Source organism: Phragmites australis, chromosome 22 (assembly GCF_958298935.1).
Source record: "Phragmites australis chromosome 22, lpPhrAust1.1, whole genome shotgun sequence".
Lineage (NCBI taxonomy): Eukaryota > Viridiplantae > Streptophyta > Magnoliopsida > Poales > Poaceae > Phragmites > Phragmites australis.
The window spans coordinates 22164596-22235301 of record NC_084942.1 but is presented as its reverse complement, the minus strand read 5'-3'; the positions used below and the strand labels follow the sequence as shown (position 1 = coordinate 22235301).

General features: G+C 42.6%; 4 protein-coding genes across 10 annotated transcripts; 3 read left to right on the top strand and 1 right to left on the bottom strand.

Moving 5' to 3' along the window:
- The first annotated feature begins 15726 nt into the window (after positions 1–15726).
- Positions 15727–23719, top strand: LOC133904682 (protein NETWORKED 1A-like). 3 transcript variants are annotated; one of them, XM_062346156.1, is made up of 6 exons: positions 15727–15920; positions 17581–17810; positions 18502–18849; positions 18930–20251; positions 20345–22114; positions 22385–23719. In XM_062346156.1, exons 2-6 carry the CDS (start codon positions 17711–17713, stop codon positions 23474–23476), a joined length of 4632 nt encoding a protein of 1543 aa, XP_062202140.1. In that variant the 5' UTR covers positions 15727–15920; positions 17581–17710; the 3' UTR covers positions 23477–23719. The 3 variants fall into 3 exon arrangements, with proteins under 3 accessions (XP_062202140.1, XP_062202142.1, XP_062202141.1); XM_062346158.1 differs by having other exon boundaries at positions 15919–16005; XM_062346157.1 differs by lacking the exon at positions 15727–15920 and adding an exon at positions 16056–16586.
- A 585-nt stretch (positions 23720–24304) lies between these two features.
- LOC133905292 (uncharacterized) lies at positions 24305–29765 on the top strand. The gene is made up of 8 exons (XM_062347052.1): positions 24305–24587; positions 26463–26556; positions 26642–26692; positions 27310–27483; positions 27916–28095; positions 28278–28397; positions 28548–28681; positions 29358–29765. The coding sequence occupies exons 1-8, from the start codon at positions 24430–24432 to the stop codon at positions 29431–29433; spliced, it is 987 nt and encodes a 328-aa protein (XP_062203036.1). The 5' UTR covers positions 24305–24429; the 3' UTR covers positions 29434–29765.
- A 13468-nt stretch (positions 29766–43233) lies between these two features.
- Positions 43234–48890, top strand: LOC133904925 (serine/threonine-protein kinase Nek2). Of its 5 annotated transcripts, none has more exons than XM_062346577.1 (15): positions 43234–43564; positions 44320–44457; positions 44549–44615; positions 44797–44862; positions 44967–45013; positions 45102–45147; positions 45238–45318; positions 45424–45466; positions 45559–45608; positions 45685–45766; positions 45853–45902; positions 46236–46309; positions 46404–46455; positions 46553–47008; positions 47371–48890. In XM_062346577.1, the coding sequence occupies exons 2-15, from the start codon at positions 44372–44374 to the stop codon at positions 47941–47943; spliced, it is 1773 nt and encodes a 590-aa protein (XP_062202561.1). In that variant the 5' UTR covers positions 43234–43564; positions 44320–44371; the 3' UTR covers positions 47944–48890. The 5 variants fall into 5 exon arrangements, with proteins under 5 accessions (XP_062202561.1, XP_062202563.1, XP_062202564.1 ...); XM_062346579.1 differs by having other exon boundaries at positions 44315–44457; XM_062346580.1 differs by having other exon boundaries at positions 43234–43608.
- Positions 48891–49507: 617 nt separating this feature from the next.
- LOC133904964 (protein ROOT HAIR DEFECTIVE 3 homolog 1-like) lies at positions 49508–62882 on the bottom strand. The gene is made up of 23 exons (XM_062346630.1): positions 62568–62882; positions 61335–61401; positions 60871–60973; positions 60090–60160; positions 59892–59955; positions 59724–59789; positions 59564–59611; positions 59415–59477; positions 59280–59336; positions 59008–59166; positions 58538–58606; positions 58368–58459; positions 57861–57939; positions 57438–57603; positions 56943–57067; positions 56582–56844; positions 56406–56502; positions 56153–56311; positions 55960–56064; positions 55734–55828; positions 55557–55653; positions 49826–50184; positions 49508–49753 (listed from the first exon to the last, which is right to left on the bottom strand). Exons 1-22 carry the CDS (start codon positions 62716–62718, stop codon positions 49849–49851), a joined length of 2532 nt encoding a protein of 843 aa, XP_062202614.1. The 5' UTR covers positions 62719–62882; the 3' UTR covers positions 49508–49753; positions 49826–49848.
- Positions 62883–70706: the final 7824 nt, after the last annotated feature.

Genomic DNA, 70706 nt, shown 5'->3' with positions numbered 1-70706 from the left:
ACGCCAAAGTGTGGTATGGTCATACCTTTTGTCGTCAAGAAAACCTTCACCACAGCCTAGGCAAAAGAAGCTAAGAAGTTGTATCCATGCATGGTAGGTAAAGCACTAGGCTAAGGTTTCGTGACACAAAAATAAAGTGTGATAAAAACCAAACACCCTGTAGTTTGTTAGGTCGAACATATCGTTTAAGTCCCTTATAAAGGAGTAAGAAAAAGTTGTTTACCTGTAAGGGCAAAGCTTGAGTTTGAAATGATCTTGGTGCCACTTCACTATACATCTGACAACGTATACAAATTTATATGGTTGATATGAGTAGGTCACTAGTAAAAAAATTCACCCTAACGTCAATACACCATCCAAGCTACATGTAGCTTCACCCTTTTTACCCGTATATATGTACATTATACATGGCCAATGATAATCTGTGTACCTTTTCATGTGCTCATCCGAAAAGAGAACCTTTACAGTACACCATGATACTAGATGGTGGAGAGTATCATTGTTGTGATCTAACCGTTCATTTTAGTAGGTATTATTGTAATTATCTTGATACCCTTAGGGGTAATTACGTAATTGACTGATCGGACTTCGGACCTTCGTCATCCATCATCGACCGATCGACGGAGGGTGGAAACCCTAATAAATGAAATAAACAGAATAAGTGAAAGCTTATCCGAAGAATAAACTAATATTTTGACATTCCCTAATTAAACATATAATTTACAAGTTTATCATGTTTTTTTTTCCAATTCTACCCTTATGATACCCATGATACTCTTTAATGATATCCATGATACTGATGGACGATAGAGTATCATTGGACCAATCTAAACCACCGGATAAAGAAAATGAACGGCATACACTTATTTAGATGTACTATAAAAATCCTCTCCGAAAAAGGTGTTGAATCCGCGAGATACTGAAGGAGATCACAAGAAGATAAAGATGAGCAAGATCACTGGCTGGGGATGGAACGATGATCCATCGCTTTCTGTTGCTCGATATCGCTCGCATGCATCACATGGATGCACTAATTGCGAGCATGCTTGACACTATTGTAAAGTGGCTATACGATCCAAATGTTTATATATTTGTGCCCTGTTGCATGCCTAATTTAGGTTGAACACTCGAACAACTTGACGTAGGTTCTTCGGCACCTTTTATCTCGAAAGAAGGATCTTACATATAGTAGTAACATGCATGTAGGCAAATTGATAAACAGTACAGCAACGATCAGATTAGGTGCATTTCACTTCATATGCCGGATCACGCATGGCTCAAATATGTATCTATACTACACTACTTTTAGTTTTGTTGCCAATGGGTGGAACTAGAACTTGCAAGCCTATATGTTGGCTTCTTTCTACGACGATACATAATATCTAAAAATCCATGGATGTCAAATTTACAGCTGCGAACCTAAGCCACTTTACAATATCTAAAAACCCATGGATGCCGAACTTGACACTATTTTAATTTGAATGTTACTACCTCTATTCTCTTTTAAATACCGTTTTAGCTTTCCACACATTGAACAATGTTGCAATAATTTTTTTCATGCATGACATGTTTATCTCTCTCAATTTCTCCTATATTCAATCAATAACACATAAATCATCAATTCACCACGCTCATTAAATTAAAACTCCACATTTCAATATCTTTTAATATGAATATTTTAGAAAAACACGACTTAAACACCTAAAACAACATCTATTTTAAAAAAAAATCAAATTTCTAAAACGATATCTATTTAAAAACGGATATACTACTACACCAGTGGCCAGCTCATGGTATTCTTGGGACCACTACGACAGATGAAGGCACCAGAGTGAGTGCCAAGCACGAGATTGGCCGGCCGGCGTGGGCGATCGACCAGGATGGCGCCGGAGACCAAAGAGATGACCTGTCGCACAATGAGCTTAGCGTGCTTAATTGACTAGCATGTTAAGATGGGTCCATACATGGATATGAGTGACATGGCTCAACATTTCAGGCCCCATTAAGAAAAAAAATAAAATGTTAGGAATCTTTCTAAATTCTAACCACACGCATTGCAATATCTTCTAAGCCAAATTAAAACCTCCTCATGTGATGAGAGAAACGTACGATTGCATCGCTAGCAACGTTCCAAGGGGAACAGAACAAGATGTATACATATGGCTACAAGTTTCACCAAACCATGTGCTGCATCCAATCACCCAAACATCGGTACTATACATAGCCATAAATTTGTTTGACTCGAATGAACCGACGTTTGGCTCAAGCGATATTTAGTACGAGTAAATTGGTCACTGCGCCGTCTCATAAAATCAACCAATAATTCGGCCCATAGGAGTCAAATGAATCGAACAAAAAATACGGCTTCAATCACGGTCAGCTAGGGTTATTTTCAAGTTAGAGATAGATAGATGATGCATGAAAAGTCACTAGTACGAAAACCCCTTTTACAAGAGAACCTTTACAGTACACCATGATACTAGATGATGGAGAGTATTATTGTTGTGATCCAACCGTCCATTTTAGTAGGTATTATTGTAATTATCTTGATACCCTTAGGGGTAATTACGTCATTGACTGACCGGACTTCGAACTTTCGTCACCCATCATCGACCGACCGACGGAGGGTGGAAACCCTAATAAATGAAATGAACAGAATAAGTGAAAGTTTATCCGAAGAATAAACTAACATTTTGATCTTCCCTAATTAAACATATAATTTACAAGTTTATCATAGTTTTTTTTTCCAATCTTACCCTTATGATACCTATGATACTCTTTAATGATACCCATGATACTGATGGGCGATAGAGTATTATTGGGCCAATCTAAACCACCGGATGAAAAAAATGAACGGTATACACTCATTTAGGTGTACTGTAAAAGTCCTCCTTTTACAATCGGTTCCAAAACCCCATTAAAATCAGTTTTGGAACTGATTTTCCGCAAATGATTTTGATACTCGGGGAGTATAAAAAAACCAATTCTGATACTTGTAACATAATCTGTTCCATCCAATAACCGATACAATAATTCATTATCAGAATCGGTTTGGATCACAAACCGATTCTGTAGATTTACATATAGATTGGTTTAACCTTTAAAATTAATTATGTAGATTTACATACTAGAATTGGTTTAACCTTTAAAACCGATTCTGGTATGTCAAAACCCCAAAATTCAATATTAGAATTTCGGACTAGCATCACCACACATGTATACAAAGCATCATCATATTTCATCACAATGCTCAAGTAATACACCACATTGCATTTTCCATGATCCCTTGCAGCTCGAGTATAATGGTTTCTTTAGTCCTCTGTCAAACCTTGGAACTAATTAATCTCCCTCTCAGTATTGAAGTCCATTTCTGCATCGTGCAACATATGATCCATACAATTGACATACTGGCTGTCATTACCAATATTAGCCGGTATATCATTTGTTCATTGTCCACCAGCATGTCACCTTCTTTCCCTCCTCTGTTTCTGTTTTTAAGAGGCAGTGCATCTGACAGGAATCTTTCCTATACAATCGCCTCTTCACCGTGCATGTTCCAACATGTATAGCCAGGTGTAAAACCCTTCTGAATCAAATGTACATATATTTATTGTATTCATATCCATATTTTCTCATTCTTTGAATCAACGCATAGACAATGCAAATAGTCTATATCCTTTAGCTTCCTATCCATCTTGACGACTCTTATAAAATCAGAGGCGCTGTTGATGTAAGGAGTGTCCCAACGATTCCCGTGGTACATCCATGTTTGCTCCATCTACAATAAATAAATGAAACTTAATGGCTACAAGTAAATGAAGTCAATAATTAATAAATGGAAGCAAATTAATGTCTATAAATAAATTTAATTCATTAATTAATATATGAACTTAACCGATTATCTTTATTATATGCTCTATCATACAAAACTTTAATTACTTCATGTAATAGGAAAAAACTTATGCACAATCTTAATCCACCATGAACAATAATCTCTCTCTCTCTCTCTCTCTCTATATATATATATATATATATATATATATATATATCCATCGTGAAAATCAACCTTAAATTGGAGGTATAGCTACGTAGAAACAATCTCCATCCATCTATCAAGAGATAATCATAATCTACCATGAAAATCAACCCTTAAAAAATTGGAGCTTAACTAGAGCTCTAGCTCTATTCATGAAAGAGTACCATATAAACCCTAACTAACTCACAAATGAAGCTATCAAATGAAAATTTGAATAATTGACTAACCTTGTAACAGCCAAAGAAAGTGGTCGCACTTGATCCTTCACAATTTTGATTGATTCAATTCATCAAAATGTTGAACATGGCACCTGCCACCGAAGAAAATAGAGTTTGGGAAAGTGAAGGGCACGGAAGGAGAAGGATGCTGGGCTGTAATTATAGAGGGTAAGTTATAGAATCTGTTTAAAAAATAAATTGATTCTGATAATGATTATTGGAATTGGTTCAGAGCTAGAACCAATTTTCAAATATATCATAATCGGTTCATTACATGATCCATTAGAATAAGCTCATAGTAGGAACCCATTCTGATATATTTGAAAATCGGTTCTAGCTCTGAACCGATTCCAATAATCATTATCATAGTTGGTTCCTAGCTGGCCACCACTATCAGAATCGGTTCCACTTGGATCTGATTTTTATACCATGCGAGGAGCCGATTCTGATGGGCCGATTCTAAAAGGTGTTTTCGTACTTAGTGCATGATCGATGGATTTGTTGTGATGATCATATATATGCCTAATTTCTTCATCGATCATCCAGTGATCAATTGATCTAGCCATAAGATCTATTCATTACCTTGGTAGCCTCTTTGTTGTGTAGTCTTGGATCTTAAGTAGTCTTGTACATGTAGTTTTCGGCTGATAAACCTACTGCCTTTAGGGAATATTACAAAGTTGTTACCAAAAATATACAGGATTTTACTCAAGTTTCCCATATTTTGATTTGCTTTACATGAGATTGTTCATTGACATTCCTTGCGCTTTGGTCACACTAGAGGTGGCAGATGCCTTTGTCATCGTTGCCACGTGTCGATCGCCGTGACAACCACATCAGCAATAAGTGCATGGGGGGGTGGGGGTGGAGCAAGACATTATGGCCTGAGATGGGTGTGATGAGGTAGTGGAAAAACCATAAAACTTTCATCAGAGGAGTCATGTACTGAGAAAAAAATAATCAAGGAGGCTAATTACAAATTCTTCGCCTGTGATGAGCTTGTGGCTGATGCCGGTCACATTGAGGTGGAAAATGTAGACCTTGCTGCTGTGCTGGCCACTACAATTAGTGGCAGCGCTCCTAGTAGGGACAGTGGTTCTGTGGGTAGCAACGGCGCCTCCGGCTGGCCCTCAACACCTCAGTTGCAGTCGCACCTACTAGACGCATGTCCTTCCCAAATGTCATCGTCGATGGTGGGGTCACCACACTACAAACCCGTCTCGATGTGCCCTGTCACCCTCTCATTCCTCGTAATCTCGCACGACGTTCTTGCTTCCATGGCGCCCCTTACAGAGTTCGAGGTAGTTCCTGGCCCTGACCTCTCCTTTCCCTCTGCCTCGACTCTTGTGAGGGTGCCTGACCGCCCAACATCTCCCATGCCATCCAAGGCCCTTGCCCCTCGATCTGGGTCTATGCTTTGAAGTGAGGCGACAGGGAGATTTGCCTCCGTTGTGGATCCAACTGGGCCAGTGACCTACGTGGGCCGGTTCTTATCCAAGACCTACTCTAGGAGGGGTCATTTGCCTACACAATCGAAGGTTTCCTCGGAGCTAGAACTAGCTACACCAGTGGTGTTCATGTCAAAGTTGATCAAGCCCACGACGACCTTGCTTCCCTTTCCAGGTATTTGGAAGAGGAGAGTCAAAACCTTCCACTGGATTTTGATCTGAAGCGCAGCCGACAGTTGACCAACTGATCACCGGCCTCCTCTTCAGAGCAAGCCTCTTCCCACGTGATACGGGCCTTGGGCTTTGCAGGCGAGCAGGAGCAGATCACCCAAGAAGTGAGAGATCAATACATTCATCTATTCAACAATCCTTTATGCCGCGCTCACCTGGTGGCCTTGGCGGCTTTGTTTGGCTGGAAGGCGCCGGTGGAGGGCCATGCCTCATCGGCAAAACTTGTCTCCCCTATGTTCTAAGGAGAGTTATTCGCTTTGGTCGATCTTCATCCCATCCTAATGGATTCCTCGAACATCCTGGTCTAGAACGTACGGGGGTTGAACATGACCGCACGCCGAAATTCGGTTCGCGAGATGATTAATTTGGCTAGGCCGGATATTTTTTTTTGTCTCCAAGAGATGAAATTGGCTATCATCACTAGGATTGTTTGCTCAAGCAACTTGGATCTGAGCCGCATCGAGTAGGGTCCTGACCTGATTAACCATAGGGGTTAAAGGATTTGTCGGATCCAATTTCGGAAGGGATCTAAGGATCATATGAGCCCCCTGGACATTAGAATATGGAGTGCTAAAAACGTTGTTGCCTAGTTTTGGCTGCGGTCAAGCCGGTTAAGCCTCGTGATGGCTGCCTTGAGGGAGTTCATCCCTCGATCTTGGGACCGGTGCTGGTGGAGGCGTGCCCACCGGAAGCCATCATTGAAGATCAGGAGGCACCGGTCCTCCTACGGTTCATCGATGATCTATGGTATTAGGAGCGTATAGAGCTCCAGCTGCAGATGTCCCCGGTAGTATATCTCCAGCATTACCGGCATTGGTGGCCACTGCCGCTGGATCCTCGAGGATTTTCATGCCGTTATTCACCATGGTGTTTAGATCTACCACCATCAGATCAGCAGGTGAGACCATGTTCCTCCAACCATAAACACGAATCGATCTGTTCGGCTACTCTGGCTGTCGACGGAGCCGTTGTCACCACTCGCGTCGCTGTCGATGTCCATGAACTACAGAACATTAGGCTCCTTGGAATCCTATTCAAGGTGTCTCACCTCACGGTATGCGTCCAATGGGTTGGACTCGAGAATACCGGTGTGGATCAGTTCACCCTGATCGTCCTAGTGGAAAACTATAGTTCCGAACGTGATCTCTGATCCGGCCAGGGGCAATTCGAAAGCGATCGCTAGTGACTCAAAGCGGTCATAGAAGCTGGCGTTGGAGAATCTGGTGTGAATGTGTACTTGAGACATAGTCAATCCTGAAAAGCAGAAGATCCCTACCTGGTGCGCCAACTATCGAGGGTTTTTCCCTGTAATATGTCCATAAGAATAACGAGGTTGTCTTTGTGATTCAGGAATCAAACAGGAGATGAGACACACATGATGTATACAGGTTCAAATCCCCAATTAGAGTAATACTCTATGTCCTGTGTGGTCGACGATATATTTGTATTTACCTGAGTACAAGCAAAGTGTTTATATCTGTTACAAAGAGTAGATGATATCTAAACTAGATTAATGAGGAAGTCGCCGAGTATCTCCTGTACCCTTAGTGCTTGCGTTGAGTTGCAGATGTACTGTCCTTCTCTGGGAAAAAGAGAGTCTCCCCTCGGGGTCTTGGTCCCCCTTATATATAGAAGTCTTGTACCGCCTCCTATCTCATTGTAGTCACGAGAATCCTTCATCTTGTCCACCAAGAAAGATCAGATCTGGGGTACTAGTTATTCTCGAGTTGGGTAACCAATCGAGACCATCCTAGTATGCGTCTACTAGATCTCTGGGAGTATCAGAATTCGGTTCTGTGATATCCAAAGGTGTTGAGCGTGTACACGGCATACCTTATCTCTATATAGTATACTCTTTATGCGTATATACCTCATAGTTAGATATTCGACAATCACACCTCATTTTCTCCTTTCTTTTCAGGATGTGGAGTTCAATCAATTTGTATTTCTTCCTGCTATCGGTACAAGAAGAGGTATTCTTGTGGCTTGGAAAGGAATGGTTTGCTGGGCAATCTCATCTAAGGTGGACATGCATTTTATTAGCGTTCATAGGAGTTTATGGCTCTCCGTGGGACAATGAAAAGCCTTTGTTTCTACAGGAATTAAGAGATGTGCGGGCAACCTGCCGGGGTCGTGGGCTATTGCGGTGACTTCAATTTAATCTATAGTGCCGAGGACAAGAATAATTCCAATCTTGATCGTGCCATGATGGGTCACTTTCACCGTCCACTCGATGATCTTGAGCTCAAGGAACTTGATCTTCTCGGCCGAAGGTACACTTGGTCAAATGAAAGGGAGGTGCCTACCCTTGTGCAACTTGATCAAGTATTCTATACCATTGATTGGGAACTCATCTATCTAGATAGCCTGTTGCAAAGTCTAGCCACGGGTACTTCTGATCACTGCCCTTTAGCTCTTGGACTCAAAGATAATGTCAAGGGGAAGCCCTGTTTTCACTTTGAAAGTTTTAGGACGAAAATGGGTGGCTTTCTTGAGGTTGTGGCTGCATCGTGGCCTGCTCCTGTTATTGCTTTTGGGCCACTGGAATGTTTTTCCATTAAACTTAAGCGTCTCGTCAAGAGCTTGCAATCTTGGACCCGAAAGAAGGTTGGTTATGTTAAGATCAAACTACAACTTGCGAAGGAAGTGCTCCATTGTCTTGAGATTGCGTAGGATTCCTGTGTGCTCTCAGAGGAAGAGGCCTGGTTGAGGTGCAAATTGAAACTGCACTTTCTCGATCTCGTGTCTCTTGAGTGTACTATTGCCCGTTTACGCTCTAGGGTTTCCTGGCTCAAGGAGGGGGGGGGGTGCAGATACTTCCTTCTTCCATCTTCATGCATTGTACAGGAAGCGGAAAAACTTTATACCCAAACTGCATTCTGGAAACTGGATCATCACCTCGCAGGAGGATAAACACCAAGCCGTGTTTGAGTACTATGAGGGATTGCTCGACAAGACTGAAGCTCGAACATCTACTTTGAACCTTGACACCTTCTTTCAGCTGGCCCATGATCTCTCCTCTTTGGATGATCCTTTTACAGAGGAGTAAGTTTGGGCCACTATTCAGGACCTCCGTTTGGATAAAGTGTCAGGGCCCGATGGTTATACAGGTATATTTTATCGTGTTTTCTAGAGTATTATAAAATAAGACCTTATGAGAGCAATCTCTTCCTTGCAGCAGGGGATAATCGCAATTTGGGGCTTCTTAATTATGCATTTATGACTCTAATCCCCAAGAAGACGGATATGATCTTGGTGAAAGACTACAGACCCATCAGCTTAATTCATAGTTTCGCGAAACTTGTTGCTAAGTTGACGGCAAAGCGGCTGCTCCCCCACCTTGCTTCCATTGTGTCGCCTAATCAAAGTGTCTTCGTCCGAGGTTGGTGTATTCAAGACAATTTCTTGCTTGTCCAACAGACGGCTAAATTCTTGCATCAATAGAAGAAGCCTGCAATCATGCTCAAGCTAGACATTTAGAAGGCTTTTGATTCGATCTCTTGGCCTTTCCTTCTGGAAGTTCTCTCACATTTGGGCTTTGGTTGACGATGGTGTAAACTAATTTGTGCACTCATATCCCCTTCTAATACTCAAGTCTTGATGAATGGGGAGCTGGGGAAAGTAATTCACCATTGTAGAGGTCTCCGGCAAGGGGACCTTTTATCCCCGATGCTATTTATCATTGTGATGGATGTCCTAAATGACATTATTGTCAGAGCTGAACATGAGGGTTTCTTGAGGCCGCTCATGACTCGTCCCATCAAACATCGTGTTTCTATATATGCGGACGATGTGGCCCATTTCGTCAGGCCGTGTGAGGAAGAGATGAACCTCGTCTTGGATATCCTGGAGCATTTTGGGTTAGCATTAGGCCTCAAAACCAACGTGCAGAAGTCGTTAACGCTGCCTATTCAGTGTCAGGAGCACCACATTGAGGATATCACAACAGCAGTGCCTTGTGAGGTTGCTTCTTTCCCTACAAAATATTTGGGACTTCCCCTCTCCCTTAAGAAACTCATCAATGCTGATCTGCTACCCTTGATTGATAAAATTGCTGATTACCTTTTGGGGTGGAAGGCATATCTCATAACAAAGGCGAGTCATTCTATTTTGGTCAGGACTATGCTCTCCGTTGTCCCCCTTTACCATCTCATTGCTTTGGATATTCCCAAGTGGGCCATCAAGTTAATTGACAAGATATGTCAAGGTGTGATGCCCCCTGGATCTCGATGGCCTTGGTATCCATGATTTGCATGTTCTTGGATGGACATTGGTTATGGCTCCGAAGAATTGAGCCAGATCGTCCATGGGCTGGCCTTGATCTTCATGTTCATGAAAACTCAAGAGCTTTATTCCATATCTCTATTATCTCGCTCGTTGGCAATGGTGCCTTGGTGCTCTTTTGGACTGACCAATAGCTGCATGGTCAGTCCATTCATGATATTGCGTCAGCTCTATTCCAAGCGGTGTCGAAGCGCGCTCGCTCTCGGACGGTGTCGGACACGCTACAGGACCTATGCTGGGTGAAAAATATCAGAAGTGACTTCTCTGTGGAGGCAATGGTGTAGTTTTTGTAGGTTTGGGATGCTCTTGAAAGCGTGCAACTCCACCTAGGTGTGGTCGATCAACATATTTAGCCAAATTCCATCTCCGGTTGTTTCTCTACCAAATTTGCATATCTCTCATTCTTCACTGGTGCCTTTCGGTTTGAACCTTGGAAGAGATTGTGAAAATCTTGGATGCCACATCGGTGTAAATTCTTTGTATGGTTGGCAATCCTCAATCGTTGTTGGACTGCTGATCACCTTGCCCGGCGTGGCATGCCCCACCCGGCAAAGTGCCCCCTTTGTGACCAGGAGGCTGAGACAATCCAGCATTTGCTTTGCTCTTGTGTCTTCTCCTGTGAAGTGTGGCATCGCCAGCTTGCTAGGGTCGACCTGTAGCGGATTGCACATGATGGTAGTGATATGATTTTCTCACATTGGTTATGGAAGGCCCAGAGAAGGGTTGGCATAGGCCGTCGGAAAGGCCTCAACTCCTTGATCATTCTTGGCACATGGTGGCTTTGGAAACATCGTAACCGACGCTAAAAGGCTTCACCAAGAGTACAAACGGTGTTGCGAGAGATTAAGGAGGAAGGCAGGTTGTGAATCCTAGCCGGCGCTAAGAGGCTAGGAGAGTTATGATCGACCTAGGGTATGTTGTTTTCTTCCGTCTGGTTTCCGTTTGTGTTCTTATTTTTATCTTCTTTTCTTCTTCTCCTCCTTTTTGGTTTTTTCTTTTTGCTGGCCTCTAGGCCTTTGTATTTGGACCGCTTCTTTTCCTTCTTAATGAAAAAACACACAACTCTCCTGCATTGCTCAAAAACAATTACAAATTCTTCACTACATTAAGTTGATGGATCTACGTTATCTTTTTTTACTGGAGGGACTATTTCTTGATATTTCAAATAGACCCATCACTTATATATTTCGCTGTTGGAAATTGGTATGGTAAATTCATGACTTCTGCAGTAAATAATTTTAGATATTGAAATGGCAAGTATTTGAAAACGTGGTGAGTAAAGGTTTGGAAGGAAAAGTTAGCTGCTTAATTCAAGTTTTGGGGTTAGATCAGAAACAGTTCCATCCCTTGAATAACCACAGCTATGCATCAATGACGATAATGGGTGGAAGGGGCCGGGGTACTCTTCAGTGCATCCATTAATATCAATGTGGGGCCTCATCTGACTCATCTTCTCCATTGCACTTCCACATGCTACTATTCCACAGTGATGCTTGCACTCAAGAGAATATATTTGATCACCACATGAGAAATTCATAAATAAATTTGTGTTTGCAGAAAACAAATTGTGTGTTGAAGTTTATTGAAACAAAAGTTTGCCCTCCAAAATTTCTGTAAAATATAGTCATCATCTTCTAAACACACGGCTCACTTCGAAGGGAATCCCCACTTTGAATGCTTAGGTGCTGGGGGTTATGATGCCTAATGCTATTGGGACTACTACACTTAGAAGTCTGTAGAAGCATCCTTGTCGGTACCACGATCCTAGGATCAGGGTAGTAATAGTCTCATAGATATGACCCAAAACTATATGACTTGGACCAACCAAATTAGATAGAGATGATCATATATGATCTATGATTTGTATGGAGATACCAACAACCTTACAGTGTCAAGTGACTAAATAGGTCATTGGGTGTCATAAACCTATATGAAGTTGCTTTCGAAAGAGGTAAATGTTTATGTTTGGACTTTGACAGTTTACCGAAGAAACACTAGCTAGCTAGTTCTCGGCAAGGTCAAGCCGACAGTCCCCATTGCAAGCAATCTTTACCTTATTTTTTTGTCCCAAAGTTAAAAGTGATGGTAGGCTTTCCTAATTTTTACATTTACTAATTGGAGGCTTAAAAAACTCCACGGTAATCCTTTGATTAGCCTACAGTCAGCTAATCAAAATCAATTCAATACAAATAAGTACTCTTAATAATTCACCAGCCTACAGTTTGTAAGATTCCAACAATATTTAAACATAGAATCCGGCAATAGTATCTCTATCATGCCCCATGTTGGACCTCAAATCACTGCGGTGTCAATGACTTGTCCATCCGAGACAGGGGATGCATTGTGGTGCCACTCGACCGTCTCTTAGCATTACTACCTCAACAAAATTCTACGGATGACTAGGATCATAGCGAAATAGTACAGGTCATCTCTTTAGTTTAAGGATGAAAACGGAAATGATATATATCGATTTTTCAGAGCTCGTTTTCGAAGAGTTTCGACTGTAGTAGTCGAAAATGATATACCGAAGAAATGAAAATGGTATTACGTCCTGGAAATGAAAGTGGAAATGATTTTGGGTTCTTTCGATCGATTTCGGATTTTTTTCGTATTTAGCTGGTAATTATCATATTTTAATCCCGGTAATTACCGTTTTTCACCCTCATATCTGAAGGCCTACATCCACAAGCAGTCCAACCCATATAAATCTATGTCAAGTCTAAACTATTATATGTCTATGTTAAGTCTAAACTAAAAACTATATGTAATATGTCTATCTCGTTGGATGTTAGCATGTTGCGATGTTCTGGTATCTGGTTGTATACTTCAGTACTTGTGTGTTTGTTTGGTATGTCATAAGTCGAACATGTATGGTATTATTACTTAAGTTAAACATTTGATATTATCCTCGTAGTGTGTTTCTGTGTAATCATCGATCAATTGACTTGATCCTATACATGGTGTATGGGCGTGATTGCGAGTAGCGTTACGCCAGTGTTTATCGTTCTATAATTTCGATTCCCGATCGATACCGGCTTGTTTCCGTTCCGACAATATCGTTATCGATGTTCCCGTAATATCGACGCCGTATTCGTTTCCGGCACTATCATTTTCGATTTCGCTTTCGAGAAAAAAAATGTGAAAGTAGAAATGATGAAAACTTCTTCCAATCGTTTCCGACCGTTTTCATCCCTACTTTAGCTAATAAACCAACTCTAAAGATCTAATTAGTACTCCGTCCCATTAAAAAATATTTAATATTTTAAACATGATATGATCTTTAATGCATACATTTGGTTACTATTTTCGACAAAAATATATTTATAGAATATAATAAAGTTATAAGATTATAAAAATATTTTTCAAGATAAATCAATGCTTATAAGTTTTATGTTTTAAAATTAAATACTTTCAAAAGTTATTAGTGATCAAAGTTTCAACAATCTGATCCGATCATGTTTAAAATATTATGTATTTATAATTGAATGGAGTATATTAGAGATAGTTTAAAAGACAACATCTCAAATGATTAGAGACAACTCCGTGTTACACATGCTAGCTCTAAGTGTGTTTAAACTCACTATAAAGTTGAAAGCCCTTGTTGGTTTGCGACATGTAAATTTGTACTGCCACTTCAGTAGAACTGAAAACCTGGAGTACCAGACAGCTACTAAATGATTATTGCACTGAAATAATATTCTTAGCAGTAGGAAACAGTCATTTCTTTGGGATCTGTGAGAGCCAAAATATAATCTTGATATCCGTAGACATAGACTACTACTCCAGTTGTTTTGTTCAGAAAATGGTACTAACATAGATATATGAGGCATGGGAGAGTACTACAGAAACAAAACAATATCTGGATACATGAATTACTTTACCTAATTGAGGATATTCACTGATCACTGGCTGGCCATTTCATTGGTGACTGATGCTATGCTCAAATAATGAATTATCATATTAGGAATACGGTGGGAGAAGTGAGTGTGAGAGAGTCTGGAATATAATAGAAGGTGCCTTTTGCTAGGAAAAAAAAAAATCTAAAGGCAGACAACAACCATCAACTGTGAGCAGAAAAGAAGACAAAAGACAGCAAGACCCATGTACTGGTAATATGCAATGAAACTGGTGTGCTTGTTTTGCTTAAAAATATTCAATGGGCACAGCCTTTTCTACCATCTTCCTAGTTCCTAGCTCTCATCCTGCCTCCACTACTGCACATGCATACACAACAAATGTTTTCTCTAAACAATGATCAGTTGGTGGTTAGGTACACAATCTTTCTCTCGGAGAGACCAACTACAGGCTGTAAATTACTTCTTGTGCATGGTATCTATAGTCATGACTCATAAGAGATCCATGCATGTCAATGTAGATATGCCATGTTTGTAAGTCTTGTAGATGACTTTGAGCACCATACCCCCTCCCCCACTTTCCCTTTGAGGTATACAGGTCTACAACCGTGATCATAAGTTTATACTAGTCCTAAAAATATTTTAGCACTGAAAATAAATAAAACAAATTTCGCTGGGAAATAAAATTATATTCTTAATACATTATATATTAGAAACCAAAATTACCTCAAAACATTGAATCATACTCCAGAAAAGGTTCTATTAAGAGCATCTCCAATTTGAGAATAAGGGGTGCCAAAAGGATTGAGTTTTTCTCACAACCAGGTCAATAATCAGAGGAGACTTGAGCCACCTCAAACATTAATTATTTTGTCCTCATCCAATCTGTCAAATCAAATACAAAATCGACTTATCCTATCCACTATAATTCTACCAATCAAATAAAAAATTAACTCATCCTATCTACCTAACTAAACAGAAATTAGATCATCTTATAAAAAATAAAAATAATTATATCTCATTTAGTCTTACCTTGAACTAAATGCACCCTAGGTGAAAGAGATTGAGTCAAGATATCTGATAATATAGTCTCATCAAAAGAAAACTGACAGTTTCGTTGTATTCCTAGCAGCAATTCCAAGCTAAGCTGCTTACCGTTTCTTTTTGACCGTTTCCTCCTTATCTTCTCCGAAGAAATAACTGAAAGAGTCAAATAGCAAATCCCAACGTTAACAGGTCGCAAGTCCACAACAGATATTCACGCTAGTCTCGCAAATAAACCGCAACGGTAAAAAAATCACAGTAACAGAGTAAGAAACACAGACACTTCACTGTTCACGCTGACAAGTCATGAGAGAGAGAGAGCTGACAAGCCATGAGAGAGAGAGAGAGTTGTGAGTTGTGGCTGATGCAGCATTACCGATCAATGTCGTTGCATATATCCATCCAGTAAAGAAGTGAAAGTAACAAAGTGAATTCTGTGCCCAAGCCCCACAGGCTCACACACTGTTGCTGTTCTTGCGGAACAAAGTACTCCCTAAAAAATAATGCACTGCTAACTGATGTGCCTTAATCTTTGTCCTTTACTTTTCTGTATTAAAAATAAAATAAAATAAATAAGAAATTAATACCCCCATCACGTCTCTCCTCCCCCGGCCCACACTGCTGCTCCTGCATTCCATGATTGCAGCTGCTCAGCCCAGGAGTGAGAGCCTCTCTCTCTCTTTGGGATGCAAGACGGTGTTAATGTGCTCGTGAGAATGATTACTTAGGGGTAGTGTGGGATCGGGAGCAGCTGGATCTCTGTCTTGGGGCCGCAGCTGACCAAGATCCTCCTCCTCCCTTAATGGTAAGTGCGTTTCTTCGATTTGGGTCGCATAATTTAGGCAGTGGTAGCCTGTATCGTGATTATCCTCATCCAGGGCTGGAAGAAAGTTGGTATTCTTTCCTTTTCTGTGCGCGCGCTGCGTGATTACGTTTATCTTGGGCTAGAAAAGATGCCATTTTTTCGTTGTTTGTGTGCGTGTTTCGCTATTGTTAGCTCTGGCTCTAATGCTACTCCTTTTCTTGGCCATTTGCTTCTCGTGTTCCTCGTGGTCATTTGGAAGGCCAGCTAAACAATCTCTGCCTAAATTATCTCTTCGGTAGTATTTATACGGCATTGGCTCTTTGTTTGTTGCAAAAACTGCGGTCTTGGATTTGGTTTGGTTTCGGTCACTGCCTGCTTCAGGGGAAAGCTTCTCTCGACGCTCTTTGTGTGATTCCAAGATTTTGCTTTCCGTTCTGCTCCTTTAGGAAGGAAACGTGATGAGTTCATCCTTCTTTTTTTGGTAATTTTTGGACCCCATTTTGCCCCCTTTTTGCCGAAGAGATTGGTCCTCGTGAACCCGCATTAGGAAATGACGCGATTTCTCCTTTCCTTCTGCGGTTCTTGCGTTCATATTCATACCCTCCTCGTTAACAGCAGCAAATGGCGCTGCTGCCTGGGTAGGATTCGGGCTTCTTCGTCCTAAAGGTTGCTCTCTCTCTCTCTCTCTCTCTCTCATAACTTCCTGCGCCTGTCTCCAGCATCCAGTTCATGAAATGCTGCGATGTGATTTCCATCTCTTGTTGCAGGTGTGGATTTCTTGCCGTATTCTTCTTTTGGTGATTTAGGGCCTGGAGTAGTTGGGTAGATATCTTTGTTGTGTTGGTTGGGGTTTTTTTTTCACTGCCCTCCTTTGCCTTTTCCTTTACCATTTTTCCCCATTGTTTGATGCTCGATTCGCAGTAATGGAGGTAGCTTCCGTTCCGCAGTGAATTTGTTTCTTTGCTTTGGTGTAGTAAGGTGAGATTCGAGCCATTCTTGAGGATAGGGTTCTGATTCTTCTTCTGGAAGGATTTGCTCATTTTTCGTTTTATTTTTTTCAGTGTTCTGACTTTGCTTCTGACAAGTTTTTGGCTATGTTAATCGTTTTCTTTGGGTATTGCTTCGATCGGATAGCCAGTATATGTGAGATGCTTGCTTTGGGGTTCAGTCTCCACTGAATTTGGGTCTTTGGGTGGCAAAATCTTGGCAAATTTTCTGATCTTGAATAAATCTTCTGCACATTTGGGGTTGCTCCAGGTGTTACTGATGCTTCTGGATTTAGTCACTGCTTCCCCTCAAATGGTCAACCATAACACCAAAATCTTAGGATTAATATTTTTCCCTCTGTTTCAAAACCGTTCCAGGTTGGGGCACTGAGTTTTGGAAGTAATTTATTGCATGAAAATGTAGCTAATCTTAATGTTTGGCCGTTGTTTGATGCTATTAGTGCCTCTTGGACCGTGTTGAGGTGTGGTATGAAGAATAGAGTCGCCCTTGCTATCTGTTGCAACTTTGATCTGTAAACTTTCTTGGTCTCCTAGGGTGATCTGAACCATCTTGTCCCTGCATTCCTGCATTTCATTTTTCATTTCTGAACCGACTGCTAAAGGAAGTTCTTTTGCATAAGGTGCTAATTTTGGAAGTTTCTAATGTTCTGCAGGTAGTTGGTTGGTAGTAGATTTTTTAGCAGATTGAACTCTAGTTGCTTGGATCTACTGCATTGGCATTGAAGTTACAGAAGTTCTCTTAACAAGCTAAGGAGTGCTTTTCTGTTCTCTTGATTGGCTTCAATGGCGATGTCGTCATCCAATCCAATGCGCAAGTACTCATGGTGGTGGGATAGTCACATATCCCCGAAGAACTCGAAATGGCTCCAGGAAAATCTCACTGGTAAACTTTATTTGGCCACTATTGTGATTTCATTTTCAGTTTAGAAATACTAGCACTGGGCTTGTACTCTATTCATTGGCAAAAATCAGCAACATGCATATATGTACATATATATTAGCACTAGGCCTGTACTACCGGTCTGCTTAGGGGTCAATGGTCTTTTGCAGCATCTGTTGTGTTGAACCCAGCATGTTTCTTGCCTTACTATTACATCATGGATCATTGTACGATTCTCTTAAAGGAACAATGGGCCATCATAGAATTATCTTAGCACTGTTTTGTGTATTTTCAAGGATTTAGTTGTGAGAACAGAAGGCTTTTAATGAGAAAGTACACATGTAGTTGGAAGCCCTGAGTGTAACATAGTGTCACATGAAAAGTCTTGTGCCCTCATTTTTGTTGAGGAAGGATGAGCAGATTTGTTGAGGATATAGACCTCACCGGTGGCATATAGCCTCAATGCATTCATTTTAGCTATTCTACCATTGAAACACTAAATCTTGTCAAAGAAATTCATATCTAACTTGGATACTATGAGAGCTATCTTTCCTATGTGAAGATAAGCAAATAGCTGTTAGTTGTTGCCAAGTTTTTGGTATTCTTCTGTACTTGTATGGGACTTTATTTCTCCTTTTGCTACATTTACTGGAACCCATACTGGATTAGTGTTTATTGATGCTTGATTTCACAGACATGGATGGCAAAATTAAAGTGATGATCAAGATTATTGATGAGGATGCTGATTCATTTGCAAGAAGAGCAGAAATGTACTACAAAAGGCGCCCGGAGTTGATGTCTTTGCTTGAGGAATTATACCGCGCTTATCGAGCTTTAGCTGAAAGATACGATCATGCGGCTGGGGAACTCCGACAGGCCCATCGGAAAATGGCTGAAGCATTTCCTGATGAGTTTCAGTTAGACTTGGATGATGACCTGCCAGCAGAAACTGCATCTGCAGAAACTGACACTGACAGCCGTGACATGACTCCATTTTTCCTTTCATTCATCAACGCTGGTGATTCAAAAAGACGCGCTAAAGGTATGATGTACTACTTTACTTCCTTAACAAGTACAGTACCCTAATAAATGCCAAATCAAACTACTACACTGATATCGCAGATGACCAGGACCATGAGAAGCTGCAGAAAGAAATATCAAGCTTGTCACAGGAAAATCAAGACCTCAAGAAGAAGATTTCGTCAGTGTTCGAAAAGAGTGATAAGGCTGAATCTGAAGTTCTTTGTCTCAAGGAGGCCCTTGCACAACAAGAAGCAGAGAAGGAAGCTTCATTTTTACAATGCCAGCAATCCAGTGATCGACTACAGAACCTCAAGTCTGAAATATTGCATACCCAGGAGGAGTTCAAGAGACTGAAAGAGGAGATGCAAGACGGACTGCAGAATTTGAGCACTGCAGAGGAACGATGCCTTCTGCTTGAGAGAGCTAATCAGAATTTGCATCTGGAGCTAGAGAAGCTGAAGTATACCTCAAAGGAGAAGCATGAAGAGCTAAACGAGAAGCACATTGAGTTGGAAAAACTAAGCATCTCTATACAAGAGGAACAACTCAAGAGCATGCAGGCTGAAATGGCACGGCTATCTTTAGAGAAGCAATTGGCACAAGCACAGGAGAAGCTAAGACTTCTGTCTCTTGAAAAGCATGGTGAAGCAAGTAAGATCGAGAACATTGAAGCAACCAAAGTTCTGCTTCAGAAGGAATTGGATAAGATTCGAGAAGAGAACCGGAAATTGGATGATCAAAACCACTCCTCTACCTCTGTGATAATTCGTCTGCAGGATGAGATAATTTCGTTGAAGAATGCACAGCATCGCCTTGAGGAAGAGGTGTCTCGTCATGTGGAGGAGAAAAAAGTGCTTCAGCATGAGCTTTCACACCTCAAAGATAACAGGGGTGACTTGGAGAGAAAACACTTTTCGATCAAGGAGCAAATACAAGTGGTGAATTTCAATGTCGAATCACTCCAATCGCTTGCACAAGAGATGAGGGATGGAAATGTTGATTTAAAAGAGACCATAATAAACCATGAGGGTTTGAAAACCTTGTATGTTGAGAATTTTATACAGCTGGAGAGAACGTTGGAGAAAAATGCTCATTTGGAGAGATCTCTTTCAGCTGCAACTACTGAAATTGAAGGATTACGGGAGAAGAAGGCTGCATTGGAAGAATCATGCAGACACTTTAATTCCAAGATAAATGGCCATCAGTCTGAGAGAACCATGTTCATTGCACGGATTGAGGGTATTTCTCATACCATGGAGAAGCTATCAGAGAAAAATGTGTTCTTGGAGAATTTGTTATCTGACAATAATACTGAGCTTGAGATTCTTAGAAGGAACTTGAAAGATTTGGAGGAATCCACACATACACTCCGCAACCAGAATTCCGTACTTCGATCTGAAAAGAGAACTCTTGTGCGTGAGGTATGTCGCTTGAAATCGGTTGCTTTCTGTTTATTTTCTTCATAGATTACAAAACATGTAACTTGATCCCTGGATACTTTGATATTGTCTCAGGTGGATAGTATCAATAGTGCTCTACTCAGTTTGGAAACCCAATATGCAGAGTTAGAAGGACGACACTTGGATCTTGAGCAGGACAAAAACAAGGCCCTCGATGAAGTGATCAAACTAAGAGAGCTGTTGAGGCTAGAAAAAGAAAAGAACAAAGAAGTCACCAACTCAGGCGTGACTCAATTCAATGCTATACAGAAGCAGATAGGCCTACTGCTAGAAGAAGTTCGGCATAGGGAGAATCAGCTTCGAGAGGAGGAGCATAAGATTGTTGAAGCTCAGACTGAGATTTTTATCTTGCAGAGGTGCTTAGGTGACATGGCTGAAGCAAATTCTGGTGCGTCAGCACAATTGTGGAAGCAACAAGAGGTATGCAAGGTTCAAGAGGAGAAAGTTGCTTTCTTGTCACAAAATAACCTGAAGCTAACAGATGGAATTGGTTCTGTGATGGAAGTACTGCATCTGGATGAGAAATATGGATCGTTGGATCTAATGAAGATTGACGTAGTTGTGCAGCTCGTCTTGCATGAGATCAAGTGCCTGTTGAATACTATTTCTGATGCTCAGGATGTGAAGCAGAACCAGATCCTTGAGAAGTCGCTTGTTGTCACACTTCTGGAGCACTTTGGGCGAGAAGTGGCTGACCTGAGGTCAGAAAGGAGTGTTATGAAGCAAGAGTGGCAAGCAAAGAGCGAGGAGCTGCTGCAGCTGCAGAGTGAAAGGCATGACCTCCTAAAGATCAGCTGTGAGCTACGGAAGGAGATGGAGGCTCGTAACCGCAAGGCGGATGAGCTGAAATCTGAGGCAAAATTCTTGGTTCGACAACTCTCAGAGCTGCAAGAGTCACGGCAATCATTGCAAACAGAGATTATCAAGCTAATAGAAGAGAACACCTCACTGTCTAGCAAACTTTATGACTCCAGGGAGAAAGAGAGGTCATTTGAAGATGATTTCAGTACTCTCGTTAGTGAAGTGGTCAGGACAGATATCCTTGGTGTCATTTTTAGAAGCCTTCATGATGAGAGGACATCACAATTGCAGTGTTTGCATGAGGATTTTGGGTCTCTACATGCAGCAGGCAACGAGCTTTATCAGGAAATCAAGCTGATGAACAAGAAGCTCGGAGACCTACAACTTGAGAACAACTATCTTGAGAAGGAACTCAATAAAACGTTGAACATCTGTGATGGCTCCAGTGCAGAAATTTCAACTGGAAGAAGGCGTGCGATGAGGAGAGATACCAAGCTATTGAAATCCGGCAGGAAAAGCCAACAAGAGAGTGGCACGAATATGGAACAGAGAAAAGAAGTTGACACTGCTGGCCTTGAGAAATCGAACGAAATGCTAAGGGAGGAGCTCCACAAGTTGCAGAGTGAATTGCAAGTGCTTAGGAGCAAAGAACAGCCTGTGATTGATGTCAAGTCTTGCGACGCAGAGATCACTAAATTGCTGGCCAACATGCAATTGGCCACTGCCAATGCGGCTCTCTTCAAGGAGAAGGTTCTTGAGCTCATTGTTGCGTGCGAGAGTTTTGAGATAAGTGATATGGTGCAGAAGGAGGTTCTGAAGGAGGAGATTACTCGGAGGAACTCTTACGTAGATGAGCTGAAGGACAAGCTAAACGCTATTGAGATCGAGAACAGAAGGCTGAAGGTTGACCTGAATGGTGACTTCACAATACTAGGAGCATTGCAAACCGAAGTCAGTGCCCTGGAGAAACAAACGTTGTCGCTGGCCAAGGATTGCTTGCCACCAAACATGCTCAGGAAGGAGGTATACATTATTTCCTCCATGTTCGCTTTTTTCCCATTCCTGTTCATGTTGAAGGGTGATGACAGTTTATTCTTTTTTGTAATGAACATAATTACGTTCTTCCTATCCTTCAGTTGAAGACAAGAAGATAGTATTTTTATGAGCATTCTGCTTGAATATCTAGGACATACTTAAGAAACTAATATTGGTCTAGTATGCATTTGCATCATTCAGAATACCCTGGGATTGTTTTTTACTCATCAGACTTGCTTTGCTTACTTCTTTTGCCAGGAAAACCAATTGTCACCTCAGCTGTCAAATATCTCTGTTAGACCAAGTGAAGATCAAAATGCGACAAAGATGGTGAAGGATATGGAGTTGCAGAAACTGCATGGAACCATCAAAGCACTCCAGAAGGTGGTTTCGGATACCGGGGTCGTTCTTGAGCAAGAGAGGCTTGATTTCAACAGCAACCTCCAGGATGCAAGGAAGCAGATTGAGATTCTGAAGCTCAAGGAGATCTTGGACAGCGACGCCAGCGACGTGAACTACGAGCGGATAATGAAAGACATCCAGCTCGACCTTGTGCAGACTCCCAGCCGGAGAGCAGCCTCGCACCGTCACAAGAAGAAAAACTCGCCGGCGCAGTCCAACGACGAGAAGATGCTTGCACTGTGGAGCGTGGGCAGAGTGAGCAGTGGTAGCCGCAGGCACGATGTCGACCTGCGACCACCGCAGAGCGAGGCACCAGAGAATGACAAGGGCAAGAAGCGGTCTTCCTCCGAGCCGGTGTCCATGAAGGATCTAAGCGTCGACAAGATGGAGCTCCTCCCAAGGCCCGTCGCCACGACGGAGCCGCACCGGGAGTGGAAGAAAAAGGTCATCGACAGGCTCTCCACCGAGGCGCAGCGGCTCAGGGACCTCCGGTCCATCGTCCAAGAGCTGCGAGCTAGCGTGGAGGCATCTTCGGACACCGAACTCGAGGCCATCAAGGCGCAGATGATCGATGCCGAGGACGCCATCTCCGAGCTGATCGACACCAACGGGAAGCTCCTGAAGAAGGCCGAGGAGTTCACGTCCGCCGCCGACGGCAGCGACGTTGACCTCCGGAGCCGGAGTCAGCGCAAGATCCTGGAGCGCGTCCGGAAGATGTCGGAGAAGGCCGGCCGGCTGGAGCTGGAGCTGCAGCGGTTCCAGCACGCGCTGCTGAAGCACGAGGAGGAGCGCGCGGCGCGCCGCGCCGCGAAGACGGTGCAGGTGCAGCGGCGGTCGCGGGTGCAGCTGGTGGAGTACCTCTACGGGCGGCGGCGCGACAACCGGCGGCCCAAGCAGAAGCAGCGGGGGCCGTCATGCTGCATGAGGGCCAAGACCATCGACGACTAACAACACCTCAGCTCCCGTTCAGAGTTCAGAGCCTAATGAAGCTTTTAATTACCCCTCGTTAATCTTCAGAAAAATGCAGTAACTTTGTTCTTGCTTATTTCGTGTCGTTCTAGGTAAATAATTAAGTGGACTGATCCTAGTTCGTGTCTTTTTTTTTTATCTCAAGTAAGGTTAACGATGTAAATGGTAGCAGCCAGCAATGGCAACTGTTCTCGTCAGTAAATTTTTCGGCGTTCCTGTAAATTTATGACGTTAATCTTCATTATCGTTAAATTTTTTTGTCCTTAAATTGGAAAGCCGTGGAAATGGAATTTGTGCAGAAGAAGAGGGCACAGAAAATTTGCCACTCCACATATTTTTTCTTAAAAAAATGCCACTCCATTCATCTAACTTTAGAGCGTGTTTGGATGTAGTAGTTTAAAAAAACCATGGTAACTAGAGGCATATAATACCACGGTTTAGAAAAAAGAGATCACCGGTGAAGGTCTTAAAACTCCAAAAAGACCATTTTTTTTTTTGCAATACTTTGGTTTTGAAAACTACAAAATCTGTTACATCCAAACAACTCCAAGTTTTTCAAAACCAAAGTACTTTGTAAAATCATAGTATTTTTTTAAAACTCCAGAAAAACTTAACATCCAGCCAAGGCCTTTGTCTTTACCATGAACTATATATTCAGCTCTTGCAGCATTTCTTATACCTGAAATCTCGAGTGAAAAGACCATATTGCCCTTTGCCCTGTATCACCGTATGGCACAACAGTAAATATAGTATACGCTCGTACGCGTACGGTAGTCATACTGATATACGTACACCACTGCCATGCTTGCTTTCTTGTCCGAGAAAAACAGTGAGAAGATAAAATAAAAATAGAAAAAAGAAATGGTGTGAGAGCACGAGAGCAGCCCGCGGACCCAGAACCCTAACCCCCGGACTCCTAGGCGGCGGCGGCGATGGCGGACGGCGGCGGAGAGGGAGGACCACCGGCGGCAGCGGCGGCGGCGCTGAAGGATCAGGGGAACGAGCAGTTCAAGTCGGGCAACTACCTCAAGGCCGCCGCGCTGTACACGCAGGCCATCAAGCTTGACCCCGACAACCCCACCCTCTACAGGTTTGGCTCACTCCTCCTCCTCCTCCTTCTCGCCTGTCGTGCGTTGCTGTGACATGCGGTCCCCGATACGCGTGGGAAGCTGAAAAGACTGCGCCTTGCGGCGTGCCTGATCAGGGGTTCCTGGAGTTGGATCCAAGGTTGCGTTTTTACGCGGTGAGAGTGTACAACGGTGGTGTGGATTCAGGCTTTCAGGGACTGAAAACCTCTGGGATTGCGGTGATCATTTTGTTTAGGTTGCTGAAAGATGCAATATAAGTGGCTGCACTTTGGTGTTTCAGTGGCTGCATTGGTGAAACTATATACCTACTTTTGCCTTTTCCTGTGGTGGTTTGGGTGTTATTGGAAATTAGGTTTATGGTTCCTTTTTTAGAACTGGGGGTGATCCCCCAATTTCGATTAGCAAAACCAGGTCACCGTGAGTTACAGAAGTCCAAGGTACTACCAAAAGTAACAGCAAAAGTAAAACATTCGCATACAGGGCCGAATGAACACCTGAACCATACAAGTGAAACCAACTACTAAAGCTAACAAACTAAGCAAGATAAAGTGGTCTTTTTGTCTATGTCTGAACATCCAGTACTTTGACCCAACTTCCCACATTGTCTGCTTGTCATTGTTAGGCTTATGGTTCCTAGTGCAATAAGATTAAATATGCGTTTTCACATTCTTGTGATATAACATCCTGATGATGTAATGTTACTTGTTGGTGACATGGTTTGAGCAAGTGAGCTTCTACAACAGAAAGATCTGGTCATGTAACTGCATGGCAAAATGACCATGTTTTCAGGATGGCCTTTCATCATGCCTATACGGATAAAATTCATTCATTGTGTCTGATTTATAACTTATAAGTAACTGGCTCGAGAAGCGTTACTTTTCGATGCAAATACAATTAATATTTTCTAACAGGGAAACACCCTCCATGTTCAAAATAAATGAGGCCTTCCTTTTCGTATAGCTGACTATTTATATATGTAAATCCAGAATAAAGTAAAAGCAGTTTTTAAAAAAGCGCCGCCTAGTGGCCAGTGTTATCTGGACACCGTGACCAAATTTTTTTGCCGAATTGGACACCCCGAATCCGAGTCAGATTATGACACCCATGTCGGATTCCGAGTTGTATTTCACGTGTCCAAATTTTCTTTGATGAATCGGATACCCTAATCCAAGTCGGATTCCGACACCCGTGTGGCCATGTCCATGTCCAAGTAACACTAGTTGTCGCTAGGCGGAACATCACCGCTTCTCTTACACCTATGCTTTTGGTCTAGGCGTTTTCCCTAATTTTCTGTGTTAATATGCAATATTTTCCCTATTTTCTTTATTTTTTGCTGTTCATTTGCCAAAAGTACAAGCGCCCGCCCGCCCGCCTAGTGCCTAGCGCTTTTTGTAACACTGAGTAAAAGATGTGACAAGTACTGTACCTTTATTCTTTCTTTTCTATGAGATTATAAATGTAATGCCAACTTACTCGAAAGATCTGAATAAGAATCAAAAGAGTCCTTCCTTCATATGTCTATTTCCACTCAGGGTATGGGTTTGTGCACAAAGCTTACCTGGTATTCTAAACCCAAAACCTGTTGCGCATCCGTTGTGAAATTAGGTGCATGAGTATCTATAACACACTTCTTTTGTTGTGTTGTACAGGCTCTTAAAAATACTGATTTTTGTTTTCATTTAAATCCCTGCCAGCTATGTCCTATTCCACTGAGGGTATGGGTCTGTGCACAAAACTTACCTGGCATTCTAAACCAAAAACCTGTTGCGGCATCCGTTGTGAAATTAGGTCCATGAGTATCTATAACACACTTCTTTTGTTGTGTTGTACAGGCTATTAAAATACTGATTTATGTTTTTCATTTAAATCCCTGCCAGCAACCGAGCTGCAGCCTTTTTGCAGTTGGTTAAACTTAGTAAGGCACTTTCTGATGCTGAGACAACAGTCAAACTGAAGCCACAGTGGGAGAAGGTATATAAATGTCAAAGTACTCTCTGATTTACTTGTTATTTACGCATCTGTCAGATTTCACAGCATGTCCTCTTTTGTAATATAGGGTTATTTCAGGAAAGGTTGTGTTTTGGAGGCGATGGAGCGCTATGAGGAGGTGAGGCTAAAAGGAGAATGTCTAGTTACTTTCAACCGATAGGGCAGAGGGATGCTGTCCCTTTTTTTTCCTTTCAGTTTTGTAGACTTTGACAAAGTCTTCCATGTTCCAGCAAATTGAAAAACAATCATATTCTGGAAAATCCAAGTTTGAATATTTTTCATATTAATTGCAATTATCAGAATAAAGTTCAGTATGGAGCTCAGATGACTCATGATGCTCACTGTAGTGAAACTAATAATCAGATGAACTGAAGTCTTCAAATAATAGAGCAGTGCTTCAGTTTGCTCTGTTATACTATACATGTTGTTTCTAATAAAACAAAAACCCAAATTGTTCTTTTACCTGACTAATAACCTTAACCTATTTTGATACCTAATTTAGGGTTTTATTTTGTGCTTGGACCATAGTCTTTCTTCTTTGTTGCTATTTTCATCGTTCCATGTATAATTCTGTTATTTTCTGTCTTAATTGCTTAAATGATGCCTCATGCTATCTTTCGTCATAGCATCAGATTTTTGTATGATCTACAATGTCTAGATGTACCATTTCTTTGATGTTGTCTGCAGGAAACGTAGAGTTATCTGATTTATATTTGTTTTTTTTCCCTGGTGCAGGCAATATCTGCTTTTCAGATAGCTTTGCAGCACAATCCACAAAATGCAGAAGTCTCAAGAAAAATCAAGAGGCTTACTCAGTTGGCAAGGGAAAAGAAGCGAGCTCTTGATGTGGAGAGCATGCGCTCCAGTATTGACATTGGGAAGAACTTAGAGTCACTGAAAACTGAGTTGGTGAGTTTTATTGTTATGGCTTATGAGTGTAATGGTCTTTAGGAAACAGAGCTCATAGCCCAAAAGTCTACAAGTGCACATCTTTTCTTTTCATTTATAAGCTGTATAACGTTTCCCACAAATGTCAATGCTACTTCATTCTTTAGTGCTCAATGCAAGTCTATATCCAGCATGGTGTTCCATGATGTTTCAAGTTTTCTTATATTACATGTTTTAATTGATGCCAATATAGATACACACCTTTAATCAAGGAGTTATTCTCCGTAAAATGCAAGTGTATATTCAGATGCACCTTGTAGATTATATCAGGTTTATGAAGTCCATTTCTATGCTATCAGTTTGAGTGTTGCAGAAATGACCAAAAAAAACTTTCTATTTTAGATGAAATCTGTTTCATCATTTATTTGTTAAGCTCTGTGTATTCCATTTCAGGTTGCAAAGTATGGAGATGCAGAAACGGGGCAGAGTATCTTCTTGTTTGTTGTTAATGTGATAGAATCAGCAATAAAGGTTTGGCATGACACAGGAAAAGTGGATCCAAGGGTTAATTTTCTTCTCGATGATGAAAAGACCAATACTGAAAAATATGCCCCAGTAGTTAACATTGACAAGGTACTTCATTTTGCGAATTTGACATAAACTTTGTTGTACAAACAAATGTATAATCTTGAAATTTGGTGCACTTAGGATCTGTTTTGGTTCTATATTTGTATTTGTTGAATATTCTGTTGTAAGTTCCACTCCAAATTTATAACAACCTCTATATCAACACCTTTTTGCCTTTTCACCTCTAGGCCTTCGAGTCACCCCACACTCACAGCGATTGCTTCACATTTTTGCGGCAATACTCTGAGGATTCTTTTGCGAATGCTGCATGTATGGTGGCGCCTAAGAACATCATCTCCTACCCACAGGTCCAATTCACCCCCTCCTGCTCTTTTATGTCTGCATGTTGTATTTCTTGACAAGTCAGTGTTTAGCATTGTGTCGGTTTATTGATACTGTACATTGTATTGTGTGTACCAGAATGAAAAAGATAGACTAACATGATCTGTTATATGTAGGTCTGGAAAGGGCAAGGATCAAGAAAATGGAAGCTTGACCAGAGTGATGGATTCTTTGTACAATTTGAATCACCAACTCTACGGAAGATATGGTTTGTTCCTAGCACAACAGAAAAGGGTCGAACATTGTGCGGGTAATTCTCTCTTTCTGCATGAGATAAGATTAATGTATACATTTTCCTGCTACCTGAGTTCCTGACAGTTTGGAAATAATCAATTTAAACGTAATTTGAACTCCCAAAGTAGGTGTCTATTGTAGCACCTTATCAGCATTGCCTACTTTAGTCTTTTGTAAATGTTGATGATTAAAACGTTGCTGAGGGCTTAAGATTCATCTTTGATTTAGGCTAACCAATTCGGACATCTCTTTTGAAAAGATTGGTCTGTCTATGCTCTACTGCATTATTCACTTGATGCGATGTTCAGATGATCATGTTTGTCAGAATTTGAACAATAGTTCACTTGATGTTAGTTTACCACGAGAGAATTCTGCCTGCAATTGCAATTACAAAACAGAAACGACAAACCTTGCATTCATCTGCCACCACCTTTGCTGAGATATGTACTAGCTGTTTGCATTATCCACTATCATGTGACACCCTCCACTTTTTGTGACCTTAGATGCATCTGTTGCACCGCTACGTACTTTACAGTTTACGCCACTCATTCATGCCTTAGGGTTTGCTTTCCTAACCTGTTGGATAGGCAGTAGTATAGCCATCATCTCCCTTCCCTCTTTATGGTGGCCACCAGCTTTAAGACATGGATGTACTGATACTGTACTATGTGTCTTGTTTTTTGCTTGTGCAGGAGCCCTGAGACGTTGGACATTAGCATCCATGAAGTCCTTCCCCGTATATTCAAGGAAACAGCTTGGGGCAAATGAACAATTGATGCCAGTACTACTGGTTACAAGTCTATTTTCTCCGTGACATGCTCCCCCATCACAGATTTATTTTTTTTATTTTTTTTTACCAGAGCCTTGTTCATTTTTCGGGCTTTTTGTCAGGGTTGTTTCCTACGTAGCATAGTATGTTAGCTTTCTTGTTATCCTTCTTTCTGGATGAGTCTTGATCGTGTCCTGTTGTTGTTACAAACTGTTTCTTCTGTAATACAAAGATACATAGCACTAGAGTAACACAACATGATATTCATGAAACCCAAGAGAAAATGACTTCAGAATGGGGATACAAGTTATTTCTTTTTGTCGACCCAAAACTCAGCTCCACAAACCAGAAATGCAATTTCACTATGGGTGTGTTTGGTTCCTCTCTTCCTGACATAGTGAATGCGTAGAATCTTAAAAAAACCATATTTTGTTGTTAGCATTTATTGTTACAGTCTGGTGTGACAGGTATAAATATACGGTTTTATCTTGGCTCACTTTGGCTCACGAGTGAAGTTTGATATTCAATTCGCAGTCTGATCCGGCAGATATAGATTTTACATCTGTTTATAAAAATGGATCTAATTGTTAGTGTCACAAAATCTTTATACAAGTAATTATATAATCTCAACTCTTATATCTCTTATATCTACATATATGGTCTCAGATTCAATCAATAATATAGATATAACTAATTAAATACTCTTTTTTTTAACAAATATAGCTTCGTTAAACCTGCTTATATGATATAGCTCGACGAAACCCCATCTGGGAATCAAAGACACCAGCTAATTGCTAGTCTAATTTTTTCTTGGATTTTTTAGGTCAAAATAACTAGAATGGGTTAGTGCGTACCTATTGGTACATTCTCGCAACAAGTACTGCTGGAAAAGTTATATGTTCCGAATCACAGTAATATAGCAACGAGCATGCGTTGAGTTGCAAAGATGCAAAACCATACAATGTACAGTGCCAGTCTTCAGAACTTTTCTAGACATCTAAATAAATTAGCTCCATGACCAATACCAGGGCAACTACATGCGTTGGTTGCTAGTATAGGGTTTTATCTGTATAGACCGTATATATAGGTTGAAGAAAAATAGTATGAGTGGGATTGTATTTGTTAAAAATAAGAGTGGTTGGTTGTATATATTTGGACAGACTGAGTTGAGTTTTTATTTGGTTGACCGAATAAGAGACCATACGAGCGGATATAAGAGTTAAGATTGTGATTAATTGATCGCATAAAAGTGATATTGTGATACTGATAAGTGGATCCGTCTACATAAATGGATATAGGAGCCTACATCCATCGGGTCAAACTACGGAGTGGGTCAAATTGAATGTAAACATTTACATTCTATAGAGCATACCGAAATTAGATATATGCAACCAAAGAAGTTTCTTTCTTGAGATTATATGGACCCATCGGACCAGGATCACCCCATGTGTCCAACCAATCAGCATTTAGCTAGCTGTTTGGACATGCAACAGTTAGCTAACTAAATGTAAAATAATATGCATGGGGTGATCCTGGTCTAATAGATCCATATAATCTCAAGAAAGAAACTTGGATGGTTGACTAAATGTATAATAAAACGCATGGGCCCCGATCGTGCAAAGAAGCCCATGGCCATGGGGATGCGTCGTTCCAAGTGACGGCGACAGCATCGGTGAACGTCCGACAGCGGCGCTTGCTCTTGCTGTTGCATGCGATCAAGGCTGTTGGGCGCTTTCGATGCATCGACAATCATGAGGATAACTTATCAGCGAAGGCTCCAAGTGCAATGACGACAGGTGACATCAATCTTGGCAGATGTCTGTGCAACCTTGCCCTCACCTCATATGCGTGGGGTGAGCAGTCGTTCCCTATGCCGTGACGGTCGGATCTGCGCACCCGGTCAGTTCGACGGCCTCTGGTGTTCCCGCACCTCCATTGTGCGGTCGTTCGCCTCCGGTGGCGTGGTAGCCATTTTTTGTGCGAAGGGTCGGGGTGGGGGAGTCACGGGTGTAAGCCCTGCTTTGGTTCTTACCGGGGCTGAGGTCGGTGACGCTCGCGGGCGTCATTCCCTCCCTGGAGGCAACCTCGTGGTGAATTTCCCCTCTTCGTTTCCTCTGGGTGAAAATCTTGTTTTGGCTTTTGGATGGGCAACGGTGACGTTGGCGTCACTTCCTTCCTGAAGGCGTTGCCTCGGAGCTTCCCTCCGTACTCTTCAGCTAATTAGGGTTCTTTGCTTTTCTTTTGTAGGTTGATCCCTATGTTATTCGATTGTCATCAACTCCCCTTGATTGGCACCTCTCGATAGTGATGGTTGTGTGATGCGTGCTTCTCCGAGCGACACGCTACCAGCTTGGTTCGTGATTTGAGATGTAATGTGGGAGCAGGGCTCCGTCGACCGATTTGAGAGTGGAGGGGTGGTATGGGAGCAGGGCTCCGCTGACTGTTTAGAATTGAGTTGCAGCGTGGGAGCAGGGCTTTGCAATTGAGCCAGGTGGGTAGTGCACGAGTTGAGTTGGGTTGGACTTCGCCGTCTGTTTGGCTGCGTGTCTTTGAGTTTGGCGTCGTTCTACCGATTGGAGTTTGTATTGTCATTGTGGGGTCTTACTATCAATTTTCCTCTCTGAAATCGTGCTTTTTTTATATTTTTTATATTTTTTAATATTTGTAAAAATACACTACCATTTCAAAATATTACGCATCTAGACTATCGTCGCCTATTAGAAGGGTGACAGTAAGGTGTTGTCCATCCAACAAACAGTACCTTGCAAGATCCATGACGCAACAGTCAGAAATTAAATATCCTGACCAATGTGACGTCCACATTAACGTGTCATTTAATACCTTTTTCTACCCAACATGCTCTCACAATGGTGATTTTTCGCTTTTGTTAATCACATGTGTGCATGCACGCATGCTTTTCAAGAGCCGAAAAAGCTAGCATCTTTGCTAATCATAATGGGACCCACATTAATCACATGCATACATATGATGGCACCTGTGTATAGGTAAAGATGTTAATGTGTGACATCAAATGGTTGGGTGACACGTTGACGTGGACACCATGTCGGCTAGGGTATTTATTTTTGCCCGTTATGCCATAGCTCTCATAAGGTGTCGCTCGTTAGATGGACGAGTCTAGATATATAATATTTTAAAATAGATGTGTATTTTTATAAATATTAAAAAATAAAAAATATATAAATAAAAAATTCCACTGAGGTGGGCTCTGCCTCTGGGCCGCCATCCAAACGAACGAACCTCGTCTGCGGCGGAAGTCCAGTTTGTAGGCCGGTTGCAACATTGGGCCCCAAGAAGGTGGCAAATAGGGATTTTTTATGAATTTTTTTTATTTATTGTTAATATTACAAAATTAGGCCCCGTTTGTAAATTTCACAGAAGTATATCCCTGTTGCTTGACCAATGGGTGTTTCTTTGCAAAAATCGTCTTTTTATTGAGCAACATTTCCAAAAATACAAAAATACTGTGTTTCTTTGCTCTCAACTCGAAACACCATCCATATAGTAAAACAATCTGAAAATATTAGGTGTTGTATACGATGCTACCTATAGGTTCTCCACGAATTTTAGTCCAATTAATGGCTTGTACAACGAGAAGCAAAAAAGGCAAGTTTCTTTTTTCATTTGTCCTTTTTATTCTCATAGTATAATTCATTGTGAGCTAAAATTTTGTGGAGCACTTGAATATAGCATAATCTACAACAAAAATGTTTTTTTAGAATATTTATGACTATTTGGATGGTGTTATGTGGGTATGAGCAAGTGAACGTTGTATTTTTATTTTTGCAAAAATTTCCCAATAATAAGGATTTTGCCCTGTCGCCCTCATGATGGGGTGACAGGATCCATACGTGTAAAATTTGTACACAGAGACCTACTTTTATAATTTTAATAAAAATAATATATTTCAAAAAGAATCCGGCCGGCAATGAGGTATCAGTCAAGCACTGTTACCAAGAACGAGGGAACCAATGCTTCCTGTAATCGCAACTACAAACGAACACACAAATTAAATTAACCTTGCATCCAGCTGCTGCTGTATGTACGTATCATCTGCTTTGGTGAGGTTTTCACGAAGCACCATTTTTCCGTGTACCAGCTGTTTGCACTATCCGTTATCTTGTGACCTCTGCACTTTTTTGTGACCTTAGATGCATCCGTTGCACCGCTATGCATGCATTTACTTTACACCGTTCGTTTTCATGTGCCTTTGGGTTTGGTTATTTCCCAACAACCTCTTCCTTCCTTCGTTATAGTAGTCTCACTCTAAATTGAAAGTTGATAATTATATGAAATCATAACACACCGGTATCATATTTGGCACATCGTGTATCGAATATGGCCGAGCCCACGTATTTTCGGGGTACAATGTACCGAAAATCGTTTTTCGGTAAATAAGGTGTCAAATACGGATGTTAAAATTCTAAATATATCGATATATTATCTATTTCGACAAATACGCTCATATATATTGTCTATTTTTGGATTTTTGACTTATAATTGTACTCCTGCAGGAGCGCTGAGCACTTGGACATCAGCATCCATGGAGTTGTTCTTCCTCCTCGTACATTCAAGAAAACAGTTTGAAAGACGAATGAACAACCATTGGCTTCTTCTTCATATCCCACCCTTGTGACATGATCCGAATTGCGCCCGGTTCACGGCTGAAAAAGGCGAGGCATTTTCTCATGCAGGAAGAATCAGCGTGCCAGATTTTGTAACCTGTTGAATCTGTACAGCTTATATTTTAGATGACCGTGCATTGTTCTGATGAAGCATACCAAAATTCTCATAGAACCCAAGTCTCGGCATCTACTCCCCCGTTCTTTTTTATTTGATATTTTTTACTTTTGCGGTATCCAAAACACATCTTTATTTCCATTTTCTAAAAAAATTAAAGTATTTTCAAAGGCAAATCTAGTAATATAACTTTCATTTAGCAAATCTTAATATTTTTTTACATATTAATGATCGAACTTTAGAAAAATTGACGATATAGATTCTAGAACGTCAAACAAAAAAGAACCAAGGGAGTACACGTGTCATGGATTTTGCCGATGCCTAGAAGTATGCACTAGAACAGAGGGATCAGTATCACCGTCAGCTCAAGGATTCCTTCACAGTGCAGATTTTTATCGTAAAGGAATTTTTGTTTTTTTTAATGTTTTAATAGTTTTTCTTCACAGTTCTCGTCAAAAAGTGATTTTCAAAATTATTCATTTCGGGATAGAATTATTTCTCCTTTCACTTCGCGATTCTCCTTAAAAGTAAGCCGTAAAAGATGAGAGAAAATAAAAAGAATGTGAACGGAGAATAGAATTAAGAAGAAATAAAATGAAAAATTATAATTAAAGATGGTCTAAAGAAGCCAAAGCTATATACCTAAGTGCATTGGATGCTAAATAGTGATCAGTCCGTGATGCATAAAAATGTTTCTGCCTTTCTTTCTTGCTGAAGTCGCATTTTCTGTACGTCAGTGTATTCATTCATCCATTCGTTCATTCAATGTGACCCTGTTCCCTGGCCAATCTACAATCCACATCCACCACGTTCTAGAATGTATATTGTTAATTTTCTACTTATTTATATCGACGTATAGCTTATCAACATAATTTATTTGTGTTAAAATTTGTATTAAAAATATAGGTGAAAAAATTATAAGACATGTGAAAGAATCAACTAATCAATGGATATTATGTGGATAAAATAGACAACCAAGATATGACGTATATGTGTAAAAACATACATAATTGTATTTTACTAATGCTCCAGTCAAAAGAAAAAAAGAAGAGGTATCATTATCGACATGAAAGTTTAGATAGTTGGATTGCTCGTGACCTAACTATAATACCAACAGAATGAACCACATGATATATCGAAGTAGCGAGTTTCAGTGAATCCAGCGCCGGTGCTGCTTTCTGTCGCCGTCGCCTTCCTTCCGGCGAGGCTGGCGACGGCGAAGGGAGCGAGGAGCACGTGACGAAGGCGCCAGCCTGATCCATGGATCACCTCGTGTTATTAATGGCCGGCGCGTGGCTCCATGTATTTACAGCTTCGTATGCGGGTGCGATCGATCCAGCCTGCAGCGGCCCAGCGATGGGGATCTTTCGCCGCAGTAAGAGCAACTCCAATCGGCTCTGTATCTATTCCCTATCGTCAAATATAACTATCGGTGAAAAAAAAAATTCTCCAACCGACTCTCCAATTGACTCGCTATGTTTGTGCGCTCGCTATCCGCTCGGTGTGGCTGGCCACTTCCAGCGAGCGGGTCTCGCTCGCCATCTCCATTCGCTAGAGACGATGACCTCGTGGACCCTGTGAACAGTACTCGAATTTTCCTCCTCATCTTCTGTATTCAAAACAATACTTTTCTGTTGCTCCAAAAATCCTAAAACTTTTTGTACTTGTTCTATAATCTATGTGCAACCCATTTTAACTAGATTCACCCAAAAAAACATGTGTATAATTTAAACTAAAATTCTTCAAAAAAGACTACTTTTATAAATTGTAACAATTGTTTGGGCCTCAAATAAATTCCCAAAAATCTGAAAAAATTCACTAATATTCTTCTTATGTAATGAATTAATTTTTAAAATTATTTTCAGCCCTATGTTATATGGTGAAAAAGTGAGTTCCTTTATAATATCCTATTTATATGCATTTTTATTATTTCATGTGATATTATTCTTTTAATTTAATTTGAATTCAAATAAAATTCAAATATATAAAAAAATTAGCTGTTGAAAATATAGTCATTGTAAATATTTTTTATTTATAGGATACTAATAAAATATATGTGAGTGAAATTTAGGGAGCAGGATTTAAGGAGTCGGTTGGAGCGTGTAGAGAAATAGAGAAGGAATTTTTTAGAGAGGCTCTCGAAGTGAGATTTAGGGAATCGGTTAGAGATACTCTCATGGCTGAGAGCAACAATTGCAGCATTGCTAAATGGCTCGCCATCGTCATATTTGATTACAAGTCTAAAAATAAGTGTTCCAGCAGAATCGCTATATTGTTAGCCGTGTCTGTAGATACGACATCCCGTCTCGCTAGCTCGGTAAAAATAGCTAGTCTGTTCAACTCGTCATCCCCTCTGTGAATGTTCGATTAGAACTAAAAACTAGCTAGCTTGCTCTGTGTGTACACGTATGTTTATTTTTCCATTTTATTTTCTAATTTTGATTGATGAACTTGTAAAGCTCCTAAAATCGTACTGACTTTTGTGCTCATAGAATAAGTAATAGAGAATCCTTTATTTGGTTCCAACTAAAAATCTCTTACATATTTTAAATGAAATTTTCCCAAATTTAGCTGTTTTTTAATTCGCTTGAATTTTTAGAGCATATATTTAATTCTCAAAAATATAACTATTTGTAGCATATGCTGGTACTCCATAAGCTAGCTAAAGTAAAGCTGCAATAATCTTCTACATAGGAGATAACCCAAGTTGTCCAGTTGCATTTCTTCTCTGCACAAAATAGTGGTCATATGCTTCTACAGTTTGTGCAATGCAAAAAACAGAGGCTGTGACATTCTAAACATGTGGTGAAAATGAGCGCAAGAGGTTCAGCAAATAAGGTGAAGAAAACTACATGGACAGATTACAAACCTGCGACAGAAGAACGTTGGGCCGTATGTTGAATTATCTGAAAAATAATCTTGGTATAGTCTTGCATGCCCTCCAACTATCGCGTTGAAGTTCCTGTCATCCAGACATGGAACCTCCATGGCGTCGAGCGTTACCGAGTTGGTGTTATCGATGGGCTAGTTGCCTTGCAACAAGAAGCATTTTATCGTCATCATCCGACAACGGTGAATCCAATACATATTGTATGGCTAGTCCGCGATGACTCATTTCTGAATCGATGTAGGAGGAGTAGCAGTGAGGAGGAGGAAGAATGATATGAAGGAGGAGCAACCGGATGACTGCATATATATAGAGTAGAGGTATAGCCGCTGGGAAGTCGTTTGAAAAAACTCAATATTAAAATATAGTCGTTGAACAAAATAGTCGTTGGAATATAGTCGTTGAACAAAATAACCATTAAAATATAACCGTTGAACAAAATAGCTGTTAGAATAAAGCCGCTGTAAAAAATAGTTGTTGTAAATAAAATTAGTATATGAGATATGAAAGATAAGATTTGGTTAGTCCGTTGTAGTTGCTCCGAGATGGCTAAGTTCAGATCTCTGCATGCCGGCATATATTGCACTGCTTCAGGTCTGCTTGCAGCAGTACGTGCTTCTTCCTCAGGTACAGGATGGTATCTAGGAAAAAGAAGGGCGATGATGCATCTAGAGAGAGAGAGAGAATACTGTATGGAACAGTGTGAGAGAGTTATGAACGCCACGACATGCATGCGATGTGAAGGAAGTAAAACCAGAGGAGGAAAAAGTAAAAGTGCATGCCTACTCGCTCTCTCTTTCCTTCCTTCTCACGCTGCGAACATCAGACGGATCGGATCGGAGCGCATGACGCCATTGTCGCCATGCACGAGCTCTTGCTCTCCCTTATTAATTCCTTTCTTTTTCCACGTAGCTGTTTCTTCGATGCGTCGACTCGATCGGTTAGCGGTTTTGCAACGGCAAACGGAGCACCGACCATGCATGCATGCTTAATTTTATGATCGAGGTCGGTCGGTGGGCGTGCGAGGCTGTCGAGGTTTACCTTAACTTTTCCCAGGACAAGCATGCACGAGCTGGATTAACATACACATTTGACTGGACCGTACGTCACGGCAGAAGCAGCAGCAGCAGGTGCTCGATCGAGTAGGCGTTTACACCGCTTTAATTAGCTTGCAGTTCATGCCCTTGTCACACTCCGTCAGTTTATACAAACCGACTAGAATAATATTAGTCATATTTATCAGCTTCTTTCCCGAACAGTCACTATTCAGTCTAACTATATAACATTATCGATGTCATACACATAGAAAAGAATACGTGTGACGATGTTATTGGTATCTTACCGAACTTTTCCGACAAAAGATAGAATCAAAGCACGGCAGTCGATGCTCCATGTCCTAGCTGACTCCTAATGCGCACTCGATCACCGGCTGTCAGGAGCCTTAAAGCCGATTCGGAGCATATATATATGAACTTAATTTACATCAAACCCTTCAATTCTCGGAGAAAATTGGAAGAATATCCGTGAATCCTAAACAAACTTTTAATGTAGCGATGTTAGTTTCCATGGTTTCTCTAGGAGTGACCTCTTCATTGTACCAGGTGTGTCCATGCTCCATGTTCGTAGCAGCAGAAGCTTTGGTGGGACCTAAATGTCACCGCAGGGACGGGATCATGGGTTATTATCCCATTTGTCGAACAAAGCCAAGGCAAAAAGCCTAGAGAAGCTACGGAATCAGCTGGAGACATAGATGAATTTTTCTTTTCTCGACTTCTGTGAACCCTGGTCAGTAAACTGCCGGGAACGGATTTATAAAGCCACAAAGTTAAAAGGTATTCTTTGCAAATGCGCCCTCTGTACATCTCAAGTTTTGCATCGATGGGTCATGCTTGCCTGTCCCTGGTATGACAACACGGCGTATCATACCCGGCAAGTATTGGACAGAGATCGATCTGGGCCGGTCCAAGTGCAGATCTCTGATGTTTTCTTACAGGAAAAGTTGGCTTCGAAGTCATAATCTCCTTTCTGTTTTTTGAAGGGCTCCTAGACTTCGCTAAAAGACGATCTCTATATATAATCTTTTAGGTTGTTTTCTTGAGTTATCTCATTAATTAGTGCTCCCACAAATCTTATAGAGATGATTTATAGCAAAGACGCAGCCTATATTATATTAACTCTCCGTCGTTGTTCTCTATCTTTCACGTAGGATTTTGCTAAGGTAACAATACTAAGAAACAGCTAAGGCCATCTGCATTGAGTTCACTAGAGTTTTCTAGAGGCTACGACGAAATACGCATGTACACAGGGGAAGAAGTGCAAGATGAACAAACAAATGAACCGGATGAGAACTGGACCAACCGGAGCAGTAGAGGTCAAGTATACGGGTCGCTTTCTCAGGCTGTGTCGATCATGAGATGCATCTAAGTTTGTTTTGTTAATAATTGGCCGGTGTTTGTGCATTGGATTCCACTGCAACTACTCCATCTCCATGTGAGAACGCAGGGTCGGTCCCTGTCGGATTTCATTTCATATCATGCACGTACGCTACATGCATTTAGACGATTGTCGATACCTCCCCATTTTTTCGTTTTCTTTGATAATTCTTTTTTTTTTCATTTTGCGTAGACCGTGTTCATCTCTTTTTCTTTATGTGTATATAGACCTGGTTGAGAAATACAAGCTTAAGCTAGGAGAGTTCAACCTCTTTATTATCGTGTAAAAGAAGAGTTGATGAACGACGACTTGACTCCTGAGTTTTGGCAGGAATGTTATTGGAGTCACCACGTGGTCACTTGACTGGCAGATGCGAATCCTTGGTTTTGCCTCTCCCTTCCCGCCTCTAAGAACTATGGCTTCAGAACGTCACAGATCTGATGGATATCATAGTCAATTAAGAAAACACTTATGTGATAGAGATAAAGCAGATGGTTCCACTATAGAGCCATCCCCCATAAGCTTGAGGGGAGTTTAGAGGGCAAAAACCGTCTGGTATAATGGAACATCACAAATTGATCCTAACAATAACCGTTTGTGATATAATTCTAGACAGTTGCTTGTAGGAGCCGTCTATAAAACGATCTACATCATAGACAATTCATTTAAGTGAGTTGTCTGTGATAAAATGCCAGACGGGTTTCCATAAGAGCTTTATGTGATATGGTGGTTATCACAATTGATTCCTATGTGAAATTATCTGGAATATGAAGAATTTAGTAGTCGAGCGGATAAAGCTTCGTATTTTATATTCTCGTGGGAGGCAATTAGGGGTTTCTCCTTCTATCACTCTACTCGATCTCTCTTTCACACACACTTCTCTCTCGATATGTCCACCTCATGATCCCTTGCTCCTCATCGTTGCCCTTCATGCTTCCCGATTCGTTGCTGTCGCCGCTGCTTTCACCCTCCCTCCCATTGCTTTCAATCTACACATCTCAACAACAGGATCCTCGTCCTCGCCTCTCCACCTCTAGCAATGACACCCCTTGCCGTTATTCTTCTCCAACTCCAGCGTGTTGTGATCTTCGGTTGTGACTTATCTGAGTCCCACTATTCTCTGTGTTGTGGGCTTGTACAATGACTTTGTTCTCTTATTAAAGGAGACATTGTCTTAACATACAAAACATCGTCTGCCTCCTCGAGCATTTGAGTGAGGTGCATGGTCTCAACTGAAGCCCCATATGCCGTGGCACCTTCCTATATGCTTCCTGAGGCGAAAGCTCTAGCTACGATCTTTCAAAAAAAATTAAGTACAAAATTACGTTTCTTTTCGATAAACTATCACAAAACTATATGTTTTTGTTTCTATTTCACAAAACGACACTTCTTTTGAATTATGCATAATAGAACTACATTTTTTTTATTCTATCTCATAGAACTACACTTTGCAACAAAAATTCGCAAAACTACACTTTGAAGATTTTAGACTCACATGACATACTCACACCCTCCATGAGTATGTCATGTAGGTCTGGGTTGTTCAACCGCATAAAAGTGTGGTTTTGTGAAAAATTGTTGCAAAAAAAATATAGTTTTGTGAAATCGAAATAAAAAATGTATCTCTGTGATAACTTACCTAAAAGAAGTGTGTTTTTTGAAATGAGAAAAAAAAGTATAGTTTTGTGATAGTTTACCCTGAAGAAGTGTAGTTTTGTTATATTTGCTGATTTTTTTTTTACCATGCCTCCGCTTTATCAATAGAGGTAATTCAGTCATTTAGCATGCCTCTAATTTTTCAATTTATTTTTATCATTTATTTGCACTTTGAATATGACCTCTCCAAGAAATGGAATCCAATTGCGGACAGATCATACCAGAGCTGAGTGTCAGTGGAAAATTTGCAGCGGCCAATAACAAATATATGTGCGTCAGTGCGTGTCATTTTCCCAAATATTTTCGATATGATAAAGAAGTGCTTCGCTAGCTTTATCCAATACAATTTGGTGCGTTCGAAAGTGTTTTCAGAATCCGTGCTTTTGTATGACGAGGATGCATCACGCATTGGAGGTTAGCAGGTTTCTGTAGTGCACCAGGTCATTTTCTAAGATGATCGTGACTTAACCATCCATCGATCCAGAGCTTCTTGCAAATTGTGATTAAACGCAGGTACGTTGCAACGAAAGCAACCGGTCGAGAAACCATAAATGCTTTGCTGCGATAAACATGAATGCGATCGAGCTGCTTTACCGAGCAGCATCAGATGGCGTGTAAAAAGAAGACATGGATGGAGCAATGGCAGTGCAATGCTCAATGTGAAGTTTCAGAGAGAGAGAGAGAGAGAGAGAGAGAGAGAGAGAGAGAGAGAGAGAGAGAGAGAGAGAGAGAGAGAGAGAGAGAGAGAGAGAGAAAGCAACCATGGCATGCAACCAAAAGCAGAGATGGCAGCGCCATTGCAGAAAGAATGAAAGAAGCAAAGAGGAGAGGAGAAGAAGAAGCAACAAGAGAAAGAGCGAGAGAAAGAGATACAGAGCAGCAGTGTGATTGGCCCTGATCTGATCCTGTCTTGTGCTCCCTTTTTTTTTCATTTCACAAGATGCCAACAAACAAAGGCTACATGTATGTATTTTTGTTTCGGATGCTGTACCCGTGTAGATTATAATATTGCAAGCTTGTTATTTGACATGCCATATAATACTACAACTTGTGCTTTTAGTGATTGCACTAGAAAAATTAGATATGGCTTTCCTATAGCATCAGCCCCTGCCTTATGCTATGCACCCTAGTAGTATAAAAAAACGAGGTTAGGATTTTAGTTTATTGGACCTATGCTATGTAAGAAACTCAGAGCTATTGGAAGCAGGGTTAACAAATTTGTTAAAAACAGCTCAAATTTCGTGTTTTTCGATCAATTCAGTCCGCACTTCATTCAAAATGCGACCGCATTTAGGTTCGATTCAAATTTGAAACTAAAAAAATAAAAAATGACAAAATTTGTCTAGTTTCTACCGACTTTCACGAATTCGTACCGATATTAGCGATTTCGAAGAATTCGCCAGGGTTTGATTTTCGGTGCTCGATCGCATTTGTGAACCCTGATTGGAAGTAGCTAAATGCGGTTCTGCCCTTTTGCTGTTGATTTCAAACTGCAACCGTCTATAGATTAACGTACCAATAGTAGGAAAACTTTCGACTAAAGCCCCGTTTGAAATGCATTAGGAAAACTTTCTCTTTCTCTACCGAAAAATTATTTTCTAAAAATGTATTGTAAAATTCCGACATTCCAAACAAGCTCGTAGTCTAGATAAGTTATATTTTTATCTGATAGTCTAACTTTTCACTTTGCCGTCTCTAACATCTAAAACTAGGGCAGCTCTGAAGTTCATATGATTAGAAATACGATCATGCTCTCTATAGAGTACATTATCCCCGGGGGGGCTTGGGAGCTCCAATTTTTTGTCATAGAAGAGGAAGAAGAGGAGACTGAGAGAAAAATAGGAAGGGGAGTTGAAAGAAAAAGAGGGAGAGCATTAGCTGATCCGCCACCGTATAATAGTATATTCGCATTCTAGTGACCTTTTTTTGTTCTCACATCAAACGGATGCAATCCAAAAGAAAAAAAGAAAAGCACCAATTTGACCACACAATGTGGGGCCCACCTATCTCTCTCCTCACTCATCACACTTCTTCAGTCAGAGCCATCACGGCACCCTCTCTCTCTCTAGCCTTTCTCTTCTTCTCTCTCCTCGGGAGCCTTGCCTTGGCCTCGTCCCTCCCACTCCTCCTCCCCACCCCCACCCCCATTGCTTTTAGGCTATATAGAGGGGGATTGGATTGGAAAGGGTGCTCTCGGGGAGTTTGAACCCATCAAAAACCCATCTTTCTCTTCCCTTTCGCTCGCGACTCTCTCTCTCTTCCCGCCGCCGCCGCCGCCGTCTAGGACCAAATGCGGCGAGATCTGCGTCGCGCGTGACGTCGTCGTCCGCCGAAGCCTGCTCTCTTGTGAGTTCTAACCAGGGAGCGCTTGGTCTCGGATCTCTCCGGTGGTTCAGGTGAATATTCGCAGTGGAGCTGGCGGTTCAGGTTCCGAGCTTGGGTTAGGATGCTTTATTTCCCCCCTCTTTTTTGCTCCTCGATCAGTTGGAATAGTGGAATAGCTGATTCTGTTCGGTGCAATGTTGCTCAAGTGGTTTTGGTATGCTCTTGGAGTTGGTGATTCTACTCCTGCCCCCCCCCCTCCCCCCTCAAAAAAAAAAGATTGGACTTTTTTGTTGCTTGGATTCGGGGATCGCATTTCACTCTCTGAACATTTTTTGATGTTTTTCGTGGAGTTTGCATTTAGGATTCAGTAAATAAACTGTTAGAATATTTCAACTATAAGTTGGTAGGAGTTGGGACTGATTTTCTCCCCTCCCCTTCAATTTCGATGTGCTCTCGAGGCCGACATCTCGGCTCAGAGTCAGAGCTCCATTCTTTTCGACCCTTGTTTTCAGAACAGTTTTTGGGACTGTCGGCAAGTTTTGTCGCGCTTTCGCATCCGTAATTTCAGGTCACTTGTCTTTTCTTGCATTTTCTTTCATGTGACCTCACGTTTTCGTCGCCCTCTTTTCCATTTATTTTTCCCTGAGAATGCTTTTAACTGAAATTGTACTACAATCAAGGTTTAATGGAAGGTATTGCTTACTTGCTTTGGAATATATCTTGAGCTAGCCATGTGCTAACACTGACTTGTGGGGAGTAGTTGAATGCACTTGTTAGTCCACCTTCACCGATTTCTTAACAAAGTGTTGGTTTTCCTCTAGGACAGTAAAAGGAAAAGAAAACAAACCTGCTGTGTGTGAGCTGCAGACTCCAAAAGGATGGATCAATATGAGGTCTTGGAGCAGATTGGAAAAGGAGCATTTGGTTCTGCACTGTTGGTGAGGCACAAGATGGAGAAGAAGAAGTGAGGCTGACCTGCACTATTCTTCATCTATGGGCTAAGCTATTTTTGTTCAGTAATTTTTATTGTGCTGAGCTTATCTATTATCTTGCAGGTACGTGCTCAAGAAGATACGGCTTGCGCGGCAAACTGATCGAACTCGCCGGTCTGCCCACCAGGAGGTTGGCATCTTCTAGTTAATCTATGCTACCTTTTCAGCATTTGGTACAGAATAGTTAGTTGTTGCCAAGAGTTAGTTGCTGGATACATTACTGTGTTCATGCCTTCATCATGATGATGCCATGTTTAGTTTGGCAAGCCATGAACTGATCTGATATGATCTACGTGGAAATGTTCTTGCAGATGCAGCTTATTGCGACGGTGAGGAATCCGTTCATCGTGGAATACAAAGATTCATGGGTAGAAAAGGTAGGCAGAAGGGCAAAACAAAGTTAATAAGTGGTACCATATTGCATGGTTGGGTGAAAACCTTTTGTTGTTATGCATCTCATTCATTTTCTTTAAAATTTCAGGGTTGCTACGTTTGCATTGTTATAGGTTATTGTCAGGGAGGAGACATGTATGTATTTCTGGGAGGTTAAATAACTTTTGAAATAGTTTGTTCACAAACCTTTAGTTCCTAGCTAACACAATCTATATTGGTCCAGGGCTGAGACTATCAAAAGAGCCAATGGTAACCATTTTTCTGAGGAGGTGCAGTTCTTGACCTTGCTTTTATTCTGACTTTTTTTTGGTTCTGCTGCAACCAAAGAATTCACCCTTACCTGCTTTATCATTTTCCAGAAAATTTGCAAGTGGCTTGTGCAACTTCTCATGGCTCTTGATTATTTGCATGCAAATCACATTCTTCATCGAGATGTGAAGGTCAGTACCAGTGCTTGATTCGGAGCACATGATGATACTTTTTTATCTTTGTAAGGCATGTAATTATGCGAGTAATGCCGACTAAAAGTGCTCAATTTGTTTCAGTGCTCCAATATTTTTATTGCAAGAGATCAAAGCATACGCCTTGGTATGTGACTTAGTCTCAAGAAAAGTACAATACTTTATGTATGAGTTCAGCAGTCCTGGTGATGATTTAATTCCATATCTGTACAAACGTAGGTGACTTTGGGCTTGCAAAAATATTGACTTCAGATGATCTTGCGTCTTCTGTAAGTGGACTTGAAATTTTGAGTTTTCTTCCATGTATTTGATGGTGTTGCTTATTACTGTATTGCTCCAACAAAGGTGGTAGGAACACCAAGTTATATGTGCCCAGAACTTCTTGCTGATATACCGTATGGAACCAAGTCCGATATTTGGTCTCTAGGTTTGTATCACTATAGTGTCATAAATCATGTTTCTGCACTAATATAGCATTCTTGTGATTTAATACTCATTGATTTTTTTTCGCAGGATGTTGCATATATGAAATGACTGCTCTCAGGCCCGCATTTAAAGCTTTTGTAAGTCCCTGACCTACTTTTTGGAGATGTCTGTATTTATTTTGTGTTCTTGCAACTAGTTAAACTAAAACTTCATATATACTTGTATTACTGAATATTCGATTCTTACGACGTTTTCCCATAATTATTTGCCTTGTCTTGGAAATTCTATGTCATTTATATTAGTATATTAGGAATTCTTATGAATATATTGCAAGACACTCTACGTTGCATATATGTTGTAACCAAGTCAGTTTGAATATTCATAATTAAATATAATTGGATTACTATCTCTGTCCTAATAACCATGCAACTCTATGAAATTTAGAATCTGATTTCATCATTTCTTGGCAGGACATGCAAGCTCTGATTAGCAAGATCACAAAGTCGATAGTATCACCATTACCCACGAGATATTCTGGTGCCTTGTAAGTTTGTTATTGAATTGTATTCCCTTTTATTTTTATTTGTCCATCATCTTACCTGAATGGAGCATGCTTCTGAAAGCTTTACTTCATGCAGTAGGGGACTTATCAAGAGCATGCTACGGAAAAGTCCAGAGCGCAGACCAAGTGTAATTCCTCAGTGCCCTTTTTTACTGATATACTAGTTGTGCTAATGTAAAAATTGTTTACCCTGATAGAAACTTTTTACATAACTGTAATATACAGGCTGCAGAACTGCTAAAGCATCCACATCTTCAGCCTTATGTGCTTCAAGTCCAATTGAAGTCTAGTCCTTGTCGCAACATATCTCCAATTTATCAATCTCTGACAGACAAAGTTAAGAAGATGACATTTCCCAACGATATAACTGATTCTGTACGAAGAAGGGTGGCAAGAAGAAACTCTTTGGGAAATGAGAGGACTGTAACATTTTGCAAACCATCTCCTGAGCGAAAATCCATTAGCTCTACTCGGAGCATCAAAGAATATACAACTACTCAGAGTGTCAAAGAGCTGTCCATTGACAGCAGTCAAGTTGATGAGGAGGTTACCAGTAAAGCCATTATAGCAAAGACATCAGGCATTCTAAGGACTCCCAAGAGTACTCCAGCCAAGACATTCACAACTAGAAATCGGCTGGATCCTCCAAAAACATCTTATACCAGAACAAATCATGGCGAGGTATTTTCACAATGAGCTTGTTCTATGTTATTTATGCTTTTGTTAATACCGATAAATGTGCTCTCTATTTGTTTAAAATTGTCATGATTCTCAGTTACAAGATGCACATGTTCATACTCATTTGATGTTAACCTTAATAAGCTTATCTTTTAGTTGAGCTTTGGTGGTCCTCATAGTTAGATATTTGTCACAAGTTCATCAATTAAGTTTTCATCATGATGCATTTGTTTACCGAGTCTAAATTATGCTAATTTTTGGCTTAAGCATGAGTTTGCATTTACATGACCATGTTACCTGTTTTATTCTTATATGTTGAAACATGTAGTCCCTTATTCATTCAACCTATGTTTCCCCCTGTACAGCTGCCCTCAAGAACACCTCTAAACAAAAGTGCTCGTACAGCTCGAAGAACATCCCTCCCGCTGCCAACATATGGAACACCTAGCAATCGCACCATCAGCATCCTCGACCAGCTAGACTCCCCAGATGTCTCTGTCAACGCCCCTCGGATTGACAGAATTGCAGAATTCCCACTAGCTTCATCCGAGGATCCCTTGGTCCCCACCAACAAGCTCTCTTCAGCTCATGGCTCGTGCTCCACACCTCCCTTCATCAATCGGTCGATCACCAAGGACAAGTACACAATCCAGGTGTTACACACCGATGGGGACAATGGAAGTGACTCGTCGGGCCGCAACGCCACCGCCGCCTCAAGCCGGGGATCCAACGACTCGAGGCTGCAGCGGTTCGACACCTCGTCGTATCAGCAGCGTGCCGAGGCGCTGGAAGGGCTGCTGGAGTTCAGCGCGCAGCTGCTGCAGCAGGAGAGGTACGATGAGCTGGGGATCCTGCTGAAGCCGTTCGGCCCCGAGATGGCATCTCCGAGGGAGACTGCCATCTGGCTCACAAAGAGCTTCAAGGAGACAACATCATAGCCTCTCTTTCTCGTTTTGGCATCGGTATGATTGTCAGTTTTGTAATGCAATGCGTTTAGGTAGTTAATACGATTTTAGGACTGAAGTTTAAGCTGCCGGGAGGCAACACCACCTCAGTGTTGCTGTTGCCCTAACTCAAGTTTTCATCCTCTAGCCAGTTTCCGATTTCCATATAGGAAATTCAGCAATCAGTAGTAGTATTAGAATTGCAAGCTGAACCCAGGATCTGGCAAAGATCTTGAACATTGTACTCTAATCATGTGTCACTTGCAATCATGTAGTACTAAATTGGAGGTTTGGAGATCCAGTTGGCTGGGTCTCCCCCATCTTGGGCAAAGGTTGAAGAATCCTAGAAACATTCTTGGAAGACAGAGGAGACTCAACTCTAGAAACATTCTGCGAAGGAAAAACCTCAAAATTGAGGGTGATGATTTCAATTTTGTTCCTTGCAATCAAAACACATAGGGGGCTACATATCATCTGTTTTTTAATGTACTTTTAGTACAAGATGCTGCTCATCGGTTGGAATAACCTGGAGTCTTTCGGTCGATTTCTTCAAAATGATTTGAGGAAGCGGCTCAAGGTTTTCAACATCCTTTCTTCATAGAAGTCTTGCCATTGCCTCCTGGGAGATCTGGAAGCAAAGAAACTCGAATATCTTTCGGCGATCCACTCCTACTTATAATAACCGGAAGAACAACTTCATAGACACCGTGCACTTGCAGCTGCACAGAATGAAAGGCGCCTCTCTCTTTGTGAATTAATTCCTTTGTATAGTCTATTTCTCTTTTTAGGCTCCTTCCTCGGCCTCCGTCCCTTCGTCGACAGCGCGCCTAGCCTTAGGGGCTTGTGTAGTGCATTTGTTGCTATTGTGACCTTGTTTTTCTAATAAACTTTTTTCTTTTAAAAAAAGGTTGAAGAATCCTATGCTTTGGATACCCAGATTCCAGCTTCCTCTGGCTACACTATTCCCTCTAGACACTCCAAATTGTACGAGAAGAAAAGGTTATGCTACTCTGAATTTCTGACTGATCAGTGCATGCTGGATGATGCATGCATGGATGGATAGATATCACATATTCGCATACCATGTACCTACCCTTGTGCTTGTATCCTTGATGTGCAGGTAAACCAAAGCCATGTCGTGTGATCTCGCAAGTCACAGCTAGCTACCAAACGGCAGCGGCCACGTGACGAAGCCGGCAGAGAATACACGCCGAATCTCTCCATGTGCCCTGCCGCGCCGTCTCCCGTAACGTTCACCTGTACGTGACATTGTGACTCCTCTCCGTGCCAGGAGGGAGAAAACAATGGCTGGGTGGGTCTTGGGAGACTGGGAGCATGGGGCATGTCTTGGCTCCTTGCAGACGTCCCAGAGGCAATACCATGTAGAGAACAGTGCCCTTGTCCTTTGCATCTCGGGAGAGCAAGAGTAATAGAGTGCATGTGTAGTTTTTGAAGTGCTGTATCTAGTAATTATTCTTCTTTTCGAGGGCATAGAAGTAACTAAATAACTGATAACTATGCACGAATAATGCATGTAGGAGTAGCTCTCAGCAGAATCTAACAAATATAGTCATTGAACCCATGTGGCATTTAAACAATTTACAATGTTTGCATCCAGAAGAATTGAAAAGTGTGGATCATGGGCTCCTTTTTAACCCATTGAAAAGATCCTAGGATTTTCAATTGGGTAGTTCCTCTATACATGCTGAAAAATGGTGTCAGGTAGCAATTGTCCATCTACGTATTAGCCCTCCTTGCAAGATAATTGCAAGAGAAGGGTGCCACATTATTTCTCTTTTGATATCTACAGAAGAAAGATCACTATTATCATCAGGACTATATATGCATCGAAATGGGGACAACAAAAGGCCCATACCTTCTAGTTTCACAATATATATATCACACTATCGAGTCAGCGCTGTTGGACTCGTTCTCAGGCTCTCCTCCTGCTGGTTTTTGTTTCTGACCCTCGACAACGTGCCTAGGAGACGACATGGTGGACGACGACGACGGTGAGGATGGCGATGGTGATGCTACCTTGCGCACCGGGCTCGATGGCATGTGCAGCCTCCGCAACTCGCTCATGGGGCTTCTTGGACTCAGGAGCAGTGGGGGTGGCTGCGGTTGCGGCTGTGGGGGTTCTGCAGCCTGAGGGTGGTGCTCTGCTGCGACTTTGTTTACGAGGTTCTGTATTGCCGGCAGTAGTTTTGCTGAAACAGAGATGATCCCAGGAACCTGCACAATACATCAGTTTAACTTGTCGTAATAAGCATATTTTAGACTGAACAACGCTGAGGCAACTGAAGGTCTGAAGCACTGACATAACATTCTTTTTTCTCAACACAAGAGAACTGTACATCTTTGTATTTAGAAGAAAAAACCCTAAGCGGGTCTTACATAGCGACCAATACAGGTCATGTTATAAGGGTTCCGGATACGAGCTTATACAACAAAAAGACACAACTAGAGAGGCTAGGCAACAGCGTCAGCTAGATGACTGATCCAAAACTACGTAGGCGCTCCAAGAGAATGGACATATTCTTTGCTCCGGCGGCACACCAAGTGTCTACATCCTCCCATATAAAGGCTACCAGTGAGTCGGTAGAGATGCGTTGATTGTTGAAAATTATGTCATTACGTGAAAGCCAAACACGCCAGCAGGTTAGGAGAATCAGGGAGTTCAATCCTTTCCGGTAGTCTCTTCTCACGCGCTCCTGAAACTCGGTCCACCAGAGTAGAATAGAGCTGTCCTGAGCAAGAGCTTGTACGCCCACCACCCGCCACCATATTTCCCGAGCTAGGTTGCAGTGTAGGAGGAGGTGATCGGTTGTTTCAGGAAGCTGAGAGCAGTGAGCACACACCTCATCAGAATGCAATCCGTGTCTTCCCCTCCGAGCCGTGGTCCAAAGACGATCATCAAGCATCAACCACCCAAAGAACTTAATCTTCTAGGGTGCCCACGCCCTCCACAACAGTCGAGCTCCTTCCAAACGGATTGCTCCCTGTAACATGAGCTAATATGCCGAAGAAGCTGAGTACACACCAGTTGAGGTCCAACGTCAAATCACATGATCCTCCTCATTACCTAGAGTAATAGATTCAAGTTGCATCCAAAGATGCAACTATTGGCCAAGTGCTGAAATGGAAAGGGGACCAGTAATATCTTGAACCCAATTTCGATTGAGCAAAGCTGCCCTGATCGTTCTGCACCTTGAGCTTTGAGGCACGCAGAAAGGTCCGGCGCCATCAAGCGAATAGAGCGGCCCCTAATCCAAGCATCGGTCCAGAAGAACGTAGATTACCAACCACGAAGATTGTAGAGGCATCAAAGAGTGCAGCAACTTCCCGCTCATGTTTGATCGGCAGCATGGCCCAAGGCTTTGAATGATCGCACCGTTGCCACCACAACCACCTGAAGCGCAAAGCCAAGCCGGCGAGCCTTAGGTCCTGAATCCCTAAGCCGCCAAAATCCATTGGCCAGCAAACACTGGACCAAGCTATAGTGCAGTGGCCTCCAGACATTTCTTTGTCACCGGTCGAAAGGAAAGGTTTACGAATCTTGTCAATTTCTTTGATCACCCATGACGGTATAGCAATTGAAACGAGCGTGTGTAACGGAGTTGATGTCAATACTGTTTTGACCAGGATTGACCAGCCTGGTTTGGAAATCAACTTTGCTTGCCAAACCGGAAGCTTAGCAACAACCCTGTCCGCAATCGGTTGTAGGTGGCATTTGCGGAGGCGACCAGTTGTGAGTGGCACTCCCAGATATTGGATTGGGAAGGCAGACAAACCACATGGGAGGTATTCGTTGATAGTCTTGATGTTGCCATCAGAACAGGATATTGGAACAGCCACGCACTTAGACAGATTTGTTTGGAGCCCCGACGCCACCCCGTAGAAATGGAGAATAGCTAAGTGTGCTCGGATGTCATGCGCAAATGGCGAGAAGAAGATAACCACGTCATCGATGTAAAGGGAGCAGCAATGTTGGATTGAGTCGTGCCCCATTTGGTCGACGATGCCCGCCTCGCCGGCCTTGGTAAGTAACCGTGAAAGAATGTCCATTACCAACACAAATAGAAAAGGGGGGGGGGGAGTGAATCCCCTTGCTGCAAGCCACAGTGATGGTTTAGAGGTGGCCCAGGGACGGAGTTAAGAAGGATCCGAGAGGACGAAGAACCAAGAATGGCCTCAATCCAACCACACCAGCGGGGACCAAATCCCCACGCCCATAAAACCTCCATAAGAAAAGCCTAATTTATAGAGTCGAAGGCCTTAGCGATGTCCAATTTAAAAAGGATTTTAGGCCTCTTTGATTTCTTGAGTATCCTTGCGGTGGAGTGCACCAATTGGAAGTTATGATGAATCGAGCGGCTAGCAATGAACGCACTCTGACTACTAGTGATTAAGGAATTCAATCGGGGTGTCAGCCTCAAGGCCAATGCCTTAGTGATCAGGCTAGTTGCCCCCTCACATTGTAGAGGCCCGCCTAGCGGAACGCGCTGCGAACCGACATCCACCGGTTGTGGATAGTTGGCCAGCAGGAGAGCAGGGGCCCAAGGCCAAAGGAGGCGTGGAGTGTGTGCCTGGATTGGTGAGCAGAGAAGCTGTGTCCTCGCACTGCAAAAGACCATTAGAGGTTTTTGCTTGATGTTTGCGCCTCGAGTACACCAATGTGACGTGTCGGGGTGCCAATGGCTTGCTATGGCTACTACTGGCCAGCCTGACGCAAGCCCGGAGCTCCTCTGCCATGGGATCGTAGGGTCTAGGTGGAGTGTCGTCATTGGTGAGTATGGGAGCGATGACAGGGTCATGCGCCCAGGTTTGTGACCCGCCGAAAGGTAACAATGCGGCACCAGACATGTGAAGGGGCATCTTCTTGACAGGCGCACCACAAAAGGATCCGAATGGGACACACACGATTTTCGAGGACAAAGGTATGGTATCGGCCACCCAATGGACACCCATAGCATATCCGACAATCGTCCTGGCCGCCAGCCCTGCTGCTCCCAGCAGTGGAAGGAACGTCAGCTGCCTCCCTCGAGGTAGGCCTGAGAGACCCAAACCACTACCATCGGGCAGACCTCCGCCAACTTCGTCGCCCCCTCCATCAGAAGAGGCTGATCCTTCGATGCTAGAAGATGGAATGTGAAATTCAGCCAGTGTTACAAGCCGAATGGAAACGGTGTATCTCAAAATTTTCGTCTCCATGATGTACGGTGAGATGTTGTCGAACAACTGTTCATGCTGGGGTCTGGGGTCGTCGTAGCAAATGGGGATGCAAGGTTCCGTCATCTCCATGATGACGTTGTTGGGGATGTTCGCTAGTAGGTCGCACCAAGCCACAACATGGAGGTCGGCCCGATCCGCTAAGACTGTGTCGTCCTCAAGCTTCTCGACCCAGCAGTGATGACTGAGAAAGCGTTGAGCTGTGTTGATAGACCAAGCATGCGGAGGAATGCCGGTGAAGGAAACGATGACCCGGTAGGCAAGCGCACCGCCGGACGCATAGGCTAAACGTGTCCAAGGTCTGAAGAACCAACGAACCTCTCCTTGCAAAGGCAGGCCGCTGGCAGCGAGAATGGTGTCGCGCGCGCTCTGCGAACGGCAAACCACCAGAAAGTTATCAGAGTAGAAGCTTTTTATGTTGAACTCCTTCGCCTGGATGCCGAGACTTCCTATGATGATGCTGGCCAGCTCATGAGCTTGAAAGCCCCGTCTAGCACGATCGGCGTAAGCCAAAAGCGCCCAATGGAGATGATTCTCATCAACGGAGAAAGCGTTTGACCAAGGCACGATGCAGCGCTCTTCCGTCAGCATAGGGTGAGGGACAACAATCTCCTTGGCGGAGATCTGCGTTGGAGTAATGATCATGGCCGCCGGGGGTGAGCATGGAGGAGTGGGTCCCAAAGCCACCGATTCAGTGGGGGTGGAACCCGCCTGAGGACTCTGATAGAGAGGTGGGATGTCGGTCCCAGCTGCTGAACCCACCGGTGTGGAGCCGACAGAGGAAACATGACAGATTTGACGATGACGGCCGGACCCCGCCGAATCGGAAGAGCTACTCCGCGATCGCTTGCAGTCCTTGGCATGATGTCAAAATACTTTACAACGGAAGCACTAGGGGAGGGGGGGGAGATGACAATATACCTGCCGGTGTGTCCACGATAAGCAGTTGAGGCAACAGTCATTGAGGGTTGCTGGCAGGTTGCGCTTGCGCTTACGCAACACGGAGGGTTGTCGTCCCTTGGGCCCCCGACGATGACGACGACGACTGACCAAGGTCCAACCCTCGTTAACGGCCTCGGTGGACAGCGCCGAAGCGCCCAAAAGGCGAGAGGGGAGCGGTCACAGGAGACAAGCACTGCTCCAAGACCACCATCGTGGGGGCGACGAGAGGCCAAGCCCCTCTAGCAACGACCATAAAGCTAGAGGGAGCAGCATGGCGGTGAGGTGGATCGCGTTCTGCGCCCTGAAGAACAACCTTCCCCTTTTGCGCCGTCGTGAACCGATCGGCATCAGGAGCCGGCGCCCCAACCAACTGTGGTTGCAATGGTGACCGCTCAGCCGAAAAGGTAGAAGCCAGGGTGTCATGGAGCCACCGCTGCAACTTCGAGTGACCTGCGGAGGAGGCTCTAGGATGGAAGGGGGGAGCGAGAGGAGATAGGGGAGAAGATGTCACCGGAGAAAGGATTGGGCTAGAGGCCGCCGGGCGGCGAAGGTCCGATGATGGGTGGTGGGTGGACGCCGAGCTCGGGGTGAGGGACGGTGGAGGAGAGGGAGGGGAAGCGGACTCCATCTTCACCACATAACCATCAAATAGTGACTCTTTCTCAATCAGTCCCTGACAAATTGAAATAATTGACAGGTGCTGGCTACTACTGCTATAACATTCTTGCTTCAGCTATGAATACAAGACACTGACTCAGAAAATGTTGCCCTGTAATTAGCTAATGCGCATGTGCAGTATCTATCCCGAAGTTCTGTTCAAATGTTTCATCGACATTTAGGACCATTTGTTGTTCTAATAGAAGAAACTCGGAAAAGATAAGCAATGCTGACACGAGTTTTTGGCCAAACATATCGGTATCAGTGTATCACTAATCTGAACGAAACAGTTTAATCAGGATGGATAGGTTGTGAAGCTATATACTGATTATGGAGTATCTAATAGCAACTCATGCTACACTTCCGTCCGTGACATTCTTGCAGACTGCGGATTAACCCTGCATTCAGCCAGGACCTATAACGATGTACTTCTATTGGTTCAAGTCCGATAGTTGTAGTTGTCGGCAATATGGCATTACATTTTTTATGATTGCATGAAGCTCAAGTTTAACTACAGAGTGAAATTAATGAGAAACACAGGAACATTTTTCTTCAGTAAGCATCAGTTTTTTTTTGGCAAAGTAGTTTAATAGGTATTGCAGGTTTCCTGTCTAAGGATGCCTATCTGCACCACTATGCTGCCGTTGTTATGCAAGGGATGTATTGCATTACCAAGGAGTTGAGCTTCTGTGCAAATTATTTTCAGAATTTAACATGCTGCGATGATAATAACTGCAGTATTAAGCATAACTTCATATAAAGTGTTCAAATCTTACCACACCATTTTGGAATTCTCTGCTGATATCTAGCTGCACTGCTAGAGCTTTGGCCAGCAAATAGCCCACAAACAGCAAGAACAGGTATATGGGATTCCTGAAGGGAACAATAAGAATAGCAGTGTCATATAATTGTTCAGCGTGTAAGGAACTATAGAGCATAGTGCTACCAAGTACCTCAGGAGCACCATTATCTCATTAAAACCAAGAACAGCAATAGCAACCATCGCCCAAGGAGGAGGCATTCTACTATTACTGCGCCTGTGAGCTTGCTGGAGTGAAAGACAAAAAGGTCAAGCCAAATATAAAGAGCAGTAAAAGTCTGTTTCACCCACTAGGGAAAAAAAACTGGCATCATAATAACTGATATCATAAATCAAAGCTCTGTGTATAAAATGCACACCTGTGTGGATACTGCTTGTGTAATGGTGAACTCAGTCTCTGCTTTGAACTGCTTCCACAGTGACTTACACTGAGCAGGAGTAATCATTGTATGCTTTGGAGGAACCTGTTTCCAGAGTTTTATAAAGTGATTTTTCTGCCATAAATACACTTTCAATGTTCGCTGAAGGAAGAGCAAACAAACACAAAATTACCTCTTCCCAAGTAGTGGAAGCAAGCGGATCAGCAGAAGCAGCACTTGCAATCTTTGATGCAACAGAGCCTTCCAGAAGTTTTGAAGTGAGGATGCTTTCAATCCTATCTGGTTCGTCATCCCAGCGAATGGCCGCCATTACAGACAGAAGTTTGAGAGCCTGCAACATAAGTGTAAGTGCATTTTACAAATAGAAAACAAAAACAAAGGAGCTAAGGATTTATTTTCATGTTAGAAGGGCATGGGTCCTGTACCGCAGATCGAGCATCCTTCGCTATTGCACGGACATCTTCCTTTCCTGTCCAGACCCTTGGAATTGAATCCTTGTCATGATTAAATACCGTTGTGAACCTGGCAACAACAGGAACTAGCGTCAGAAGGTTGACAAAGTGATTGATATGAGGAACAAACAATAGAGAATTTTGTCAACCTCTCCTTCATATGAATCAATACTTTGCTAGCTTCCTCTTTAGCTTTATTTTCCACAACACTTCGGGCATAATCCCTTAAATTTGACACCATTTCTTCCGCCGACGCGTATTCTATTTCAAACCCACAAAGGGCTTTCAGAAACTCTGGTAGGATGGACTCCGTCTCACGTTTATAAATGTTTCTTATTGATGCCCAGGTTGTTTGGTCTGCAGCATCAAAAAGAGACTCCACAGGTTCAGCAAGCGCTTTTCTTAGTTTCTCCTGCATGTATAAAAAAAATGTAATTACAAACATGTGGTAACCAAATGATGCATTGATAAGCTAATAAAAGAACTTTCTTTCAGCTTGCCATACTTAACCTTAGCAAGGGTTGTCAGTTCTGATAGCTTGTTTTCACGAATTGAAAGTGCATGATCTTCAATATCACGCCGAACCTTCTCTAGTATTTTAGAGTAGTCCCAGTTGGCCTGCTTGATTACAGCATCTAGAATACAAGGGTGTATCAGATTGACGTATCACCTTTTTAAAGGATTGGTACACCAAAAGAAACGGGCTCCAAAATGACCGCACAAATTGCTTAACTTAAATAATAAGGGATCAAAAAGATGCTACATCATCAAATGCAGCAAACTCAAATTGTTGTTCTTTGGAGGACATCAGACTACTTCGATTTTAGCATTCAATGTCTACTGGTCATACAGACACAATAGTGTTGGAATAAATATGACCATTTTGAGTGATTTTTTAGAATGGGATAAATTTACCATCGATTGGGCATACAATATTTAGAGAAATTATCTGTTTGTTTTAAGAAAAAGGCAGGACAGAAACTATGAAGAGTGTAGGAAGTTTACCTGCACAGCCTTGACCAAATTCGTTGAGAGAGGATTCAGTATTGTCTCGAACAGATGCTGCGAAACCTTTTCCGCTCCCCAAAGAAAGATTAAGACCAGTTTTGAATTTTTCTAGAGCCTTCAAGCGCAGATGACTCAACATTTTCTGGAACGCAGGTTGGACAAGCTGCAACGAATTTGGGACAAAATTAGGGTCACGACAGCAAAAGAAACTGAAAGAAATAATGCAAAAAAACTACTAACAGTATTTATGAGTAAGAAAGAATCTCAGCATCCACTCTTTAACACCAGATGAACTTTCGAAAGTAGCACAGTAACTACAGAAAATTTAATTCACAGGGAGATATACTACTTTTTTTTAAAAAAAATAACAAGATGTAATGGTCTTGAGGAGAACGAATATTAATGTACAAGATGCCTTACATTCAGTATTCTTGATTCCAGATGTTGTCGTTTCCCTTTCCTAACGGCTTCATCAAAATAGACAGCTTCTTTGTCATACCTAGAAAATTATGATCCACAACTCTCAGTTTTATTCATGAACGGAAGTTTCCTGTCATAGATAAATATTGGATTTTCTAGGATGAAGCCAAAACAGCAAGGTGACCAACTTATTGCTTCAATGCCAGTACTTTGGTCACAGAGAAAGGAAACATGCAAGTATTTCTAAATGCCGATTTAAGAAAACAGCACGACAAACTAATATTATTTTTTGGTAAATATCCCAGTGTAGACTTGCTCTTTTTGTCAAATATATTTGAGCGGGAGTATTGGGAATTTAGAAAAAATTTGTATGAAGTGCATCTGTATCAGTCTATCAGCAAATGTATAGAACATAAAAGACATTTGATAGATTGTAAAGTTGCAAGCACTGGGAATCGTGATGAACAAACTCAGATTGCCAACGACTAAAATCACTCAAGGGCTTACTCTTGCATGTGAACATCCACAATATAACTAAGTTTTTTCCCAAAACTGGGAACTGGACCAGACTGGATAGCACTCTCCAAATCAAGCCATTCCTAAAGAAGATTGCAAACACATTAGTATACCCAAAACCTCTACAAAAGTTGCATGATCTTTAAGTGGTAAGTTCTTACTGTGTCAGATATTAGGCAGCCAAACTTCTCGTTTGCAATTTCATCACACCGAACTGTAGCAACCATTACCTTGCACGATGAAGCAAACCGAAATAAATCATCAATAAACAAGTTTGAGTAGCTTCTTTAACTAAATTTTTATGTTATTTAGGCACAACATTGAGGTCTTTACTAACAGCTAACTATTTTAACTGGTCAGATTTGATAAATTTCATGTGAGTTGTTGATTTTGTGTCGCTCTCAAGATAATTAGCAAGACGAACGCCTTTTTTTAAGGAATATCAAATAAGTGAAAGAAGACATTACATCAACAGTATTAGCATTATGTAGGTAGAGATACAAGTCACTGCCAGTGCGCGCCATGTGTTTGGCAGAAAATTCTAAGGCTGTTAAGCCACAATTTTTCAGAAGATCCCTTGTAATAATGATCCAGCATGGGTCTTAGTGCATATCAGGATATAGAAGTGTACCTTGTGAGCAGGAAGATCAAGATCCCTGTTCTCTCGGATAACTTTCCAAATCTGTTGTGAACTAAACAAAAAACCTGAAGCAGGAACTACTCCTCGTCTATCACCTGCAAGACCTCCTGGTGCAATTGAATTTGAAAATCTCTGCCTAAGTTGTTGAACCTGGTCAAGGTAGAAGTAAGGTTCTTGAAAAATAATTGCTTACAAACTTTCTGATGTACTTTCCGTTCAGAAATTTTCTTTACAGTACGAGTTTCAAGCGATCTTTGAAGTACCTGTTCTCTGAATTTTTCCTCTTTTTCTTCAAAACTGGGCAATGCAGTGACTTCCACCTTCATATTGACAAACGATGTTCTAGTAAAATCATAATTTTCTTTTTCAAGACTGTACAGAAAAAATATATAGCTTACATTGAAAAATTCACTGAGAGGGGTGTCTTTATGTGCCTCTGGCTTAGCAACCGAGTTCCATATCTGGTCAAATCTGTGACAATATAAGATCTAGAGGAAGCCAACAAACTAGTAAACAAAGATGAAACGGAAAAAAAGGATGTCAGCACCTTTTGAATATCCTCCCGTAGAACTGGTTCTAGATGTTCAAGTGGAGTCTACATGAAAACAACGCGTATTTGAGATTCTCCAAGCAAAGATTGTATTTCCGAAAAGATTTCATAAAAAACAACTCATTCAAGAAAGCAAGATAACAAAGGAGATGCAAACCCTGGTTTTATCACGTATAACAAATAGTAGTGTTGTCTTCCGAGGACTGAACAAACGCATCATGACCTACAAACTCAGATGTCCAAATGTTACAAATACATCAGGACAGTATACCCCATCTGCATGTAAGGGTAGACCTGAAAGAACAAAGAGGTTACACCTCGGTACCTGAAATACTGTCTTTAGAAGTGGTTTATTGGCGGCTTGTTCACGACCAATATCATGGCACCACCTATATGCACATGGTGATAACATAAAGTAATAGGTGCAGGAACGCTTCAATCAATAAGGCCATAAGGGGAAGTTATCATACATATCAAAATAGCAGATCATTTATACATAGTTCAATCACAGAGGGTGACTCACATGTTGATTAGAACTATATCTGAAATCGCAAGAGCAAATAAGGCACTTTGCTTCTCAAATGCAGTGTCATCCTAAAATGAGTTAAAAACAGAGACACATCAGAAAACAAAGTTTAGCCAATAACCTCCTTAAAGCAGCATGCATAAAAAGCCTCGTCCACGCGCCATTCTCAAGTTGCTTTAATTCATCTCTCGTGTAAGTGCAACTTTTAAAGCATTATATTAATCAAGAAGTTTAAGTTCTTCTTTGATCATTGGAAGATCAATAGCATTTACTTGAAGACAAGAAAGAAAAAAAATAGTGACAATGAAATGTAAAAATAATATTTTTGGAAAACCAAATTTTGCAAGCTGTTCAGTGATGGGAGCATCACTACAGGAGGAAAGGAAGTACTAATTGTAACTGAGCCTGACTTTTGAACATCTTTTGATGCATCACATGCACATTAGCTGATCAGCACAAAACACAAACTCAGAACACCTTATGCTCACATCAAGAATCATTTCTTAAACTTATCTGGTTTCACGATCTAAGTTCAAGTTTCTCACTGGGCACAAAAAGAAAGAACAAATAAAATAAACGTAGTACTATGTCTTTCTAATCCTGGCAAGGTCCAACTTCCGATGTTTGGTGATTGTTATGCAAAACCATATCAGGTAACCTGGAAAACTATAATTAGTAAGTCTATAATTTCAAACAGCTTTCTACCACTGCACACTGCTACTCAAAAAATTGTTAAATGACACTGAACATGGTAATTAAATTATGTATGGAAGCATACCTCTCCTCTCTCCCTTCCATCAGTACCCTCCAAATCCAATACAATGGTACAAGGCTCAACACCAACACAGCGTGCTATCCAGATGCCTTTGGTAGTTTGGCTCCTAAAAACAGAAATAGAAATCAACAATGCTTATGTTAATAGAAATTGAAATTTAATAACACCTATACTTTAGAGCTGCACTTTCATGATAAGGACATGAAGAAAATGGACAGGAAAGTATATAGCAAAGGAAAATAACTAGTTGAGAAATTATTTAGCCACAAATAAATGAAGTAAAACAACTTGATGCGCTAAGTTATAATCATGTGGACACTTCAGAGCTACACTTTCATGAAAAGGAAATGGAGAAAATGGATAGCAATAAAAGAATTAGTTGAGCTATTTAGTCACGAATAAATGAAATACAAAAAAACTCGATGTATGAATTTATAATCATGTGGGGAAAAGGAAATGGTATATACCTTCCCCTGAATGCATCCATCTCCCTAAAATTAGTTCCAAATAGTTGGTTCAACAGTGTACTTTTTCCTGCTCAAAGTAATAAGGTATGAGTACAATGAAGATAAATCCTTATTGCTAAACTATATGAATTATATTATATTTTTGTGTAAAAGGACAGTGTCAGGCTTCAGCCATAGAATGTGTACTGAAAAGAACTTTTTATAGTTCGATTTTGGTAAAATAAAAAAAGGTTTCCTGCTTGCTAAGTAGAAATGCAAAACATTTTCACTATTCGTTAATCACATAATACTTCAGTAGAGTGTAGAGATCAGGTACTGCAGGAAAACATTGCCCTATGTTTGCTCGATCTATATCATATTCATGCCAGCAAATTTACAGCTTCAAAGAGAAAGGCATGCACAAACACCCTACTTTAATACATGCATGTAACCGATTAAGGTTGCAAAGTAACCCACATTTAGCAAAAATAACACTAGAAGATGCAAAGCGCAAAAAACCTTGGTGACTCAGGAATAAGGAGGCTCTAGTGACACCTTAGCTTACTAAAGTAGCAATGTCGTACACTAGCTAGGCATACATATTAGTACTGGTGTATTAGCAAAGCTAATACAATAGAGCAATCATCCATTAGCTAGGTTTCTTTTTTGCGGAGTGACATTAGCCAGTTTATGTACTCAGTTTTGACAATGCATGTCCTCACTCACCATTAACGAACTAATCTAGATGCAACATGCATGATGGAACAATGCTTGTGAAAGCACTACGGACCAGATATGAGGCACAACTAACACGGCACCGAAACAACTCCACCATTTGATCGCACAACTCTACTACACACCATTTCTTTTTTTGGAGCTCCAGTCTGATTCTGTTAGAACAGACCAGAAACAGCCATATTCTACTGCACACCATTTGACTTCATGGTACTACCAAAATTAACTGAAGTGCAGTAACACAGCATGCATCAATAATCCATGCGAAACCAACGCAAGCATCACCCGAGCGCGCCAAACACTTCTATGAATAATTGAATAGCATTCGGCGACAATCAGCAGCCGGATCAATTCCAAACGCATGATCGCTAACGCAAAGCCAAGAGAAATCCACGAGAGCCGAAACATTTCGTCAAACAGGTGGCCCGCGCGGGCCCGTCGATCGAGCACGTGACCGGACCAACAAACCGCGGGCAGATAGATCGATCCACCGACGGCGCGGGCGCGTGGGGTGCGTACCGCTGCTCTGGGGCCCCATGATGGAGGCGACGGCGTAGGAGAGGCCGCACCCGGCGACGCCCGCGGCCGCCATGAACCGCTCCGCCGACCCGCCCGCGAACTCGCCCTCGCCGTCGATGAGCTGCACCGCCTCCGCCGCGTCCTCCTCCATCGATCTCCACCGATCCGTCGCGATCTCGTGGCGTCCACGTCCGTCGGTCGCGCGAGAGGAGCTGACGGGAATGCGGTGGTGGTGGTGCCGGATCGATCGCGCGCCCGCGCTTCACCTGTCCGGCCGCTCGCCTTTCGCGGAGCACGACGCGCGCGCGAGAGAGAGAGCCTACTCCTCTTTAGAGCTGGCCAAGTGGACTGAACGGGCTGGCCCGGTACGGGCACTTAACTACCTAACTGGGTCATATTGTGCATGTCTACGTGTTACAGGCTCGGCCCACGTTACAGCCCGTGAGACACCATGCCAGGCTGGGTCACCCTGGGCACTAAAAAGACATGGCATGGCAGCTAGGCTTTATTTTTATATTTTTTCGAGTTTAAATTTAAATAAATAGATTCCTGGCGAAAAGATTTGTAAAAGTAAGCGCCCACCGCCCTCTTAGAGGGCTGCAGCCCTCTCAGAGGGCGGGTACGGGTGCTAACCGCCCCCTGAGAGGGCGGTTAGGGGATTTTTTTCATGTAAAATTAATTTTTTTTCCATTTTTTCCTATAAAAATATATTATTTTTTAATTGAAGGAAAAAAAAGAAGAGGTGTAAGGAAATTAAGAAATTAAATTTGGAGTAGGTTATGTAATAACGGGAGGAAAAAATCAGTAATTAGTAGTTGTAGCATTTTACGTGGGTATGGGGTGCGAACGAGGACAAACATAGTATTGAACACATGGTGAAAACATTACAATACACTGTAAATACGACGACACGATGAGGAAACAAATGTGGCATGTACGGTTCGCACTAAGACCTTATTAGTGCGCCGATCCTAATCATAACATGCCTTAGGGAAAGAAAGTATGTCGGGTTACATTAGGTACTCTCTACTGCGTGCATCTAGGATACTTTCCTTTTCGGAGGGCATCGGGACCTGCCGCCTTAGCACGGCGGGCTCTCTCCCGCTTCCTTTCCCTCTCAGCCTCTCGAGCCTGAGCCACGGTACGGTCGTGCGCCGCCTTCCTCATGCGCTCTTCTTCCTCCCGCTTGAGACGAAGTTTCTCTTGCTGTTGCTCGTACTCCCGACGTGCGTACGCTTCCCTTCTCCACCTCATGTTCATGTTGACCCACAGCTTCTGTGAGTCATTTTGCTCATTGTCGAGCCACTGAATAAAATCACAGAGCGGTGGAGGGGACTGAACAAATGGAACAAGATGAGCGGTTAGTAAAAGAGGGTGCGTAATCGGAAGAGATGAGGCGGACATCTGTTACCGTACCGGTCGATAACCAGTTGTTGCATTGCGAGGCTTGTCATACTCGTAGTTGACACACATGAAGAAGCGTAGTCCATAGGTGTATGAGATGTCCTGCGACTCGCGGAGCTTACAAAGGTCACCACAGAAGCACATTGGTGGTTCAAGACCTTCAGGTACGGTAGTCCCCCAATGTTTCTTTGGTGGGCTCGATGGAGCTGAGGAAGACATTGCACTTGAGAGATATGAGAAATGAGCGATGCTTCTCCGTAAGGAGGTTTGGCTACTTATAGTTGGGGGAGGCAGGAGCATTGGATTCGCTCTTAAAAAAAGGAATTAGGGCATGGGCGTAGCTGGCGGGAGGAGCATCGGATTCCATCTTGAAGAATAGGACAGTTTTGTCGTTGCCCATGGTCAGAGATTCCACGTTTATTGGTACCCGTGTTGTCATTTACTGATTTGAAAAAGCTGGGTAGTGCTGTCATATTGTGTTGTTAAGTCATGGTTAAAGTTTAGTAGTGTGGTCACTTGTTCATTGAACGTGTCTGAATATGAAATGCATTTACGAAATGCTAAGTCGACCATACAAAGTGAACGTGTCTTAATACATATGAGCACATCACGAAGCGAATACGCATATGTTAGTTACAAAAAATGTAAAATGCTACTCATACCTCCCTCGTTGCCGTCGTCCGTGCGCCCCATCGTGGTCCTGATGCCGCTGGTTAACCCTCACGTGACCCCTGGAGTAGGTGAGGGGGTCAGGTGGGCCGACGTGTCTGCTAGGCCTAATAGGGACCACCGGTGTCGAGGGCTCGTCATGCGTGGGCTGGGTCCGAAGCGGTGCACTGGAAATCTGGGACCGCTAAAGGACGTCGTAGTCATGTGTGCCCCCGAAGAAGTCACGGACGATGTCGTATGCGGTGTCGGGGACAGCCTCATCCTCCTGACTAGGGTAGGAGGGCTGTGAAGGCTCGGCAGGCGTCCATGTGTACTGGCTGGAGGGGCCTGTGAACAAATAATCACGTTAGATACGAACAATATGGTATTGAAAGTAGTAGTAAAAAATGTATAATTGTACCTGCGTGGTACGACGGTGCAGCAGAAGAAGGCCACGCTGACGTGCCGTAGTACGTTGCGGGGGGGGGGGTAGGGTGTGGGGCCGCCGAAGACGGACCGGCCTCGTCACCGAAGTAACCTGAGCACAGTTCTAACTTATTTTGCTGAAAATACTAGAAATTAGGAAGAAGGGTTCCCGGAGTACCTGACTGTGGACATACAGGGCTCAATCTGCGAGGCTGCGTCGAGACTTGTGGAGACGGACCTAATGAATGTTTAATAACAATAAGTAAAGGATATTGATCAATAATTTTCAAAAGTATAATTCGTACCATGTTGCTCGGACCCTCCAAGACGTGATAGGAGGGGTCGTGTGGGTGCCGACACTGAAGAACGTCAGTGCACGTCTGACGGCCGAGACGACTCGGCGTGTGCACCACTCGTCCTGGGAGGCGGCCCTGCTGCATCTGTGGTAGATCGGCAGGAGGTGAGTTTCAGGGCGCGCGTCGTCTTATCGAAAACCCGTCTAATGAAGCTCGCAACATCCGATGCACTTAGGTGATGCCCTTGCCGGACGCGGTCCATGGCAGCAGCTGCATCCCTATTTACATCATAAATGATATCTGTCTGCGGATACGAACAATAGTAAACAATTAAAGTATACGGTTATGTTCATTCAATATGTAGTATGGACTTCAGAAAATGACTTACTGCTAAAGCGGCGTCCTCGTCCCAATGCACCGGGTATGTCTCCGTTGTCGATGCGACGTGGCCCCGGACATCATCAGGGGTGTAGGTGACACGAGTCCGCGTACGAGGTACGTACCACCGTAGGTACTCCGTAAAGTTTCCCTCGGTGTGGGGACGCGCCTCATCAACGACGTCCTGTAGCGCTTGGGCCCATGTTGCCACGTAAGGGGCCAAGCGGTCCGCCCAGAGGTGACCAGCTGGCTGGCCTTTCCGCGTGTACCTGCATTGAAACCACGGTAAATGTAAGGCAAACTGAAACGAAGGTTGCTCAAACAAAAATTTATCAAATGTACCTGTGGACGTGCAAGGGGACTGTACGGATGGGGACGAGCGGGAATGCCTGGTGATGGCCAAACTGCCGCATGACGTGCTGCGGTGAGTACTCTTTGACGTAGATGTTGAAGACAAGGGGCGCCTTGGTGAGCAAGTACTCCTCGTCACGGGTGCACAAGGGTGACAATCCCGACCCTACACGTGTATGAATGGCCCGAACGTTGTATGGCTCCCATACCACATCGTTAGGACGTAGCCTGTCAAACTGGGTACGAAAATGCTCGTACGCGCTGCGAGGCTGCTCGTGGGCCCAGTGTGGCTGAGTGACAAACATCAATACAGATATTTAGAGAGTAACATAGTACGAACGAAACTGTTAATGTAAATTACGTACACGTCGACGACACCACAGCGAGGCCATTGTCGGCGCGTCCTCTTCCATCTCGCCGTACCACTCCTCTGGGTACGGGGAGCGATCCACCACCGGCCTACCTATGGCGAAATGGTCGTACGATCATAGCTGAAGAAGAAGTGGACACCTGGCAAAAGTGGCTAGCGCCTCCTTCTTCATGCATGCGTCGCAGAGCGCCCGATACGTCGCAGCAAGAACAGCTGATGCCCAGCTGAACTGCGGTACATCCTCTGCATGCGCGTCCGCTATCGACCGGGCGTACGGCACAAGGGTCCTCGTAACCAGGTGGCCTTGGCCACTAGTGAACATCACCCACCCAAACAACCAAAGGAGGTAGGCCTCCAAATGTCTCGAGACCGCGTATGCGTTGGCTTGTGGGTGGATGTACGTCGGCTGCATATATGATTGGTGTCAGAAATAATCATTACGACATAATTTGTTAGGAATCGATAGGTTGCATGTTACCATACCTGGAACTGTAGGATCCACTTCTTCGTTGGCCCTCGTGCATCGGCTAAGAACTCAGGCACGTACGGGGGTGCATCCTCCTTTCGCTCCACCGGCCCAAATCGCTGATGCATGTCGTTCATCCAGTCAGCCTGCATATCGATCACCCCAACCGCAGCTCCCGCGCAAGGAAGGCCTAAGAGGTAGGAGACGTCCTGCAGGGTCGGGGTCATCTCTCCGCACGGTAGGTGGAACGTATGTGTCTCCGGCCTCCAACGGTCGACCAGTGCTGCTATCAGCGACCGATCGAAGTAGAAACGATGGGCCGCAACCTCGGGGTCCTCCGTCGTTCGTGCCTCGACCAACCGGCAAAGCGGTAGGAGTCCGGCCGCTCCCAACCTATAAGTATTGCAGTACATCAATAATATGTAACAACAACAGCGAAATGATATGTAACACCATCAGCTTTTCTAAGTACCTGTGGGTCCAGCGCTCGTCTACCGTCAGCAGCTCTCCAGGGCCTCGTGGGCGAAACACTCCTAGGTCCGTCTGGTGCTCGGCGGATAAGAAGCTGCGATGCTTCTTGTCCACGACAGGGTCCAAAAGCTCTGGGGTCGAAGGCTGAGCCATCTCTGCATTTGAAAGACATGTACATTAGTACATTGAGAAATAAATATAAGAACAACAAACTTCGAATGCAAATTAACCGTACGCGAAATTAACACATATTAATACAAAGTACAAAACTAGCTGACCTACACAACAGGTGCATCACCGCCTGCACTTTTGGGACAATATTTGTAAGTGTGACCTACTTCATTGCACTGACTGCATCGCTGCATCCTAGGGCCAGCCTCGGATTCATCCATATCGTTACGAATCCGCTGAGATTGTCTTCGGCCCGGTGCGTTCTTCATCTTTCCCAAATCAGGCACATATATTCTTGAAGGCCCTGGGTTACTTGTAAAAGTGTCAACAATGCCGTAACCATACAGCTCCTGGTTCCAGGTGTTTAGTGCTTGATCTTTCATGAAATATTGTGACACATATTGCCTTGGAAGCATATGGTGCTCCGCGCATGCAGCTATGACATGTGTACAAGGTTTGTGGAGTAATTGTGGCTTCTGACAACTACATATGCATGTCCCACTCCTTAGCACACACTCTTGAACATGCCGCTCACGTCTACCCCCCCTCCGACCCTTATCCCGACACAGGACACTAAACCTGTGCTCTGCTGTGCCCTCTTGATTTGCGCGATGCATGTGGGCCTTCCTATTTGCCTTCTCCATGTACTCACATAGCATCCGGCCATAAAGCATACGATTGTCCTCCATTACAACCTTAGCAGCTGCAAACCGATCAATGAAGTACTTGCAGGTGCCATGCAAAATGCCTTCTACAATTCCAACTAGTGGTAGGGACCTCATTCCTCTCATGACCCAGTTATAAACCTCTGCAAGGTTTGTAGTCATCACTCCATACCTGGCACCACCACTGTCGTACAGCAGAGCCCATTTTTCATTGGGCTCATTGCGTATCCACTGTGAAAAGCTCCTAATAGATGAGCCAGATCTCCATACAATCTGCGGAGTATCGGTTGGGAGCCGACCGAGAGCTATTGGTTCCTCACGGTTAGGTGCGGCCTCCGCAGTTTGTTTAAGAGTCAGTTCATCAAGTCTTGCCCATAATGCATTGAACTTACGTTGTTGGTTCTGACTGCACAACTTCTTGAAGAGCTTCATTAACTCTTTGTTTTTAAACTGTCTGTAGAAGTTCACACCCATATGGCGCATGCACCACCTGCTTTTGAGATCTGGCCACTGTACTGGTACACCCCGTCGCACGCTACCGTGTTGCATATCCAGCAAAGCCTGCAACAATCCTGCATGCCTATCATGAATGAGACACACAGCTGGTCGGTCAAGAACAATTGCATGCTTCACCCGCTCTAGGAACCAATACCAGCTGTCCCCATTCTCACTCTCCACGAACGCAAACCCTAGTGGCAGCACTTGGTTGTTACCGTCGACCCCTATTGCAGATAATATCTGCCCTTTGTACTTCCCAGTTAGGAATGTTCCATCTAGGCATATGATGAGTCGGCAATATCTAAATGCTTTGATAGTTGCACCGAATGCAAAGAAAGCACGTTGCAACACTCTTTTTCCGTTGTACTCCACATCAGTAGAGGGGTAATGCTTGATATCATAGTAGCTGTCTGGATTTCTTGCACAAATTGTGGCTAATTGACGAGGTAGATTGTGATACGAATCTTCATATGTACCGAACCTAATCTCAATAGCCTTTTGTTTCGCCCTCCATACCTTCGTATAATTTATTGTGTACTGGAACCTTTGCTCAATAGCACGGATTATTGATCGTGGCTCATACCTTAGGTTGTCCACAATCTCTCCGTACATAACATTTGCAATGAAAGTAGAAGACAGGTTCCGATGGGCGAACTCTATTTCCTCAATATGACAATTATGTTCCTTAACTATTGAGCATTGCCAGTAGTCTGCCCATTTTCCTCTAAATGCGTGCACCCGCCAAGGGCACTCAGGAACCAAGCACTTCACATCGTACTCTCTTTTACTTGATTTAACAACCTTGAATTGCCTACAAAGAGACAACGACCAGAATTTCACAGCATCAATAACTGCCTCTTTTGTAGGGTACATAGCACCCTGTGACACCTCATTCTCATGGTATGGCCACGGTGTCTGGTCAGCCTCGCTAACCACCAACTTCAAAAATTCTTGATCCCGCCACTCCGCAGGAACTGCAGCATTACCCTCCTCATCAGAAGAATCCCCATCGGCAAGGCCTTCCTCCAACTCTTCATCCTCCAAATCCATATCTTCAATGATGCTAGGGATGTGCTCCCCTTCATCAGCTACACCCATCGGCTCCAGGTCTGGAACATCACCAACCTCCTCTCTAGACCCTACATTAGCCGCCTCTGACTCATCTTCCACTGCCTCACTTGATCCTGCTACTGCTTCTTCAGAGTTCACCTCATTTTGATCTTTCAGGTACGCCGCAGCTAATAAAACAAGCGGCATGCCACGTTCACAGCATATATCTACATACTGCCTCCAAGTTGATGTGGCTTCGATGGGAACAAGCTCACCAAAGTATCCATGACTAGCACGGCTCAGAACACCTTTCAATTTCAGCTCATATTGCTGCGGATCCAATTGGAAAAACCGCATGAGCCATTTGCACACCCCCACAATAGTCCTCTCATTAGCCTTACTAAGCCCCTTCATAACATGGCAAAATCCAGAGAGATCTACACCGTTGGGACCGTACATAATTTCACCCTCACCATAATATATCTGAAAAATTAATTTATCTCCCATTCCTGGAAACACCCGCAAACATAACACATGTTAAGACAACAAACTATATTTCTGATTATCGGATAAAATAGTTTTTAAATGCTACCCTAGGTTCGCAAATTATCATCTACTGTTGACTCATACGTCTGCATGTACAAGTAATATACTATAAACTATATACTACAAACAACATACTGAAAATAATATACTACAAATAATATACTACAGGTAACAAATTGAAAATAATGTACTAATTTTCTAACTAAATTTTACAATTTTCTAAACCCTAGATCTAACTATCTAAAATCTATGTCATATACTACTACTGCACTAATTAACAACAATAAAAAGGATAAAAAGATTGACCTGAAATTTTTTTCCAAATCCGCAGCCCAAATGCAGCAGGGCTTCACCGATCTCTCTTCCTCCCCTCTCCTCTCCTCTCTTCTCCTCTCTCTT

What these genes read in the sequence shown, in the direction of transcription:
- LOC133904964 (XM_062346630.1), bottom strand. Translation starts at nt 62,718, where the DNA reads ATGGAGGAGGACGCGGCGGAGGCGGTGCAGCTCATCGACGGCGAGGGC. An exon ending in ATGGATGCATTCAGGGGAAG is followed by an intron (nt 60,974 to 61,334) that starts GTATATACCATT and finishes TTCTGTTTTTAG; the next exon opens with GAGCCAAACTACCAAAGGCA. An exon ending in CACAAGCAGTATCCACACAG is followed by an intron (nt 55,829 to 55,959) that starts GTGTGCATTTTA and finishes CTTTCACTCCAG; the next exon opens with CAAGCTCACAGGCGCAGTAA.
- LOC133904682 (XM_062346156.1), top strand. Translation starts at nt 17,711, where the DNA reads ATGGCGATGTCGTCATCCAATCCAATGCGCAAGTACTCATGGTGGTGG. An exon ending in GCTCCAGGAAAATCTCACTG is followed by an intron (nt 17,811 to 18,501) that starts GTAAACTTTATT and finishes TTGATTTCACAG; the next exon opens with ACATGGATGGCAAAATTAAA. An exon ending in TTCAAAAAGACGCGCTAAAG is followed by an intron (nt 18,850 to 18,929) that starts GTATGATGTACT and finishes CTGATATCGCAG; the next exon opens with ATGACCAGGACCATGAGAAG.
- LOC133905292 (XM_062347052.1), top strand. Translation starts at nt 24,430, where the DNA reads ATGGCGGACGGCGGCGGAGAGGGAGGACCACCGGCGGCAGCGGCGGCG. An exon ending in AGTCACTGAAAACTGAGTTG is followed by an intron (nt 27,484 to 27,915) that starts GTGAGTTTTATT and finishes ATTCCATTTCAG; the next exon opens with GTTGCAAAGTATGGAGATGC. An exon ending in CAGTAGTTAACATTGACAAG is followed by an intron (nt 28,096 to 28,277) that starts GTACTTCATTTT and finishes TTTCACCTCTAG; the next exon opens with GCCTTCGAGTCACCCCACAC.
- LOC133904925 (XM_062346577.1), top strand. Translation starts at nt 44,372, where the DNA reads ATGGATCAATATGAGGTCTTGGAGCAGATTGGAAAAGGAGCATTTGGT. An exon ending in AAGATTCATGGGTAGAAAAG is followed by an intron (nt 44,863 to 44,966) that starts GTAGGCAGAAGG and finishes TTAAAATTTCAG; the next exon opens with GGTTGCTACGTTTGCATTGT. An exon ending in CAGATGATCTTGCGTCTTCT is followed by an intron (nt 45,609 to 45,684) that starts GTAAGTGGACTT and finishes GCTCCAACAAAG; the next exon opens with GTGGTAGGAACACCAAGTTA.